Source organism: Theropithecus gelada, chromosome 18 (assembly GCF_003255815.1).
Source record: "Theropithecus gelada isolate Dixy chromosome 18, Tgel_1.0, whole genome shotgun sequence".
Classification (NCBI taxonomy): domain Eukaryota; kingdom Metazoa; phylum Chordata; class Mammalia; order Primates; family Cercopithecidae; genus Theropithecus; species Theropithecus gelada.
Window position 1 is genome coordinate 22,000,020 of NC_037686.1, and position 72,089 is coordinate 22,072,108.

The following is a 72,089-nucleotide window of genomic DNA, read 5'->3' on the forward strand; positions in this document are numbered from 1 at the left end:
CTATAAAGTAATCTCTCATTACACAGACCATATATTTGAAGATATTTCAATGGATTGAATTCTGACTTCCAGTAGAGTATTTTTTCTTTCAGATGAAATAGAACAACAATATCAAAAATAAGTAAAAAAAAAAAAAAAAAAAACTTCAGAAAACTTAAAAGGAGGAAAGACATAGGTAATTGGGATAGCTGATTTCAAACATTTTTAAAACATTTACATGAACGAAAAGGAATTTGTTCTCTCTTTCATCAAATTCTGGCATTAAGATAAGTAGACTTCATGAGATGTCATGTTTTTTGTGCAAGCAAGGTTTATCTAGAGTTTTGGACAATACAGGACTGAGGGAATATAAGCAGATGCTTATGCCCCAAAGGAAAGTTGAGCCTTCATCTCTGTAGTTACATTTGATGTACATATTGGAATGCTGTACTTTTCATCTCAAAAAATTCTAAGCTAAATAAGATAATTTGATCATCAGAAAGAAATAATTCCTTAGGACAGGCTGTTTTCTTAAAATCTGAGAATTCTAGTTTCAGAAATTGACATACGAGTACAAATAACTTGTGAGGGGTGACATCTGTGAAAGGTAAAGGGAGGAAGCATGATTTGGTAGGGGGAACTATTGGACGTCATGATTTTAATTTGACAGTTGCTATCCACCAATAAGAAGATCCAGAGCAAATGATTAAGTCCCTGCACAATTGACTCAGTTTTTAACTGGGAGCTATTTTAAGTACAATGTGCCCATAGCAACATCATCTTACACAGCTATTGTTCTTACTTAGCTGGGGCTACGCTGACCTTGGCTTGAAAGCTGAAGCAAGCCCCAAAGGAACTAGCAGTTGGAAGCCATAAACTAATTATATTTTTCAGAGGTGGGTTGGATTTATTTTCTTGAATAGAGACCCTAGAGCTTATATCTGTGCCTGCCAACTACTGACACCTCACATTCATATCTCCTGTATGATTTATTAGTTAATTCTGTTGGTTCTACCTTCAGACTCTCTGTCTCACCATATCAGGGGAACCCACCCCTAATATTTCAACGTAAATTCTTTCTATTTTCCGTAAGTGTCAGCCTGTCTGAGAAATGAAGAGAAAGAGTACAAAGAGAGGAATTTTACAGCTGAGTAACTGGGGGTGATATCACATATCGGTAGGACCATGATACCCACCTGAGCCGCAAAACCAGCAGATTTGTATTAAGGATTTCAAAAGTGGAGGGGGTGTAAGAACAGGGAGTAGGTCACAAAGATCACATGCTTCATAGGGCAAAAAGGAGAACAAAGATCACATGCTTCTGAGGAAACAGGACAAGGGCAAAACAGAATTCCTGATAAGGGTCTATGTTCAGCTGTGCATATATTGTCTTGACAAACATCTTAAACAACAGAAAACAGGGTTCAAGAGCAGAGAACCAGTCTGACCTCAAATTTACCAGGGCTGGGTTTTTTTCCCCACCCTAATAAGCCTGAGGGTACTGCAGGAGACCAGGGCGTATTTCAGTCCTTACCTCAACCTCATACATTTATTCTTTACACATATATCAAATCACTGTTTTGTTCTCAAATTTTCTGTCCTTATCCCCAAGTCATCTCCTATCCTTCATATCTTTTAACTCTCTGGTGGATTACCATCTTACTGTTAAGTTTAAACAAACCCTACATTACCTAGTCCTCTCATTATTATTATTTTACTTTTGTCCTGAGTGGTGACCTTCCCTTTTTCTGTTCCAAGGTTATTATTACCTAAATATGACCTTCCGGCCTTAGGGCCTTGAATGTGCTATTCTCTCTTCCCTTCAGATATATACAGGTCTTTGATAAAGTGCCACCTTTTCAGAAAGCCTTTCTTTCATTATTTAAAAATGTAACCCAAAACAAAATTCCGCATTGGAACAAAGCACTACCCTTTCTCTCTTCCTGCTTTATTTTTCTTTATGTAATTTATCAACAATTGTTAATTACTATCTCCAGAGCCTAGACATCCCTTGGCATTTGGTAGGTTTTCAAATTAATACTTGTCGAATAAACAAACCATCAAAAATTATCAAATTTGTATTTTCAGTATCTGCTGGTAATGAGAACTGAGTTTTTACATGTTATTCTGTATGGAACAATGTGTAATATGGATACGTATTATACTAATATGGATATTATTGAAAGATTAGGTCAAACAGATAGAAAAATAGCCAGGAGATTATTGGTAACAAAACCAGTATAAAGTGATTGATAACATAAGAAATATTATTCAAAGTAACATTTATATTAAGTGCTTACATTGTGGCAGGCATATGACAATTACTTCATTTCTTTAATTCAGACTATGTCCTTAAATGGGCATTAGTATCATGTAGCTTATTAAAGGAAATAGATTTAGAAAAGTCAAGTATGTAATCAAGTTTTTGTTCACATGGAGAAGCAGGGATTGTCATTCTCAAGCCTTTATTATTTCCACTACATTATAGGAATTAAGGATAAAAATATTTTATAGGAATTATGCAATGATTTAATAAATTTAACCAAAAATTATTAATTTCTCAGTCTCATGGATGTCCCACAGCTTGATATAATATTTATTCCAGCCTTGTATTAAAGGATGTTGTTGACCAGAAGTCTTATCAATTAGATAACCTGTCAATTAACACATATTTTGTATGACATATGGATTATATACTATATTCTAAAGTAAATGTTATTAAGAAAATTATAACAAAAGAGAAAATATATTTAGTATTCACTAAGTGGAAGTGGATTATCATGTCTCCATCCTTGTCATCTTCCCATTGAGTAGGCTGAGGGGAAAGAGGAGGAGCAGGGGTTGGACTTGTCTCAGGGGCATCATATGCTGAAGAAGTAGGAGATGTCAAAGGGAAGGTAGGAGGGACACAGTCAGTGTAATTAATGAAAATACATTGCAATTTCTGTCTTTTTTTTTTTTTTTGGTTTGCTTTTCTATTTCTCTAAAAATGTTTTTATATGATGGCCATCTTTCTTCCACTGTTTGCTTTAGGTTCAGTGCCCATATCATAGAAGGACTCATGTCATAAAAGAAGTCAAATGCAATCTTGAATGATTGGAACCCTTTTGCCAGATTACTGAATGTCAATTTCTTTTCCGGCCCTGCTGCTTCTACCTCTTCTTCCTCATTATCTGGCACTGGATTGGAAATGCCCATTTCCCTCAAGTCGCCTTCTGTTATTCTTCTAGTGTGCTGCCTACTAGCTCTTAGATTTCTCCAAGGTCCATATATTGAAACCCTTCACCATCCCCACACCACCTTTTGTGGGTTTTTTGTTTGTTTGTTTGTTTGTTTTGTCATATCGATGATCTCTTTTATGATTTCCTTAATTAGCTCTGTCATAAATCCTGTGAAGTCATGCACAACATCTGGACACAGTTTTTCCAGCAGGAATTTATTGTCTCAGGCCTAACGGCTTTTACGGTTTTTTGTATGACAATACTGGCATCTTCAATAATGTAATCCTTCCAGAATCTCATAACATTCTATCAGAGTTCTCTTTCACAGCACTGATAATCCTTTCCATAAAGTACGATGTGTAATGAGACTTAAAGGTCCTTATTACCACCTGATTTCAAGGCTGAAATATATATATATATTGGTGTGGGGCAAGTTGACCACTTTGACATCTTCAATATTGAGTTCACAGGGTTCTGTGTGCCCAGGGGCATTGTTCAATATCAAAAGCACTTTAAAATGCAGATCCTTAGTGGCAAGGTATTTTCTGAATTCGAGGACAAAGCAATGGAACCAATCCAGAAAAAAAGGGCTCTTGTCCAGGGCTTCTTTATGTGAAACCAAAAGACTGACAGCTGGTTATCTTTTCCCTTCAAGGCTCAGGGGTTAGCAGCTTTATAGATAAGATCTGTGCTGATGGTAAATTCAACTGCATTTGCACAAACTATCCCTTCCTCTGTTAAACTGTGATACTCCATCTGTTTCTTACTAATAAATACCCTTTGTGGTGTTTTTGTTTGTTTGTTTTTTGTTTGTTTTTGTTTTTGTTTTTTTCAGGATAGGGCATTTTTGTCTGCAATTCAAAACCTCTTCAGGCGGATATCCTTTCTCCTCAATGATTTTCTTAATGGCATCTGGGAACTCTTTTACTCCCTCTTGGTTCTCCTGCTAACCTTGACATTTTTAAAGCCAAACCTCTTTCCAAAATTATCAAACCAGCCTTTGCTGGTATTGAATTCTCCAGCTTTAGATCTTTCACCTTCCTTTTGCTTTTTTATATAATGCATTTCTTTTTCTTGAATCATATTAGAGTTTGTAGGTATGCCTTACATATAGCAATAGTATACCCACATAAATATTGCATATTCAATATAAGACAAACAAGTGTTTCACAAAAAGTGCAGGTTTTGTGCCTGCTGGTGTAGCAGCAGCAAGCCTTCACAAATTTCCTCTTCTTTGTTTTACAAAAGTGTATCTGCTGGATTCATGTATTTTAAAATGATGGGGAACTGCCGTGGCAGACCTCAATCCATGGTACATGTCAAGCATTTCAACTTTTTCCTGCAACGTCATGATTTTGTTTCTTGAGGGCACTTCCAGGCAACACTAGGGGTACTTCATATGAGTCCCCTGGCATTATTCAAGGTTTGTGGTATTGGACAAAGCATGATAAAAATATGCAAAAACTATAAGAGTTCACTTTTTACTGTAATATGCAATTCATTGGAGAGATGAGCGGCTCTTGCAGAGATGATCAACATCACAGGGACTTTTAAGTGTATATTCACACTTGAAGTAATTGCAATAGCAACAGGCGCTGGCTACAAAATTATTACAGTGGTATGTTATATACTACAATTAATTATATGCAGTTATAATTAATACTGCATCTTAACATTTGTTTACATTTTTTTCTACTGTGAATGACACCATGTATGGTTTGTGTGTGTATGCATTCATTTTGATATATTCTAACTTCTTATAATAGAGTTGTGCATATTTTATGTTAACAAACGATAAACCATTATCTACTTATATTTTATGCATTCATAATATATATTTTTTATATTTCTATGCCATGTGATTAATTTGCAAGTTTTTTCAAATTGTTGCAAATCTCAATAGAATTTTCCAATATATTTATTTTAAAAGTCTGCATACAAGTAGAACCCACACAGTTTGAACCCATGTTGTTCAAAACTCAACTGTGTAAACAATTAATATAAACTAAGTGGCAGGTATTAAAAATAAAATTTTAGAACCAATGGGTAAAAATACCATGAGTGTATTAGTCTATTTTCATGTTGCCGATAAAGACATACCTGGAACTGGGAAGAAAAGAGGTTTTATTGGACTTACAGTTCCACATGTCTAGGGAAGCCTCTGAATCATGGTGGGAGGCAAAAGGCACTTCTTACATGGCAGTGGCAAAAGAAAAATGAGGAAGATGCAAAAGTGGAATCCCCTGATAAAACCATCACATCTCGAGAGTTATTTACTGCCATGAGAACCGTATGGAGAAAACCAGCCCCGTGATTCAAATTCTCTCCCACTGGGTCCCTCCCACAACACTTTGGAATTATGGGAGTAAAATTCAAGATGAGATTTGGGTGGGGACACAGAGCCAAACCATATCAATGAGGATTTTTTCTAATTTAGAGATTAACACATGTACACACAAACATAACAACAGCAACATCTCTAAAGAATGTGGTGTTTTAACCAGAGTCTCCATGGAGAAAATGAACAAGAATTTAAGAATATTCAGCCCCAAAAGAATAGTATGCATGGAAGGCCAGAGTCAAGAAAGAATGAGGCATAGCTGAGTGGATGTATTTATGCTGAGCTTATTTTTCTAAGGTAAGTGGATCTTATCCTGAGAGTAATTGGAAGCCATTTAAGTATTTCAAGCAGGGGACTGAAGTGATCAGGATTGTAGTATCAGGAAATTCCTTTTTTGGTTATGTTGGAGGCCAAATTGACAAGGAGCATCTGCTGATATGTAGTCCCCCATGCCTTGATAGTTGACTGAAACTATTCTCACTAACGTTAGCAATCACCGGCTTGTTGCTAAATATAGTTTATATTTCTCGTCTGTTATTTTCCTTGACTTTCTACTATCATTACATATATATATATGTATATGTATGCACGTGTGTATATATAGGTATATATATGTGTGTGTATGTGTATATATAGTGATGGAAACTATCAATGACTTTATATTGACCCAGATCTGGATTATGTCATTTTGTCCTATTATTCTTAGCTAAACCAATCAGTTCAAGAGTCAACCCCTGGCCATGGAAATTTATATCACATTCTCGATAGACACGTACAAAGGAGGGATAAAAAGGTAAAAGAGTTTGGTGTACTGACAGAAGAGTGGCTGCCATTTGGGCCATAGCTCCTCATAAAGTGAAGAAGTATTTACAAGAGTTAAGTTGAAAATTATTGAATGGTAAATGTTGCTCTACGTGGCCATGTTTACATTCAACAAAGTGAGGCTAATAATGTTATCAAGTATGTATGTTTCAATCTTTTTTTGAAAGCAAAGTTATTTAACTAAATTTCTGAAATTATTAATTAACCTGTGCTTTAACTTTGTCATTCCAATTGTTTTCAGGCCTCATGGGCTAAATTCAGTCAACATACCTGTTTTTGTTAGGTTGACAGAATTCTCTAAAAAAAGTGTTCCAAGATATTTAGTTCCAATGCCTCCTACCAAACTATTGCTTCAAATAGCCTCTTTATCTATAAATGAAAACTGCCTAATCCTTAGTGGCATTTGAGTTTAAAGCTCAAATGAAAACAAACATATATGTAAAACATGAAGTATAAAAACTAAATATCAACCTACAGTGTTTTCATTCTTTAAATACCATTATTCATATAGCTCATAATCTTGTGAGATATATTTTCAGGCAAACATAAAGTATTGCTTTAAGCAAAACATTTTTTTAAGATTTGCAGGTTTTTGTGTTTAAACAAAGCAGTTTCTTAAATTATTAAGAAATAATACAAATGCAACTCTTTCTTAGGCATATGTAACCAATCCCTAAGGCCTGCTCTTAAGAATTTTGAGGTCTTCCAATGACATGGAAGTGAGAAATCTAAATATCATAACTACTTAGTGCAAGTATGCCCTTGTGTTATATATTTGTCTTCTCCACCCACTCCAAACTTCACACCTCATTTCACACTACCCTATATACTTGAAATAGCATACTGATTAATGTTCACTCTTTTCCCTCTTTCTGAAATAATTTTTTCTTTTTCTCTGCACTCCTTCCCAAGCCCATCTGTTTAGTGGCAAACCCACCTGCTTCAACTGCTCCTTTGTCTTTCCCCCCCGCCCTTAGCAGTTTCTATAACTGCTGATAAAGACTTTCTCCTTTGGAATTGTGAACTCATTTGGGTGAGAATTCTAAGGGGCTTGACCTGTTTTCCTTTCTACCCATTTCCATATGAAAGCCGGACACTCATAAATAATGCTTGGGGTAATAATATATCTTGGAATATTAAAAGATTTATCTTCTCAAACCAGTAGAGATGCATAGAAATCTGAATGTACACTTTTGATTTACAGCTTAGGTGGAAAATATATAAAGATTTAGCACTAGATATATAATAAAAAAGATTTTACACAGCTTACCTAAAAAATAAGAGTAACATTTGTGTTTTCCTCTAAAGACAACTAGAAAAGAATTTCAGAGAATAATTTTTAAAATTCAATATTTACAATGTATACTGTCGACATATATATTCTGTTATGGATACAGATGGATTGATTTACAATATTTCCATTTTATGTTTGTTTGCAAATAATTTTTCTGTTAAAACTATAAAAATCGATCATCACTTAGAATACTGTCACTTTTTCTCCCCATAATTTATAAAAATTTTAATATAGCAACTCTTCCTTCCTGAACACATACACACATACCTTTTACTGAATATCAAAAAAGGTATTATTTTTAAAATAATAAAATCACCAGGGCCATTTATCATTGATACATATCACTCCAAAAGACTGATGTTTCTTAATGAGAACAATGCAGTTGATGATAGGGTAGCAATTTCTTCAAAAGTGGTTACTATACTTTCCAGTAGTTTTGTGTTTATAATATAGTACAAGTCTTATGTATATCCTAAAATTTCTATATCACAACCATCTGGAATAGGATATTTTGTTTTATAGGATCCATATAATTCTATTCTCATGATGTACAAATATAAAACATTTATTAAATTAGAGTACAAATAATATATAGATAACTTTATTTTTTCCATAGGGGGCCTACAAAAAGGAGGCTTCTTTGATAAATTTGTTTTATGTGGATATTACTTTTTCCCTTTTCTGTGCTCAAGTAGATGTTTGTGCTTCTATGATAACTCTTATCATCTTATTTCTTGTATTCAGATTATTTGTGCATTTATCTGCCCTTTAAAGTGTATTTTTAAAAACGAGAGGTAGAGGATTTTTTTTCACTTTCTCATAGGCTATAGCACCTACCAGACCATTTTTGTACATTGATACATATTTATTTAAGTAAATGCTTAAGAAATATATTAAATTTCAGTTTTATATAAACCTACCATATAGATTTTAAAATTCAATTTTATTGTGTTTTATGCTAAAGCTTTGTTGTATAGCAACCTAGTAGTGCAATACATTATTTAGATGTAAAATTGATGTAATTACTATGGAAAAATATTAATATCTATGGTAAACATAATTAATATATTAAAATGTGTAACATTTATATGTAAATATATATATATAATTTTTTTGAATTTTTCAGTAAGCTACTCAACTCAGCTATTTCAGCATTTTTCTATTAAAACAATCATTTCATATTTCAAAGGCCAAAACAGCCATTTAGATAGACATGTATTTAACTTACATCAAAATTCTGAAGCTCTCCTGATAAGAAGTAAATCACAAAATGGAAGAAAACTACACTCACACTCATTTTCCTTAGCCCATAACATAAGAGTTCAAAAGGAAAGAAGCACTTTTCATCAAGAATGGACTGTCAAATGCACCGGAGGTTGCTGTAGACTGTGCCAGGAAATTTGTAGAAGCAAGTACACAGAGCCTCACAACAATTAGTGGTTAATTCAGATGTGACCTAGATCAGCAGTGACTAAATGCCGTTAACATTACATCAGCAAAGCAAAGTGCAAAGATAGCCATCCTCCATTTTTCTGTGGAGAATGATTTCTGCTTAAAGAATATGATGTATAAAAGTCCTCATCATAGTAGTTGCTGCTTCAGAAGTAGGTGAAAGAACACTTGCTTATTTTTTACTGCAAAGAGTGCTGTGACAATTGTGAGGTCATCAGTTCAAAGGATAGCCTGAGATCAGTTTCCAGTCAAGAAAACAAGACAAAGAAGCAAACTACAAAATGTGTATAATATGAGTATGTGTATGTATACATATTATTATATATAATCTATGTATATTATATTTTTCTCAATTATTGAAGCTGAAAAAATTGATCAACTTACATTTCATAATCTGTTGGCTATCACAAACTCAAAATAATACTTATGAGATTAGAAGTAATCCTTCAAATTTATGGTCAACATATTAGTGACAACATTTGAAATTTTCATTTTTGTACCTTGAAAATGGTCACACATATGCAATTTCATATGGATCATCATAGATGTATATAACTTCACAGAATTTCAGCTGCAGTCATTCATGCAATGTGAAGGAAAAAACTCATTAACTATATACAAAAATGTTATTCACAGCATTGACCACATATAAATACACAAATGGAATATTTGTTAGATATCATCAATGAAGTAAGTTGGTTATATTTTAAAGTTGCATAAAATAATCATTAGATTTATCAGTAAAAATATGGTTGCTACTCATCAAATTAGGCACTGTTAGTCTAGTTTAATGAGGAGATTTTTAGAAAGATATTCTCGTTTATCACTAAAATATGAAAATCGACATCATTTAATAACTCACAGGGGTTAGGTTGTATGCCAATATTTCAGAACCTGACCTCAAATGTCAATTAATTTTCAACATCAGTGTAACCTTCCATGTGGAACTTTCCACTACTGCACCATTACTCAGAACTTTGTGATTTTTACTTTATTCTTCATTCTTTAAGTGATTATCAGTTTATAACGTTTTATTACTATTAAAATTAAAACAGAAATTGATGAAAAAATAAAAAGTAGTTGACTAAGGAGTCTTGTAGCATGTAGGCATGTTATTCAGTAATAACTAGTGAGTGCCTAACATGTGACTAGGCTCTGTGAGATGCTGAGGATAGAAAACAAAGTGTCTGCTCACTGGGTCAAATATAGTTAAACAAGAGCTAAAATTTTTTTACTTCATTTAAATTTTCTATTTTTAATTTTTGTGGGAACATAGGTATATATGTTTATTTGTGTACGTGAATGCAATGAGCAATAATCACATCATGAAAAATTGGGCCTCCATCTCCTCAATCATTTATTACATTTATTAAAATATCACTAGTGCCAGTATTAAGGAGGGAAATTTAAATTCCACATGAAACCAAATAAAAATAAAAAATATCTTTTACCTGTAGACAATTCCCTTAAATGAATTAATTCACAAATGGAAATCTGGATAAACCTTCATAAGACACCATTGTTATGGTTTAAATTATGACATTTTGATATGACCAAGTACGATATCTGAGGGAAAAAAAACAAGTTGTAAAACTAGTTTATAAACTTTCATTTTCAAGTTAATATTTTCAGTGGTATATTAAATCTACCACATGAGTAGATATGTGTCTTGAATGTTTAGATGTTTCTGCCATTAAGTGTATCCTCAGACTAGAAAATGAATGGATCAAAGGTACTCACGTTACCTCTACATACAGACTCAGGAGTTACTCTCTAAGTTATAAGTTATTAAATAGTTTCATGTGACAAGCAGTCCACAGCATAACTGTGAAATCTGAAAAATCCCTTGAGAAGTTCACATTTAAATTTCTTGTTTTTACCAGAGCTGAAAGCAAACTATGTTCAGTAGAAAAATATTACCATTTATGTTTAAGGAAGGGATACGGTGGGCCGCTACATTGCAGAAATTCTATGCCAATTAAGTATTTGGTAAATTAAGCAAATAAGGATGTGAAAAATTAGTTTCACTTTGAAATTCATATGCATAGATTTATATGATACTAAAGATGGTAAAATTTGAAAATGGATGGGAAATTTTCCAATCATTGTCAGCAGTTTTGATCAGGAGAGAGGAAGTCTCAGTATGTGTTTATGTACATTATCATCCAAAACATTGTCTTCATCATCATCTTCATCATCATCCCCATACTCATTTTCATCATCACCGAAGCTAGTTGCCAAGTATTATTTTAATAATCACATGTATGCTAACTCAGATTTTCCAAATAATAAATTAGATTTTTATGGAAGAGGAAATCACTGTATGGAGATATTTCAAATGAATTGCCCAAGGTCACATAGGTGGGAAATGGCAGTTGGGATTTTAGCCTGTGCTGTCTGGTTTTATAGTTCTTCCCTTACATTGTTTAAAAAAAAAAAAATTGTATTATTACTTTAAAGTGTTGGAATAACAAATTTTCTAGGGTTCTTATACATGAGAAGGTTTTAAAAAGAGACTCAGAAGACCAATTTTTCTTATAGTTGGATGGCCTTTTGCAGACACTATTTTAGAAGCAATGGTTCAGAGACAAAGGTGCTCCTAAGCATGGAGACACAATTAATGGGTTTTGACTGACTGACTGACCAACGGAGGTAGTAACACATCAGTGAAAGTAAACTGTTAGGCCGGGCGCGGTGGCTCAAGCCTGTAATCCCAGCACTTTGGGAGGCCGAGACGGGCGGATCACGAGGTCAGGAGATCGAGACCATCCTGGCTAACCCGGTGAAACCCCGTCTCTACTAAAAAATACAAAACACTAGCCGGGCGAGGTGGCGGGCGCCTGTAGTCCCAGTTACTTGGGAGGCTGAGGCAGGAGAATGGCGTGAACCCGGGAGGCGGAGCTTGCAGTGAACTGAGATCTGGCCACTACACTCCAGCCCGGGCAACAGAGCGAGACTCCGTCTCAAAAAAAAAAAAAAAAAAAAAAAAAAAAAAAAAAAAAAAAAAAAAAAAGAAAGTAAACTGTTGTAACTGTTAACACTATTTGTTTACAGTGAACCATTCCCCTGATATTTATGCTTTATATGGTACCTTTATGCATTAACTTTAGGTTTAGTTATGTGGCTTTCTTTAGACAATTTAACAATCGTAAGCATTACACGAATAGAAATCTGATAAACACTTGCAAACTGGGCTTGTTCTCTTGCATTACAGTCTCCATTTAAGGAACCCAAGCTATCTATATACAGAAAACACAGGTAGAGATTGCAGTGCTGTACCCTCCCAGATATTTATAACAAGGCTCCAATCGTGTGCGTGGAAGTCTGTTTAGATTTTGTTTTAGTCCAGCTCAGCATTTGAGTGACCCAAATCACCCAAATCACCTCCCCATGGAGCAAAATTGTTCAGCTGAGTCCAGCCAACTCACCTAATTATTAGAAGTAATAAACTATTGCTATCACAAATCCTTACTTATTGGTATGGTTGTTACACAGCTACAGGCAATTAAAACACAGGGCATCTTGTTGACCAACTTTGCCAGGACTCTCCTTTTGGTGAAGAAAAATAATTTATAGGAACATACTGAAATCTCATCTGACACTGTGATTATTTTATACATATATTGAGTAGGCACTAGGACACAATATACCATCAAGGACCTTTGTAATTCTAAGCTATTTTGGTGGCAAATACGCCATATATTAAATTTTTCACTGAAATTTGATGCTACATTCTAGAAAACCATGATTTCTTTCGAATATCTTCCATGGATATATATACATATGCATATGTATGTTGTATGTAACCTTATATACATATATGTATATATGCAAATATACATGAAAGATATACATGAATTTTTTTGAGAAAAATAAAGGTTTTCTTGACTGAATGACCCAGTAGATATTTAAAGGAGAAAAAAATCACTAGGTTACCAAGATTACAGTGATTCTATTCATGGATAAAACAATAACTTTCCCCATGAGATTATCATACTTTCAGATGTCAGTGTTGCAGAGTCAGGGATAAAGTTGTTTACATTAGAGAGTTAGCCATTTACAGGAAAGGGTTCAAGGTCTGTCGATTTGGAATACTAATGCTAGGTAGAATCTTCTTCCTCATTTTTACCATACTACCTTCTTTCCTGTATAAACTATATCTTTGTGTATTTTTAAAACACTGCCATTAATAAAAAATAGCAATAATGTCATCAAATAATAATAGAATATAAATAGAATAATTTATTATAACTGATTTTTTCATTTTAACAGAAGTTACTAGTATTTTGGAAGTTTTTACTATTCACACATGCCACCTGTGCATTTATAAAAATAATAGTATGTGGAGACACTAGCATCTTTTTATTAATCTTATTTTAATGTTTCTAATTTTTTCAGAATCAACTTTTGCTATCTTAGTCATCTTGTTTTCATCAGAAAAAAAAAATGTCTCTTTTATGACTCTATGAATAGTCATTACAATTTTGGCTATTTAGATGATCAATGAGATGAAAATTTTATTCAATTTTAAAATATATAATAGTCCATTTCATTAAATTTCCACAGATTATTTATATAATCAATTATTACTGAATATAAAATTTGAAATAAATCCATTTCTATTCACAAAATTTAAGGACACAGATAGAAAGGAATACAGTTGGAGAGATTTTGTTTAATTCCAACCAAAGATTTTGAGAACTATATAAATATTTCCTAATTCTAACCAAAATCCATATATGCAATAAACAGTATAGGATATCTTTAAAACATGTTTACAAAAAATTATTGTATTTTTCTGCCTTTTAAAAATTGAACTCTTTAAAAATCACATCATATATTAAAAAAAGCTATGCAAACTTTTTTCATCAAATTCATTTTGTAAAATAAATATTCATTAATTTATTGATTTTTTTGATAGAGCATTTATTATTATTATTATACTTTAACTTCTAGGGCACATGTGCACAACGTGCAGGTTTGTTACATAGGTATACATGTGCCATGTTGGTCTGCTGCACCCATCAACTCTTCATTTACATTAGGTATTTCTCCTAATGCTGTCCTTCCCCCAGTCCACCACCCCCCGACAGGCCCTGGTGTGTGATATTCCCCATCCTGTGTCCATATGTTCTCATTGTTCAACTACCACCTATGAGTGAGAACATGTGGTGTTTGGTCTTCTATCCTTGTGATAGTTTGCTTAGAATGATGGTTTCCAGTTTTATCCATGTCCCTGCAAAGGACATGAACTCATCCTTTTTTGTGGCTGCAAAGTTTTCCATGGTGTCTATGTGCCACATTTTCTTTAATCCAGTCTATCATTGATGGACATTTGGGTTGGTTCCAAGTCTTTGCTATTGTGAATAGTGCCACAATAAATATACGTGTGTATGTGTCTTTATAGTAGCATGATTTATAATCCTTTGGATATATACCCAGTAATGTGATGCCTGGGTCATATGGTACTTCTAGTTCTAGATCCTTGGGGAATTGTCAGACTGTCTTCCACAATGGTTGAACTAATTTACACTCCCACCAACAGTGTAAAAGCATTTCTATTTCTCCACATCCTCTCCAGCATCTGTTGTTTCCTGACTTTTTAATGATTGCCATTCTAAGTGGTGTGAGATGATATCTCATTGTGGTTTTGATTTGCGTTTCTGTGATGACCAGTGATGATGAGCATTTTTTCATATGTCTGCTGGCTGCATAAATGTCTTCTTTTGAGAAGTGTCTGTTCATATCCTTTGCCCACTTTTTGATGGGATTGTTTGATTTTTTCTTGTAAATTTGTTTAAGTTCTTTGTAGATTCTGGATATTAGCCCTTTGTCAGATGTGTAGATTGCAAAAATTTTCTCCCATTCTGTAGGTTGCCTGTTCACTCTGATAATACTTTCTTTTGCTGCAAAGAACCTCTTTAGTTTAATTAAATCCCATTTGACTATTTTGGCTTTTGTTGTCATTGCTTTTGGTGTTTTAGTCATGAAGACTTCGCCCATGCCTATGTCCTGAATTGTATTGCCTAGGTTTTCTTCTAGGGTTTTTATGGTGTTTGGTCTTACATTTAAGTTGTTAATCCATCTTGAGTTAATTTTTGTATAGGGTGTAAGAAAAGGATCCAGTTTCAGCTTTCTACATATGGCTAGCCAGTTTTCCCAGCACCATTTATTATGATTGATTTATTGTGATTTATTATGATGATGATGATTTTATTTTTATGTTTAATATTTAATGATTTAATATTTTAATGTTTTTATATTTTGTTTTATGCTTTATTTTGTTTTATGATTTATGATTTTAATGTTTTTCTGATATATTAAGAACATGTAAGATATCCAGCAAAGTTATAGATACATTACATACCTTCATAAACACTATGTCATTCTCTCATTTCCTACTGCCATGAGACATACAATTATATAGAATTGGCAAATACTTGTTGAAAGTATTATTGTAGCTCTTCTATTCTCAATGGAGATGAACAATAGGGAAAAGTAAATAAAATTATTGTATTTTGGAATTAGTTTAATAATATGGGGTAAGATTGATAATAATAGGCAATAATCTATTGTAAATTATTTTTAAAGTTTGGACTTTGGGGTAAACACACATATGTTTCCTTGTATTTTTACTCACGCATTTATTCATTCAGCAGCTACTCTGTGCAAGCCCTCTGGAAGAACTTGTTGGAAATAGCTATGATTCCTGCTATCAAGAGCCATGCAGCAATAAAGGGCAAGAAAAACAGGGACACAAACGTGTTTACAGGACAAGGTCCATGAAACATACATGAATGAAGTGATACATAATCGCTTTGCTTGCTTAGAGTCCAAAATGCTTTCCTGAAGGGAAATTCTCTGCTAGATTTGTGGGTAATATAGTAAAGAACTAAGGGCAGAGCAAAACAACTTTCTGACAAATTTTTGTCAGAAAATTGTGATGTTTTTCAAAATATTGTTATGGATATATAAAGTGTTGATGATAGCAGGCAGGGAAGGAGTAATTTCCCTTTATTGTTCAGCAAATGGTTGCCCCTCATAGAGAACGAATAATAAGTGATTCTAGTGTCTGAAGAAACAGACGTTGTCATGGGGATAGACATAGCTTCTCAACAGTAGTTCATTTCTAGTACCGGAATTATAGTGAATTGAGAGTCTAATTCGAGTCTTGGGGCATCTTCTCTTTTCCCTCTGTATTAATTCTTCCAGATGAATTGTTTTTATTTTGGCCATCGGGGATGATTGTATCACTAGCATGCCTCACCGAAAGCAACTTGGAAAATTTGTACATGAAACATTTTTAGCTCCTTAGTTTTAATAGAAGTGGTACATAATATATTCAATATTCACTTAATGACAACAAAGTATTAATAGAGAGAATATAGAACATTCACATTTTGATGGAGAAAATTAAAAATATTATATCTTGGAGGAACATGTTTCAGAAAGATTTTTTTCTTTTAGAACAGTGTTAATGCATACAAACTACAATTAAAGTAACTTTCATTGATCAATGTTGCATAAAGTAAACAATAAGACTTCTTCATGGTATTTAAGGTTGTCTTTTTGAACTCTCACATTATGTTCTACACATAATGTGGTCTCATGTGGAGTGATCTGACATCAGAAAGCCCCAGTCTCTAGTAGGTGAACATTTTCCTCACTTTCATGCCTAAGAAAAAATGAGCTCATGTTGGGTTTTCAGAGACAAAAAAAAAAAAAGAAAAAAGGCAATGCGTTTTTCACTCAGTTTGTTCTAATTCCAAGAGACTAAAAGCTTAGTTTTGAAGAACTAGATATCAATTCTGCTAACACTCTAGGGTCCAACTTCCCAATCCTGAATGTAATGTTAACATCACTGAATTTGTTTATTTAGTTTTTATTGCACATTTGTGTTTTATGATTGAAGTCCTTTGAAACAACAATTTTAGCAATATAACTTAATTATTTAAACCTTAAAACATCCATATTCTTGTTATGATCATTCCAAACTCATATAAATTAAGTCATGTAATGATTTAATATGAAACTTCCCATGCACTTAAACAAATTGTTCTTGTGTTAAATTGATAGGGAAAAATGAAAATGTCATAGCTGATAAGATATTGATGTAACTATACTACATTCTGAGTGTCCTCATTCTCTCTCCATCTCTTGCTCTCTCATATGCGCTCTCTCTCACACACTATTTGTTTAAAACAGAAAACTGATTACTTCTGTTCCATATTCGCTCATGTAGTAACTCAGTAAAGCTGTGAATGTCAGTCTATCAGCTTAATTGGAGAAGATGAGAGATAAGAATATATGAAGTCACCTGTGGAGTTTGCTAAACTATGGAATTCCTTTTTCAAAGGTTCTAATGAAACTGAGCACCAACTCTGATGTAAATCGTGTGTGCACTGCCATTTATGACTTTTAAGCTATAAAAACAGTGGACACTTTATTTATACTTCAATGAAAGGAAAATCTGAAAAAATTATTCCTTGCTGTGGCCTAAATCATTAAGTTAAAACACAGAAAAATAGAGGAACAAGACATGCAGTTTTAGCACCTTATGACATATATAAGACACGTAGGATAACTAATAGGCAATCAATTAGCCTAGATAAAATTATCAAAATCAAACCAGGCATAAATTTCTTCCAAGTTTAGATTGCATTAGGAAAATACATGGAAAGATTTTTAAAACTGTCATTAAGGCATTCACATTCTTAATCCTTAAATTTGAAAATCCTTTCTAATCTCAATTAAAATGTGTATGTTCATGAAAGTTATTATTTGTTCCAATGTTAACATGGTACATATAGTTGTTAAAGACATTCTTTTTTTTTTTTTTGAGATGGAGTCTCACTTTGTCGCCCAGGCTGGAGTGCAGTGGCACCATCTCGGCTCACTGCAAGCTCCGCCTCCCGGGTTCCCGCCATTCTCCTGCCTCAGCCTGCGAGTAGCTGGGACTACAGCCGTGCACCACCACGCCCGGCTAATTTTTTGTATTTTTAGTAGAGACGGGGTTTCACCGTGTAGCCAGGATGGTCTCGATCTCCCGACCTCGTGATCCGCCCGCCTCGGCCTCCCAAAGTGCTGGGATTACAGGCGTGAGCCACCGTTAATATATGTGTCTATTGATCTTTTCTTACGTTTCAATATTCTTTCATTATAATCAGGAGTAGTTGCCATTTATTGAGCATAAGCTATATGATACATTCTTCTCATATCCTGTCTCAGTTAATTTACACAAAACTCGAGATATTACTTTGTCAATTTTCAGTGAGGCTCAGTAACATTCTGAAGCCACATTCCTGGAAGGTATCAGAACAGAACATAATCCCACGATGTTTCTCGCTCGCTCGTTCTTTTTTTTTTTTTTTTTTTTTTTTTTTTTTTCCGCAACATTACTTTCCTATCTACTTACCGGAAATCATTCTGCTGTCTCCATTGATATCAGTTTTGGCAATTAATTTTTTAAATGATAAGACAATGTTTACAACAATGAGATGAGTGCCCATTTCTGTATAAAGTGGCAAGAGAAATACATGTCTTTGAGACAGAAATATTTTTGTCGGCTTCCTTTGTTGTATTTGGCATTGGGGAAATATTAGAAGTAAGTGTCCATTTTCTTTTGGCAAGTCTTGTCACTGTCATTCACATGGTACTGCCTCGAGGAAGTAGTTAATTTCTCATCATAGTCTAATATGTCAGTAATATATTAATAAACTTTATACTTTGTACATAGTTTTAAAATGTTCATAAATATATGAAAATATTTAATGAGTATGCTGCTCTTCATTTAGAGGTTTTAACTTTATAGGAAGATACAAGTAATCCAGAAATAGCCTATTATCTAGTGAGTAGACAAAGGAGTACCTGGAGAATGAGAGAATTTTAGAGTAGGAGAAATTAAATGGTATAGTGTTGTCCAAAACATATTTAATATGGGTAATTTGAACATTTATGGTAAGCCAGGCATCATCATGTAACTTCTTATGTGGAAAGTGTGTGAGGATGAATGGTATGGTGCACGTATGCTGTCTTATAGTCTAAAGAAAGAAGAAATGTCTTCACTAAGAAAGGTACTACAAATGTATTTAGAATCATTTATTAGGAATGAGTGAGGTAGGATAGTAAAAAGAAAATTAACAAGTTTAAAACACAGACTTAAGCTAATTTTATAAAAAAAAAATGGTGAATGACCTTCAAAGAAGATAATTAAGGTGTAACTCTTTTAGGTATACAATGTGTTAGCAATATGTTTTCAAGAGGCATTTTGCCTTCTAGAATAGTCATGCAAAGTTTTTCCACCACTTGTGTATATTAGCTATATTAGTTCACCTTCTTTTATCTCATTATGCCGTATCCAAGATTGAAAGAGAAAATACAGTTTAGAGGTGTCCATGCCGAAGCAGAAGTTATATCCCAAGCTTTTACAAACCTGTCTACACTAATGTATATTTACGATCCAAATGGCTTATTTGCATGTTTGTAATTTGTTTTTCTTTTTTCCTGTTAAATGGAATTGACCAGAAATTAGCTTTTGACTTTAACGTGAACACAATTAGAATAATGTATACATGTAATCAATTTTGAAATAATCCATTGTCTGGAAATAGATTTAGTAATAACATACCTATTTTTAAAAATGGCAACATTTATCCATAATTCAACACTAAGATTCCACAGAGGAACTTATATACCAATAGATTATAAAAGATCACTCAAATTGATAATACATTAAAAGTAACAATTTATGAGGCATTATAAATCTTATTTAAATATGATATTTGGCCATTCAAACTTTTTCATATAGTAAAATATGATACTAATGACAGTTTTAATAGTATTTTATTATCTAATATCTTAAAACACAAGGGCTAAAAAGTCTATATTTTGGAAAACAATTTTGAATGCTTAATGTTTTAATTTAAGTGGCTTTCTGATATTATTTTATTATGAAGTGAAACAAAATAAAACAAAAAAATAACACACTAATGCCAGTCCAATTGCTAGGCAAAATATATATGACAAATTCCTGGGACTTCATTATACTCTCTGTTAAGTTCTTGTAAGGCTGTCAGATGGTATTTTCTTATTACCGTCTTTTTACCTATCCGCCTCTATTAGACCTGGGCTCTTTAGGTAGGTCACATCTTCACTGATTTTAAGTTTTTGACAATATGCTTACTTGAAAACGTAAAATCAATGGAGTTAAAAATGAGTCTAAAGTGGTTCCGAAGGCTGTATCATTATGAAGTCCAAGAGAAAGACTTTTCAAATCTTTCTAAGAAAGCCATTTTAGAATTTAATAAATTTTATTGCTTAAATTTTAAAATATAGTCTTCCAAATACATATTTCATTAAAAACCAGTGACTAGGCCGGGCGCGGTGGCTCAAGCCTGTAATCCCAGCACTTTGGGAGGCCGAGACGGGCGGATCACGAGGTCAGGAGATCGAGACCATCCTGGCTAACACGGTGAAACCCCGTCTCTACTAAAAAATACAAAAAACTAGCCGGGCGCGGTGGCGGGCGCCTGTAGTCCCAGCTACTCAGGAGGCTGAGGCAGGAGAATGGCCTGAACCCGGGAGGCGGAGCTTGCAGTGAGCTGAGATCCGGCCACTGCACTCCAGCCTGGGCGGCAGAGCGAATCTCCGTCTCAAAAAAAAAAAAAAAAAAACAACAAAAAAAAACAACCAGTGACTATCCTTTCAATGTGTCAATATTTCTATTAGGGAAGGGAGGTGTTTACCTACATTTTTATTTTTCAAAGTATGTTCCACTTTGGATACTCTAACGTTGTATGCCTTACCTGATCTAGAATTTGTGGAATCTGGGATTGATTTCTTTCTTTAAAGTGCTGAGATTACAACCCATACTATAAAATGAGGCCAAAAGACAAAGTGCTTGTCATGTCTGTGTTAATAGGAAAAAAAAAAAAAAAAAAAGGAATATAAGTGAGTGACTTTCTAATTTGTCTTCTTTCATTAAAAAAAAAAAAAATACAAATTCTAACATTTGTAAATGTATTATTTCTTACATTTTTCTTAAATGGTGGTAGAAGTGGTTTACTACCTTGAAAAAAAAAAAAACTAAAATGACAAATGTTAAATTTCTATAAAATCATTATATGGATATTTGTGACTTTATGTTGTTTACTTTCCCTTTGTAAATCTTACAGTACATTTGATATTGGAGCAATGAAAGGTTAAGTCTTAAATGCTCAAACACATATTCCAAAAAGTAAGAAGAGAAATAGTATTTCTGTCAATCACAACATTAAAAATGAATGTATATTAGTGAACTCTGGTAAATGCAAAAATAGCAGCTGGAAATTATCCACTTTTCTTGTATCTAGTTATTAAACCCAATTGCACAGTATAATCATCCTACAAGCTTACAAAAATACTGCTTCTTTGATACCATCACAAAACTATTAAAATATCTAGGGTTGAAGCTTGGAGGATAGTCATGTTTTAAAGCTACCCGTGTAATGCTAATGTGTGCTATTTGCCAAAAAAAAAAAAAAAAAATTGAGGTGAAGATGAATGGGTGGTGCATTTTTTCACCGTAGGGGGTACATTCTGGAAATAGAATGTATAGTGGCATAGAATACAATAGAATGTACATTATAGAATACAATAGATTTGTATTATATACTATATATAATATATATACAATATATACTATATATACACAATATATACAATAGAATTGCATTATAGAATACAATAGAATGTATAGGTGGCATTATACATTCTGGAAATAGAATACAGAATACCATTTTTCCCTTGGCTCCAGCAGGGGCTCTATTTTGAAAATGGAGTCAATATGTCATGTCACAGTTTTTACCATATATATAAAATTTGTATTAAACTATTATAAATAATCAAATTATTAACTTTGTAAAGTGTCCAGAATAAGAAATACACATGTATCTTAAAGAAAACTAGGTTTCCCTAAAAAGACTCAAGAAATAAAAAATAAAACTTTTTATTAACATTTTACTGATATGTATAAAAGATATCTGTGACAGAATTTATATAGCAACCCATTTCCTCACTTATAAATTGCTCTAATAGACATCATTACATTGCAATTGCAACTTTCCAGCTCACATGTTGCATAGATTCCTTTCTGGAAAAAATATTAGTCAGGCAGACAAGTTTAATTTTTTTTATAACAAAATGATCCTAGTTTCACTGGAATATCTGTTTACAAGTTAATTTTCAATTAATTAAAAGTCAAAAGAGAATTGGATTATTTCCCATTAATTGTAAAACCATGTTATTTATTTAAACTTTACTGAAAAAATGTCCAATATTTTTCAAACAATTCTGTAGAATTGGGCAAATAACTATCACTGAGTTTTATGGTTCGTATTTTATAAATTACATATGTGTTTATTTGTGAATAGCATATTAGGATGCTGTGGATTCACCAGGTTTTCATTTGAATTCATTTAGAATCTTCTTTGATAAGCTGTCCATTTTTTTTTCAATTATGTCTTAAATAGACAACCCTATGGTTTAAGGTTTCCTTTTGACATTTAAATGAACTGATGTATTAATTTAGACATTTGACCTGTCTAAAGTTCTTTGCATAATAACACCTATAATTTAATCAATAAAAATAAATTATTAGAATTGAGGCAGGACCTTAAACATTTTCATAATTTGACAAATGAACTGCAGAGGTGAATAATAATGCCTTTGTCTCTATCCTTATCAGCTTAATTGTAGCTCAAACCCTGTGTCTTTTTCTAACTCAGAAATGTATAGAATCTTTCCAAAGGTGGAATTAGAAGGTGCACAATTCAAACACGTTGTATTTATTAGTATTTATTATGTATCTACAGAAGACTAAATGGTAACTTTCCAAGAAAATATGATGAAAACTTTTTGTGTAAGTATCAATTGTAGGATCATTTGGAGATAGATAGATAGATAGATAGATAGATAGATAGATAGATAGATAGATACACACAGATATATGCTTTTAATAATTATTTGTAATATAATTGAATTTTAAAATGTCTTTAAGCAATACTATGCCTTTAATAAATATATTATGATTTAGTTCAAATGAAGAACTAAAAATAAATCATTTTTATTTGTGTAAAGGTAACCAGGCTAATATGTTTCTCAGCATGTCAATGTCCAAGTACAGCTATTAGATGGCATCCAGAAATAAATACTTGCATCTATAAGTATAAAGGTGACAGGTGTGTTGAATTGGTGGCTCGGATAGTATGAGTGACCTTGTTATAAGATAAAAAATGTTCTAAAGTAGTCTACAACTCTGAATCCCTCATCCAAGGAATTTTAAATGCAAGTATGAGTAACTCGTATTCATAGTTTGTGTTCATGCATATGTATTTTTATTCTTTTTCTTTTTTCTTTTTTTTTGAGGTAGAGTCTTGCTCTGTCTCCTAGACTGAAGTGAAGTGATGAGATCTTGGCTCACTGCAACCTCTGCCTCACGGGTTCAAGCAATTCTCCTGACTCAGCCTCCCAAGTAGCTGGGACTGCAGGAGTGTGCCACCACACCCGGCTAATTTTTATATTTTTAGTAGAGCCGGGGTTTCACCATATTGGCCAGGCTGGTCTTGAACTCCAGACCTTGTGATCCACCTGCCTCGGCCTCCCAAAGTGTTGGGATTACAGGCATGAGCCACCATTCCTGGCGATATTTTCGTTCTTACCAGTATAATGGAAATACTGCACAAAACTTGACTCCAGTCTTTTCATTTTGTCTTTTGATAATGCACACAGACTACCAATGTTCTCTACCTTAGGTTTACTAATGAATATAGAAGGACTAAAGGAAAAAAGAAATGGACTGGCTTCTTTCCCTTTCTTTCTATGTCATTTTCAGCATAAGATGTTCTGTTACTGAAACACCAGGGTTTCAGGCTAAGTCCAAAAAAGCCAGTGACTGAGATGATGAGCATTATCAAGGAAGAAGACTTTAATCGGATGCTGCAGCTGAGGAGATGGGAGCTCAGTCTCAAATCCATCTCCCTGACCAACTAAAACAGGGGTTTATATAATAGGGAAGAAATGAAACAATGTATAAGTAAATGGGAATCATGATGAATGATGTGTCCAGCAGCTCTTTGTCTGGGTATCATGACCTGGTGAGATTCAGTTCTTTCATATTTTGTGGGGAGGCCTAAAGGCTGTTTCCTGAGGAAGGAACTCAGATGAAACATACAAGTTCTAAGCTTTCATACCAGAGGGGTGTGTTTCTATGTTTACACAAAAAAACTGTCTATGGGACTATTGAATTGGTTTTAGTTGGATTATACAGGAAAGTAACCTGAGTAAGGAAAGGTATGATTGAATCACTTGATCATTTGCGTTTCTTCGAATGCCGTTGCTTTCTGTTTGTATTCAAAGCTAGTTGTGCTTTTAATATGAAATACTGCCTGCTAGGTGTGTTGGGAGAGTTAGTGCCTCTACTTATTTAGTTGAAGGAATCCACATTTATCTGTACTCACTTTGAGCCTTGTTGAACTCCCATAAATCATAAGTCCATTGGAATTCTGTGTTCCTAAGCATGACAAATGCTATATGTAAGTTGGTGACAAGAAACAACCAGAGGATATACATGCAGTATATACACATATTACACATTATATAACATACACACATATGCCATTATATGCATATATTACATAGTATGGTACATAATATATATACCATATGTCAGACTTCACATTAAAAAATAACTTCAAAGAGACAATTAGCAAGGATATTAAGACAGTGACATCATTACATTAAATAAAACACAGGGTTCTTTTGAGCACCAGACCCTGAGCACTGAATATATCACATGCTGTAAGACTGGACCTGGTTCCAGATGATAAGATTACTATAGAAAGGTCCAGTTGTAGATAAAACAAAGCAATGGTGTACAAGTCAAAGAAAACATTTCATTTAGAGAGTACAGAAGGATGGTTTTCCAAGAATAAAATTTCCAAAAGACCTAATTATTGTATTTAGGAGTGACAGGAGAGTTGGGAAAAAAAAAGTAGACATAAGTTTGTAAGAAGCAAATGCAAAAAATAAAGGGTCTTAATATTTGATAATTAACAAATGATGAGAGGATACAAGAAGCCAGTCTAGTATTTCAAAATGAAAACCAGATACCAAGTTCATGAACACTCACCGAGCAATGCAGCTTTGTAAGGGAAGTGTCTGGGAAGGCAGACATTGAGTGGAGTCTTTACAGTCTGGGGAGATGCTTCATTTGTGTGGAATTCTACAGTAGAGGATTCTGAACTCCTATTTCAGCATTCTGATCATTATGTGACTCTTATTTGAGACATTACAAAGAAGATAACTAGATCTAGACTTGGTAGAGTCCGCAGCAGAGGTCAATTCAAGTCTCATGAGGAAGTTCTTAAAAGAATACTTCAAAGATTAGCTTGTCTCAGGAAATATCCAGGATCACCAACTTTCTCTAAATGATGGTGTAATAGACACTTGGCGTTTTACCCTTTGAAAGCATTTTATCTACTTTGTAAGGCTTTGAAAAAGCTGAAAATGACTAAACTTTGTTCAACATTAAAGAACAATTCTGACAGTCTTAGTATGAGAAAGAATGTTAGCATTTTCTAAGTTATCAGCGATATCCACAACATATTAGGTAAAAAGAAAGAAAATAAGAATATTAGAATCTCCATGATTTCTCTGAATAAACAAGTATCAACTTGCATTCTTGTACATTTAGAAAACCATCAACTATCTGTAAAGTTTATAGAGAGAGCTACAATTTTATTCACTGCTACGATACTATTGGGATAATTTTTATTTTATTTTATTTTATTTTTATTTATTTATTTATTTATTTTTTTTGAGACGGAGTCTTGCTCTGTCACCCAGGCTGGAGTGCAGTGGCCGGATCTCAGCTCACTGCAAGCTCCTCCTCTCGGGTTCACGCCATTCTCCTGCCTCAGCCTCCCGAGTAGCTGGGACTACAGGCACCCGCCACTTCGCCCGGCTAGTTTTTTGTATTTTTTAGTAGAGACGGGGTTTCACCGTGTTAGCCAGGATGGTCTCGATCTCCTGACCTCGTGATCCGCCCGTCTCGGCCTCCCAAAGTGCTGGGATTACAGGCTTGAGCCACCGCGCCCGGCCAAGTTTGCTTGGTTTAACATTTTCTACCACTAGTTAAAAAGTTCTCAGTTCTCCCAGGTATTTGACAAAGTACAGTTCAAAGGAAAATTCCAAATTGTTTATATTTCCTCTTCTCTTCAATCTAAAAATAAACCTAGTGTGCGCCTCCTATAGAAAGGGATAATACCTGTTTGGTTAATATATCATTTGGTTGTTTTGAATATAGTGAGTACCTATATATTTATTCAGTACAGATTTATAATTTCTTAACCATAGTGTTGAAATAGGAAAGGTTCCCTTGTCTTCCTCGCAGGGCATGTGTCACAGGAAGTGACGCGCTTCTTCAGTGCAGCAGGCTGTGGGGCTCCAACCGCACAACAGTGTCTAGGGGTGAATGTTTAGAGCTCCTCAAGTCCCAGTGGGCACGTGCTACACGGTGCACTTTTAGTTTTGCTATCTACAGGCTCGTGTTAACCAGCTCAATTAGACCCTCTACCTTGTCGCAAGGACAGAGGGCTTTCTGTATCCCGGGTTCTTGCTTGGTGCACTGGAAGAATCCCATAACGCCTGGGCTTGGAGAATGAGTGCAAGGTTTCATTGAGTGGAAGTCGCTCTCAGCAGATGGCGGAGCCAGAAAGGAGATGGTTTCCCCCTGGAGTCGGGCCGCTTCGCAGCCGGGCTCTCCTCTGACTGCCCTGGCCAAACTCCACATTCTGCCGGTGAGTGGCTTGCGGGCATGCCAGTGCCTGTCGGTGAGTTCCTATAGACGTCCAGCAGCCTGTGTGTTCCTCCACTGATGTGCTTCTCTCTATGTGAAGCTGCCTCTGTGTGTTTTGTTTGTTTGTTTGTTTGAGACGGAGTCTGGCTCAGCTGCCCAGGCTGGAGTGCAGTGGGGTGATCTTGGCTCAGTGCAACCACCATCTCCTGGGTTCAAGGGATTCTCCCGTCTCAGCCTCCCTAGTAGCTGGGATTACAGGCATGTACCACCACACCCAACTAATTTTTGTATTTTAGTAGAGATGGGGTTTCACCATGTTGGCCAGGCTGGTCTCGAAGTCCTGACCTCAGATGATCCATCCACTTAGTCCTCCCAAAGTGCTAGTATTACAGATGTCAGCCACCCCACCCGGCTTGCCTCTATGTCTTCTTTAGCGGATCAGTTCCTCTTGACGTCCAGCCACAGTGACATCTGCCTACTAGGGTCTCTGGGGGTTTTACAGGCACAGGATGGGGCATGGCAGGCGAGGGTGGTCTTGGGAAATGCAACATTTGGGCACGAAGACAGGAGCACCTGTCGTCACCTAGGTTCCTAGGAACAAGCCCTGCGGTGGAGCCCTAGCCAGGGACCACCCCTCCTCTATCCAGCACTTCTCCCCTGCTCTGTATCATTTAAAGGGACCCTGACCTTCCCCTCCCAGCAATTCCCTTCCATATCGATGTCATAGTTAAAGCAAATTGTATTTGTTCTTTAGGCATTTTCATATAATTTTTTATAATTTGTGTTCAGTATTATTTTAAGAAAAAAACTTGCTTCTATTTGATTAGTGTATTTTGTTTTGTTTGACGTTAAAAAAGTTATGCATTATAGAAGAGAAGCCATTGGAAAACTAGATACGTGAGAATGTGTAGAGCTCTAAATACATTGTTAAAAACATAGAATATACAGCTTTTAGAGAAAAAGCAATGTGTGACTGTTAAAAGAAATAACAGGGAAATAATGGGATAAATACAAATATATAAATATAAACATACATATGAATCAACTGTGTCACTTCTATCAAATAAGTTCTATATATGTTTAAGACAAACTAAATAGAAAAATACACAAGAAAGGGAGAAGAATAAAATGGAAAATAACTAAAAAATAAGAATTAAAATTAAAAATATGACACAACGTAAAGGCGGAAATGTAAAAAGGGAATTGTAGAAGTGAATCAGAAGTAAAAGATCAGGGACATATGTTGCAAACCTTTGAAATGCTAGCAAATAATTTAGTAAAATATGAGGAAGCTATTATATATGCATTTTATCAGTTCCAAAAGGAAAACAAGAAAAATATACCAGGAAGAAGAAGTACTTACCTAACAGTATGTGGTAGAAAGTGGGGCTAAGAAAAATAATAAGTACACTAAAAACAGAAGGAGATCACCAACTGACCTCAATTTTGTAGGCATGAACACCTAGTTTTGAAGATAGTGTGAAATACTACTACTACTTCTACTACCATTAGCAGCTATATTAGTTAGAATGCTGTAAGAAAGACAATATTTATTTAAATTTAATATAAGCAATAAACCTTTTGTTTTTTCTTCTCCACAGGAGTTTAAGAGGGTTTAATGAGTCTGGTTCCACGGTTCAGTGAAGTTGTCCAGGACCCAGGCACTTTCCAGGTGTAGGCTCTGCCACAGTGTTCCTCCAATGATGGTAAGAGGACTCCAGGCCATCAAGTTCTCAGACAGCCATGCCCAAAGGCAGGAAAATATGATAAATATTTTGTTTATGATATTCTTCCTCTTTCTGTTAGGAATAGCAATAGTTCTTAAAACTCCAAGCAGCATTTCTTTATATTCCAAAGGCCAAACTAGTTCATATTCACAACCCTAAGTGAATCTAGGGCAAAAATGGGATGAAACTCCACAAGCAGCCATAACCAATTCTGATTCATCCCCTTGAGGTTTTATTAGTAAGGGGGGTAGGTAGAGTGAAGTGGAAATGACTTTGTGTTCCAGTAGTAAATACTGATGGAGATTTTTTCATTTATCAGGTACACTATACACATTTAAGTTTCTTCCAAACTTGGTATGTAGTTTACGCAGTTATTATCCCTATTTCACATGTGAACAACAAAAAAAAAAGGCTGCAAGATCAAGTAACTTACTTAAGAAAACAGCAAAATGATGCTGGCTATGTATAAAATTTTCTTTATATCTCTAGTTTACAATTAGAATACAAAACATATGAAGCATAAAAGTATGTATCATAATGAAATATGAATATTTTGCATAAAGCATTATTATATCATGAATTAAGCATTTAAACACTATTAGAAATATATACCCTTATAAATTATGACATAAGAAAAGTTTAACTCATTTTATAGATATCTGCTAGCACTAGTATTCCCTCAAGGGATTCATTGTCTATGGGAAATTGGATATTAAGATGTAAGTGTCATTTGTGTGTATATGTGTGCTTACATATTGATTTTAAAGATAGAGAAAAATATTCTTGCTAGAATAAGGAAAAAATGAAAAATTCTAATGTTTATATTTAAAAATTTAAAAGTGTATGTATTAAGAGTTGACACAGACATCAAAGAGAGGTAATAGGTTTAAAGTTCACCCTTGGGATAAATAAAAGATAAACTTTCATATTGGGACAGAGAATGCAAAGAAGTAATTAAGAATTTATTTTTGGTTACCTCTATTCCACTAAGGTATAAACTCTGCTGACCTAAAGGCCTGTAATCACAACCTTGTTCTGTAGGGAATGTAACAGGAAAAGGCATATAATATGTTTATTTCCTCCTAATTAATCCAAACTAGCCAATAATAACTCAAGGTAAATATAGAGTTTTCCTATGCATTTCAAAGCAGAAGTATTCATTTCTCAAAAGCAAAGGTTCTTTCTCACATATTTTTACCTAGGTATTCCAGATGAAGGAGGGCCTTATTGGTAAGTCTCATTTCCCAAGCAATCAAGACGTCTGGAATCCAGGATACCAGAAGAGATAACAGTTTTGCAAAAAAGGAAAGGTCCTCATCAATGAAGATCCAAAGAAAGAAGGCCCGTGTGTGGGATGTAGATGTTTTAAGTAGGTAGGTGTTATAAAAAAGAGCTAGGATGGCCTTCGTGTGTTGATCTCAAAGTTGTTTACTTCTTCACAGCAAGCTCAGACCTGTTAGCTCAAAAGCCTGCTCATGCCAAACTCAGATTTTTATACATCCAATTGTTTTAGCATTGCTAAAATGAGCATATTTTTAGCTATCTAGAGCCTGCCTGCTTTGCATAACCCACAGATTTGTGCCCAATATCTGCTAACAATAGATAATGTAAAACCCAGGGTTATAAAGATACAAGCTACTGCATCACATTGGAGCTCTCTCACCCAAAGACTTCCCATCATGTTGCTAAAAAGCATTATGTAGACACATAACCTTCCTCTCCAATCCCCTTCTCCTCCAGGACTCCCTCTGTGCCCCTTCCATTCTGGATGGCGGCCCCCATGTTGCCATAGTATCTAGAGTTTCATGCTCTGAGGGACTCTCCTCACATGCAAGCTTTTCAAACAGTCCCCCAAATCAAGCTTGTGTGATCTACTGCAACTTCTTGTTTACATCTTTCTTTCTCACTCATCTCCCAAATCCCTTGAAGTCCCAACAGTAGGACAACAACTGAATATGTGTTCTGGCTATACTTGTCTCTGCTGTTTTACAAAGCTAATATACTTGCAGAAAGAAGTAAAAAATCTTAAGAAGAGTCAGAAAAGATTTAGAATAACTTGACTGTGGAGAACGTGATAGGGGCCTAATTATATGTGTTTTCAGGCTGATCAAGTGAAAATGAAAACGATGAATTTATTGTAGTTCACTCCACATCATTTTTGTTTATTTCTGATTTTTTAATTGCATTGTTCAGCATTCGTGTGGCAAATAAAAGATGGAAGTTTAGGTTGATACAATGTTTGACATTTTTATAAATGGTGAAATGAATAGCAGAAGGAGTCAAGAGGTTAAAAGTGTAGGTACAACTCTATAATGTGGGTCTATATCTCAGCTATAGAAAAGTAAATGATGGTAAAAAATAGATTGTGATAAATTTTAAAAATATATTAGAGCAGCTCTGTCCAACAGAACTTTCTGTAAAGATGGGAATGTTCTATAATATTGGTGTTTAATATAATGTTTACTAGCTGCTTGTGACTACTGAACACTTGAAATGTGGCTAGAGTGTCTGAAAAACAAAATCTAATTGTATTTTTATTTTTAAATTTTATTTATTATTTGTTCTTTAGTGATGAGTTCTCACTGTGCTGCCCAGGTTGGTCTCAATCTCTTGGTCTTGGGCTCAAGCAATCCTCCTGCTCTGTCTCATGAGTAGGTGGGACTACAGGTGCACACCATCATGCTCAGCTAATTGTATTTAATTTTAATTACTTATAATTAAAGTTTAAATAGCATCATGCAGGTAGTGGCTACAACATACAACAGCACAGTTCTAGAGATTGGATAAATCAATACACCTAGCACTTGTGGACAGATTTGAGTTTAATGTTTTAAAAGGCTGAGCTCATTTATAGTATGTTAATATAGGAAATATAAAGATCATTTGACAAAGCTGAATTGATTTTTCTTAAATTGTTTTAATAGGCTTATGAGGATGTACTATAATAAAAGCCTACTTACGCTCAGACCTGGAGGGATTAGGCAAGGTTTTCGCAGCGACAGGCCTATTTGAGCTGTGTTTTCTCCTCTGCTTTGGAAGGCAGTAAGTCAATTCTAATATAGGTGTTGATCTGTTGACAAGCAATGAGTTACCATTTAACATGGAAATTTGTTTATATTTGTAGGATACAGTAAACTATGAGGAAACAGTAAGTCGTGCCAGAAATTTATCCTCGTGTTTGATGAAAAATCAAGCAAACAAACAAACTCTGAAGGAAATGAGAGGAAAGGAAGAAGCGAGGAATAAACCAAGAGAAAATTGAGGCATATGTTCTTAATAGAAGATGTGATGTGATATGGTTTGGTTCTGTGTCCTCCCCCAAATGTCATTTTGAATTGTAATCCCCATGATCCCCACTTGTCAAGGGAGGGAGCTGGTGGGAGGTGATTGGATCATGGGGGCAGTTTCATGAGACAGTGAGTTCTCACGAGATCTGATGGTTTTATAAGCATCTGGCATTTCCCTTGCGTCTCTCACCTGCCCCCATTTAAGACGCGCCTTTGTTTCTCCTTTGCCTTCTGTTCTGACTGTAAGTTTCCTAAAGCCTCCCAACTATTCATAACTGTGAGTCAATTAAACCTCCTTCCTTTATAAAGTACCCCGTATTGGGTATTTCTTTACTGCGGTGTGTAAAGGGACTAATACACTGTGCAATTCCATATCTTATTTATTGTCTTTTATAAACTCGATTTTTTCCCAAGTGATTTCTGGTTTGTAACCTTGGGTTTTTCAAGCTGATAGTTCCAATTTCTTTTAAAAGATCCAGTTTGTTGATCTGTTATCCATTTGGTCTAAAAATTATTATATTAAACTCCACCTTAATTGGCTCCTTCAAACTGTTTTAGAGGCTACATTCACTATGAAAAGAAGAACGACAAAATATGGCAACCAGATTCTCAATGAATATTTGATGAGTTTTGATGTATGAAGATTTTGATAGTCTGCAGTGTGTGTATTTATTGTACTAAAATGAAATCTGGAAAACTCTCTGATTTACAAATTCCAAAGTTGCCTTTCTTCCTACAATCTCACCTAGACTTACATGCTTATAATATAAGCCCATTTTCTTTTGTGCATTTTAATGCAGAGGGTAAGAGATGATCACATGCAATCACCTTATGCTTTGCTTTCTTTTCTATATAGTACAGAGAAAATGCAATTTTTAAATTCCCATGTTATCTCTATAGTGTCTTTTAAAAAGTGGTTATCTTTGAAAGCAGCAAGATAATTTTTTGTTTCAACATATGGTACTTAGTTGTTTCTCAGCTGAGGAGGAAGAAAAAAAGTATTTTATTCAGGCAAATCATTTATATGACTTGCAAATTATCTAAAGTTGCTGACTACTGACATTATAGTTTTCTAAACTATGCCACCCTATTTGGAAGTTTTGATTTTCTATTATGCCTGGACTTTTAATTGTTTTTATTTAGTCAATTTATCAGAATAGCATTTAGGTAGTGTTGATATTTTCATCCTTGTAAAGGAAAAATTTTACAACAGGCAGCCCATTTCAGTGGCACTAACAAAATATGTACCTGTATTTCTATTTATATGTATAAGTATTTTAATGTATCCAAGGTCAGCAAGAATTTTTATATGAAATTAAAGAGGTTATGTGCTCTGTTTATTTCCTAATGATTTCAGCATATCATGGACGCATTCTCACTTACCGGTATTATTGTCCAAGAATCACAGACAGGATCCTATAAATGCACGAGGGTTCTTTAGTTGTAACTAATTCACATTCTCATGCATAGAAGAATATTTGGTTTAGTTCGGCATACTAATTATAACATTTCCGTAGGGTAGAAAAATAGAGCAGAGTCAAAACTACTTGTAAGTAGAACACTTTAAACAAAGATATAAATATCACCTACTTAAGCACCTTATTATGCCCTAAATTAGACTGGAGATGAGACATCCAAGGTATTAATACTCTAACCTTTTTTCCTAAGGTGTAAAAGGGAAGCTAGTGTCATAGCCAGAACCAGTACTAATATCTTGGATGCCTGATCACCAGCCAATTGTAATTTCTGTGCATATGTGTTTACATCATTGAATGAGGACATTCTATTTGTAGTTAAGCCTTTGTCTTACTGCTTTTTTTCAAATAAAAAAAATACAATAGGTTACATAGTATATTAATAAGCATTCAGGAAAGAATGCATCAACTAATTTTAAAAAATGAGGGTCAACATCAATTGTTTATATTCCTTTAAAATTAAAGCAAAAAAAGCACAGAAGCAGAGAGAAAATTAAGGTTAAAATAAATATTCATGGGGGAAACTTCCAAACCCCAGAAAGGGGGTACTTCATACCAATGTCCCTAACCCACTCATGCCTCCTCTTTGATATCTGATAATCCTTAAGAATAATGTTTAAAAATGCAACATCTGGACTCAATTTTGCCTGGGTTCAAATTGCAGCTCTGCCATTTAGTATCTGTATAAACTGAACCGAAATTACTTGTGCCTCAGTTTATTTTATGTTAAATGGGTGAGACATTATATAAGGACAGCTCCCTGAAAATACAATTAATGATTGTAATTGCCGTTGTTATTATTTGTTTTTACTTTGATTTTGACTTCTCTGATATAGTGGCATCTTTAAGCATAGATGAATATTTCCTGGTCAAAACAACTCAGCCAGGTCCCCTGAACATCAGCAACTTACTGAGGGCACAGAGAGTTTCCTCCTAATGATTTCACTAGTTTCATAAAATACTTTTATAAATTCTACTTTATAATAAAAAAATCAAAGACAGATAGTTATTAAAAGACAATTACTCTAAATACACGTATTAAAATATAAAGTCATATATTGTCCACTGATATGATTCTTTTTTTTTTAAGTGCCACCGGGAAGCCAGTTGTCAGAACTATAGAAAAAATATTTTATGTTTCTTTATGCTTACGGCTTTCTGAGCATCCTTAAGCATAGAGAAAATAAAATATTTTTATAATACCACAACTGGATTTAACCTTTAAAAATAAGGCAACAGAAAAGATGAATTGAATTAGTGGACAATATATGACCAGAACAGATACTTGGACTTCCTGAGATGTGCTGGCTTGGAAAATAATTTGTCAGTCAACTAGAACTGATTCATTCTGAAGTCTATGGACGTTTGGACTTGGTTTGAAAAGAAGTACAGGCAGCAATTTTTAAATTGCTTGAAATAAAGTTGTTGAAAAACCTGAAACGTATCCCGAAAATGTGGTTCACTAAACAATAAAAAGCAATTATTGAACAGTTAGTTCTTTAGAGAATAAATTTTATGAAAAAAATCTGATCTGAAATATTAATATAATTATTTTCCACAGAGAGTATGACTGAAAGCTAAAATAATTGCTTTTTTCATGAATTTGCACATTATAATACATATGATAAAACTACAGCTTATAAATGAGTAAGCACTAAAAACATATAAAACAAAAACAGAAACAAAACTGCATTTAAGCCAATTGGAACAGAGCTTCCTAAGATAAATTTACAGAAATAGCAGTAGGCTACAACATTCTTATTTAGAGATGGAGAGATTAAAATTTCATACATTTATTATTACAGGAATTATATTTCTGTTCATTATTTGGCTTTTGCAAACAAATAAATTATACTTGTGTTTGTTTAATGAAGTTTATTCAAAAAATAACTTCTATAGAGATTCATAAATGATATTCATAAGTGGAATTCATGAGAGCACCATTAAATATCCTGCAATTGGAGTGCAGGATATTTTTATTCTCAAAATAATTCTGGCATATTCCTTTTGTAGTATTCAATTTCTCTATGATAATGTACAAAAAGACTTATGTAAAGTGGAAATTTAAGAGAGACTTAACTAATAGCTTGGGGGAAGTCCGTTTATTTTAGTACTTTTGTCTGTAAAACTGAAATGGGCAAAAAAAAAGAGGAAACATTAAATTTCATTATTAAAAAGTAAAACTTTCTCTACAGCACTGCTGTTTATTAATGCTTTGTCTAGTACAACTGTAGGGAAAAATATAAATGGTTCCTTTTTCATTTAAGTTTCACCTTTATATCTTGTTGCTAAATGTGTAAGCATTTTGAGTCTCTGAAACAAATAGCAGCAATCTACATATTTGCTTTAATGGCATTAATAGTTAATGAAGACTTCTGTACATGCAACCGTTAAAATCATATTCTTAGTTTTCTCTATTACTGGCCTCAAAAAGGGCTTAAATGTTCTCAGGGAAATAAAAAAGTTCTAGTGTTAAGATAATAGTTATTTGTCCAGGTGAATTATTATTGACATTCAGGCAATTTTATCATAGAGTGGTTTCTGACTTGAACTTCAATAGAATTATTATTACCTTTCCTCTTATGTGCACATTACTAATTCTATTAACTATAAGAGAAAAGAAATGCTTCACTTCAATACTTGGAGACTTAATCCTTGCATTTGATTGAACTCTCCACGTGGAAAAAGTGAACCTGAGCGTGCAACTTAAGTTTTGTGCAGTTCGAGTAAATGAAAAAGCCCTAGGCCTGACACTAATCTTTTGAATTTATAGATTTCTTATTTGACAGCACAAACTGCTTGGCTTACTTTGCTGTAGTTTTAAAATGAGCTACTACCTAAATTCTAGCAGGAGAGTCTGACCCATGAGAGTATTTCACTGCTGAAACAAGCAATTGCTTAAATCTAAATTTTGTATTAAAATTAAAATTAATAAAAATAAATTATTTGGTCACTACTTATATTATGCCCTCATGGTTCTCCTTATTTCTATCATAACACTTTCAATAATTTCTTCAGTGTTTATGTCTTTGAGGAATGGATAAAACCTGATTTATTTGTAATTCTTCAGACCTTGGATAGTGCTTGCTCATAGAAATAGTAATTTATTTGTTGAATCAATGATTGCAATTATGTGCTTAGGTACCTGGGGCAATTGATAATAAAAGAACAGGCAGCATGACCAGAGGTGGCTATTTTTCAAACATTTATGTGATTATATATCTTAATACTTTTATTATACTTTTTTTTCTATTAGTTCAATGGAGCCACAGAAATGATCTAATATTTCCACCAGGTCACATTATAAATTTAATAACAGATTTAGGCATATGTGTATGGAATAATATTCTAGATTTCAAACCAAGAAACATCTAAAAACACAAATATTTCCAGCTTTCATATTCAAAGGGCAATATAGTGAATGTACTCATAATGTAGCATGTTAAGTTTGGCCAGACTCATACCTTTGCTTAAGTTGGTGTTCATAGGTTCACTACAAAACTAGAAACCAAGTAATACAAACATTATACTACATAAGAACTACATAGATCCTCGAATTCTTCTTTTTTCCACAAAGTGAAAAAGCAGGACAGATCAAAAGAGCCAAGACTCTGAGGTTTAAACCGTTATGCCAGAAGAAAACATATTAGCAATTAGCCCATGAGGAAAACATATCAGCAATCAGGGCATGAAGAAAACATGTCAGCAACCTGGGGTCTTTCTAATGCTAAAGTTACTTGCAGACTTTTATTTTTGATTTCTTACTATATGAACAGTCCTGAAAATGGCTTATTCATGGCCTTAAATCAACTGGATAATCCTTGAGACATCTACCTCTTGAACTGAAGTATACCAACTGCTTGTCCCTTTCTTTTTGTTCTGTGCTGTGCGTGTATGTGCTACAACTGTAGAGTAAGGGTGAGTTTTCCCTGGAAAATTGATTTTTCATTTAATTTCCTTTCATGGCAAGATTAGATTGCAAGGCTCAGCGGCCCTTTATGATTTCTTTTACTTTTTTTTTTTTTTTTTTTTTTTTTGAGACGGAGTCTCGCTCTGTCGCCCAGGCTGGAGTGCTGTGGCCGGATCTCAGCTCACTGCAAGCTCCGCCTCCCAGGTTCCCGCCATTCTCCTGCCTCAGCCTCCCGAGTAGCTGGGACTACAGGCGCCTGCCACCTCGCCCGGCTAGTTTTTTGTATTTTTAGTAGAGACGGGGTTTCACCGTGTTAGCCAGGGTGGTCTCGATCTCCTGACCTCGTGATCCGCCCATCTCGGCCTCCCAAAGTGCTGGGATTACAGGCTTGAGCCACCGCGCCTGGCCGATTTCTTTTACTTTTAAGAAATTCACTTGAGTGCTACTTTATCATTAGATGAGATATAATCCTTGATGAAAAATTTTGAATTGTTCTTCACACCTGTTTTCTTGAGAAAATAGTAATTTTTTTCTTGAGAAAATAGTAATTTTTTGAGGCAGAGAAGCAGTTAAGAGATATAATTTTGACTTTTTCCAGCTTCAATTCAAATCAAGTAAAAATTTGCATACTCATATTTATACATAAAGCAAAAGACACAGAAATATATTATCTTAATATAAATAAAATTAAGGCTTGCTTTAAGCAACTTGGATTGCCTGTAGATTACCTATATTTTCTACCTTTTTAAAACATCTCTCTTCACCTGCATGACCTCCCCTACTGAAGAATACAAGTGAGTTATATTATCATTTGGGGTCACCCTTCTTTAATCAAACTACACTGGACTCACTCTTATTCCTACTGTTATGATCTCTGATTTCACATGGCCCAAGGCCATGTGTTACTGAGTACACATTTCTCTAATTCCCTTATAGCCAGTTTCTCACACACACACACACACACACACACATAACCCAGAAACAAAACAAAAACAAAAACCTTCTGATATTGTGTTTTATCCTTTTTTAGCCAGGGCTACTGGCTGTCCCTCTAATAAGGAAGACAAAAAGGAAGGCCTTTTAAGAAAGAGGGTTATGGGTTATTTGCTTGCTAGATTAATAGTAATGGTGAAGTAACTTAACAGGCATGCTCAGTAAGTATTTATAGATAGGAAACTACGTATCAGGAAGACTCTAATTAGAGATATAGATTTGCAAGCCATTTACATTGAGATTGAAGCCATGGTTATTCTCAACAAACAGCATCTTGTAATTGCTATAGCCTAATGTATACATATCCAATCCTGAGGAAGGATGGATTCTATTAAGTTGGAAAAATGGTACATGAAAATGCAATCAGAGAACAAAAGACAGATATATTAAATCAATTTCAAGCATATGAAGTCTGAAATAAAATAATTTTAAGTATGTATTTGTGTTATACTTGTAAAAATCTAGAGTTGGTTTAAATGACGTAATTATTTGTTCCCCCAATACTACATTAAAATTAATGGTGAATTGGAAATAAGTTTGAATTTATACATGAAACAATAAATATATTTTCTTCTGCTCCTAATTTTGCCACACAAAACACATATTTTTACTTTGTTCATTCACATAGCAACTTGATAATTACCTAATATACATTTTTTAGCAAATTACAGTCATCCCTCAGTATCCCCTGGGGATTGCTTCCAGGACCTCCAGCTATCAAAATTTGCAGATATTCAAGTTCCTGACATGAATGATGTAGTGTTTGTGTGTAACTTATGCACATCCTCCAATATATACTAATCATCCCTAGATTACTTATAATACCACACACAATGTAAATGCTATGTAAATATTTGTTATGTCGTGTTGTTTAGGACATAGTGACAAGAAAATCTATACATATTCTGTACAGATGCAGTATACTTAAATATTGTTGGTCTGTGGTTGATTGAATCTATGGATGTGGAACCCATGAATAATTAGGGCAATATTTACATATCTTGGCTTATTTTCTCATCTGTAGAAAGTAAAAATGTTCATATACCAATTGTGGTGATTGCGTGACATGCCGTGTGATAGCAGATAGCAACCATTATATCACCTGCCAAATACTAATTTATTCATTTCCTTTATTTAATTTTGGTATAATTTATATTCATTGTTTAAATAACTTATTGTTTTCTATCGTTGAGCCAAATATGTTACTCCGTGTTTTTCCACCTTCTATTTGTTCGTCAACCAAATATAAAATTTTCAGGTGGTGCTGAGTGCCCACAGCCATTGCCAGAAGCATAGAGGCAATTGATTTGATAGTTGTTGTTTTTGGATCACTGTGAGTCTGGCACTTCTAAGGATCTTCTGCAGCCAACTCAGCTTGGCTCATGGGGCAATATCAACTCCCAGGCCAATATGAGAGACCTGCTGAGTAAAATAAATTACTTGAAGTGGTACAAAAGCAAGATTTTATTTTATTCTTATTTTTCAGTCCCCAAATGTGTTGATCTTCTTCCACCAAAAACATCCTCTATCAAGAGACCACAGGTGGCAGAAGGATCTTTAAAGGATCCAGTGAGAGAATAAACAACCACCTATTTATTAATATTAGAATGTAATATCATTCTAATATTGAATGTAATATCAAATAAAGATAATATCAAATAAATATCAAATATCACATAAAAAATATTTTTTAGGATTAAACAATGACATCATATTTTAAGCTTAATGATATCTGCTCTAATTTAATTCACGTTCCATCTCTATCAGTCTAGGTAGAAATATTCATAAGCTCCCTGAGATTTTTTCCTAAAGTTAACTTCAATAATATGTTTTAGAATGATAAATATTTAAGAAATTACTTCTCCTTATTACTAGTTGGAGTATCACCATTGCTTTTGATAAAAATTATTATTTTTTTATTCTGAAAATGAGTGAAGAATATGTATTTGAAGCTGTGTTTCTTTAAAAGTTTGCTAGGTTTTAACATGCTTGTTGGTTCCTGTTCTGATATGTTAGTGGAATTAGAAAAGTCAAAGTTTCTGAAAGGGCCAAAAATCCTCTCTTTCATTGTTAAGGGTATTACGGTTTACTGAATACTATGCAGAGTTACCTCTTTTCCTAAAAGATTGAGTTATTTCAAAACACTTAATTGTGTGCAACTTAATTCCTGAGACAGATTTATGTTTAGAGCACAGGCTCATTCAAATACTGTTGAGCAAATTAATATATTATTTTTAATTTAAACAAGATTTTTTGTTAAATTATATCAATTTTGCTAATTGAAAAATTTTGCCAGTTTTTTACAGTGAGCAAATGATTATAACAATTGCCTATGTAACTGCTATTAGAGTAAAAAAGATCAACATTTAGAAGCAGAAATTCTCCTCCACAATAGTTCTGTGTCTTTGTAAGAGCCAGCTGTCCTCAACCACAATTGTTTTCATCTGTGTAGTTGCAATGATGCTACGTCCTCTATCACTCATCAAGATTATTATGGTTATAATCCTTGATGGGATTTTGAGCTCTTGGATTGAATGTTAACACAAAGATAATGTAGTTCTGTTTCAAAACTATTGTAAAACCCCCTTTATACTTCTTTAGCAGTTCATTTTATAGCACTATTTATTTTTATATATTTGTTAATTTATTTACCTCTTACTCCTTGTTACCAACCTCTTTGGGAACCGCTCCAGACATTTATATACAACTCTTAAATGCTTTGATAAAGATATAGACATAATGCTAATCTAAAATACATGAAAAAGTTAGACTCTTCTATATGGGAAAAAGATTATCTCAGAACAGTTCTTAATATTGCCATCTTTATATTTTAATATCATAATATCATAACCAAAAAACCTCATACCTTTTAACAGCATGGTGTTAAGGTTTGTATCCTTTTGCTCTTCTGGTATAGTGATAGTTGTACATTTACATTAGTTATGGGGACAACACTAAAATGTTTTTTTTTTAATTGGGCTTATGATTGTACAATTTTGGAAAGGCATTTTTTTTTTTTATGAGAAGGTTTACACATTACATCATATACTCTTGGAGTAGAATTATAAGTATCAGTGAAAGTCATTGTAGTGATGACCAGCTTGGGAAATTACAAATAGGCACAATTGCAAGAATAGCCTATGTGCTATGTAATGGTTCGAGTTGATAGATTGTGATGTCATTTCATTAATTGGAACTTGGAGAGGTTCACTTCTGGTAGGAATAAAACAAGTTCAAACTTAAATATATGGAGGATGAAGGATATTTATGACATCAGAAAGGTGGTGTCAATCAGACTGAAAAGTGCTGGGAGTGTGGAGTTCATAGTTGTGGCCTGAACATTAGTATCATCTGCAATTGAGGGAGAGGGAGGGGCACTTGAATCTAGATTTGTGGATTATGTCTCTCCGAAAAAGGGTAGCAAGCAGAACAGAAAAAGACTGAGATCAAACTTTTAGAAATCTCTAACACATAGAAGACAGACATGAGAGTGTCAGCTAAGGTGACAGAAAGTAATAACAAGAGGTTAAGCAAAAATCAAGAGTGTATTCTGTTACAGTAGTTTTTAAAAAATGATTCAGGAAGGAGAGTGATCAACAAAGAGAAACACATTTTAGACATTAAATACAAGTGGATAAATGTCTTGTTACAAATGCAAACAAACATATGCATTCAATTGAGAATGTAGGATAATCCCTGTGTTCATGGCAGGTGTGCTAGGTGATTGGGATTTGAAAGCTATATTTTAAATGTGTGAGTAGGGGGCGCCTCTAGAATGGATGAGTAGGGAGCTTGTAAATACTATCTCCAAAAAGTAATAACAGACAAAATTGTCAAAAACAATTACATTAGCATTGTGGACATTGACAAAAGACATACAAAAACTGAGAAATGTTTACTCAAGATGAAGTGCTGAACAGTGGGAGTCTGTAGTGTTTTAGCTGGTGTGGTAACCATCTTTCCCACTGTATCTTCAGTGCATGGAGAAAGTGCAGACCACAAGAACTTGCATCCTTATTGACAAAAAGACCTGATTTGATTTGATATGAGACCATGGAAAAGTCCACACAAGGAAAGACAGTTGAAACCATAAGGAAACAATTCCAGAAGAATAGTAAACATTCTGAGAGGGCCAACATCACATTTAGAGTTTGCCATGATAGTTTGGGGCACAGACCATCAGAACAGTCAAAAAGTTAACAGGAAGTTCTGGGTAACCAGACTGGTATAAAGAGCCCTGATAAGATTTTATATAACCCTGGTAGTATAGAATTCTGTGTACCTGTGCAAGGTTCTTTGCACAATCAGGAAATAAAAACAGAGACAGCTTTATTCATCTATTTGTATGTGGATATAACTGTGAGGCCATAAGCATACAGAAATGAAAGACTGGGGAAGAATTGCAAAAACACTGAAATTTTAATGTATTCTTAATTCATGTACAAATCTATCAGCAAATGGTAAAAGACTACTTGCACAATAATTTTAAGTATAACCACTCACCAATCATTGGCTGATGACTAAGCTATGCTGATTTAAAGGAACTCCTAGGAAGGCAGCATGGAAATTGTCTTAAATAAAATAAGCCGGTCATAGAAAGACAATACTCCATGTTTTCACTCACAGGTGGAAGCGTGAAATGTTTATCTTACTGACGTGGAAAATACGAAAGTGGTTACTAGAGACTGGGAGGTACAGAGGGAGGGGAAATATGGAAAGGTCAGTTAATGAATGAAAAATTGCAGCTAGATAGGAATAATAAGTTCTAGTGTTCTATAGCACTGTAGGGTAACCATAGTTAACTAATTTACTGTATATTTTCAAATAGCTAGAAGATAGATTTTTGATTGATCTCAGTACAAGAAAATGATCAATGCTTGAGGTGATGGATATAGCAATTACCCTGATTTTATCAGTATACATTGTATACATGTCTTGAAATATCACCTTGTATCCCTTAAATATGTACAATTACTATGTGCCAATTATAAAAATATAATAATTAAAATTTTGAAACTGAGCAGAGACTTCAGTGGCAATTCATTTGGGACAGACTTACTCTATTGAATTAGTTGAAACAAACAAATAAAACAAAATCAGCACTGATTAGAATCTAGGGTTGCAACAATATTTTAGCTAAAATATGCAATTTTGAACAAAATATAATGAGATACACAAGAAACAGAAAACTAACTTATGCACGCAGGGAACAAAACTAACAAGAAATGGTCTTGAAGTGTCACTGATGAAGGATTTAGCAGATAAAAATTTCAAACATGCTGCGATAAATATGGTTAGAGAACTAAAGGAGACTGTGTGCAAAGAATGAAGGTATCAATGGGAAATAAGAACCTATCAAATGCAGAACAACAATTAGTACAAATTATAAAGAACAGCCAACCAAACTCTTGGAGTTAAAAAGCTAAATAATTGAAATAAAAATTCACTAGAGATTAACAGCAAATGTGGCATGCCAAAAATAATCAGTGAATGTGAAGATAAAGTAAAATAGATAATCCAGGCTGAGAAACAGAAAAGTATAAAGAAATATAAACAGAGCCTTAGAAGCCTGTAATACACCATCAAGTTTACCAACACATGTACAGTGGGAGTCCTGGAAAATGAATAGAAAGAGAAACGGTTGAAAAAACATTTGAAGTGATGGCCAAACACTTCCTATATTTGATGAAAAAGTTGATCCACAAATTCAAGAACTAAACAGATTCTAAGTATTACACTGTTTATTTCCCATAGAAAGCCATTCCACTCTCACGCAGTTGCAGAAATTGGCTAAGATGTCTAGTAAGCAAAATTAAGACTAAAAAATATCAATGAATGATTTTTTGGGAGACGTTAATCCAGTGTAATGTCCTCTACAAAAAGCACTCACTAATCCTGTCATCTCCTCTAGTTAAGTAGTCTATTATTGGTTTTTCTTATAGGACCTTCTGTTGTCAGCGTATTACTTACCTTTGGAATATAAAACAACTGTAACTAGCTGTTAGAGCCCAATAGAATAGACACTGGTAATACTAAAGCAAATTTTGGAGTCCAGAAACCTTTATGGCCTGGGTTGCCTCAACTCAAATGAGAAAATGAATTTTACCTAGAAATTAGTTAGCTGACACTCCCCAGCACCCAATATGGTTAGGTGAGTTGTAAGAATTCTAGAGTACAGATGCTTAGAATATTGTCAGCTTACAAGTTCATGATTTGCCATTCACTAGTATCCAGGTTTTTACATGAAGCCACAGGGCTCTAAAAGTGAGCACTCTGGTGAAAAAGGCAGGAAGTTCATGCATTTTAATGACTTGGATTCATAAGTCACAGAGTGTCACTTCTAATTTACTCTATTGGTTGAAGCAGTCACAAGTCCACCCAGATTCAAGGGGAAGGGACACAGACCCTACCACTCAATGAGAACAATGTCAAAAAATTACAATCCATGTTTTAAAACCACCATAGCCTGCCTTCTGACTTCAATGTATTTACTTTTCTCACATATATAAAATACAAATTTCCGCTTTCAACACCCAACACCCATTTTAAGTTGCTTTTAATTACAGAATCAGGCGTAAAGCCCAAGTTTTCATCATCTAAATTAGATTCAGCTGCAGATGAGGTTTCTTGAGTTTGGTTGCTGAAGTTTGATTTCTCTTAACCTGAAAAACTGTAAATTAAACAAATACACCGCACTTTGGGAGGCCAAGGTGGGTGGATTGCTTGAGGTCAGGAGTTCGAGACCAGCCTGGACAACATGGTGAAACCCAGTCTCTACTAAAAATACAGCAATTAGCTGGGCATTTTGCTATTTTAATGTGTTCCTAATTCACGTACAAATTTATCAGCAAATGGTAAAAGATTATTTGCACAATAATGTTAAATATTTTTTAATTTTGCTGGGTGAGTGCCTGTAATCCCAGCTACTCCAGAGGCTGAGGCAGGAGAATTGCTTGAACCTGGGAGCCAGAGGTTGCAGTGAGCCAAGACTGCACCATTGCACTCCAGCCTGAGTGGCAAAGCGAACTCCATCTCAAAAAAAAAAAAAAAAAAATAAAATAAATAAATAAATAAATAAATAAATAAATAAATAAATAAATTGAATAAGCCATATCTCTCTTCTATTCTCCCAACAAACAATGGTGGAATTGACATACTATAAGCTCAATAGACAAGCTATCCACAAAGGTAGGATGTGGGAGATGCAGCAGTCACTGGTCCATAGCAATTTTGAAGCCAGTCAGGCACAAACAACAGTTTTTTGCTTAGGCTTAGTACATTTCCATGAGATTGCATTTTCAATGTGTCATTATTCAGGGAGAGACGAAAGACTGACAAAAACTGTAGACTCAAACTAGATATCCCTTTGTTTAATAAAACAACTTAGTTGATATTTGAATACTCAAAATTACATATGAAGCTAACTAGGTTCATGTAATATGAGATAACAAAATGCAATGATTTTAAACAAGATGTAAATGTATTTCTCTCTCATATAATAGTCTGAGAAATAGGGCAGAACTTTGATAGTGGCTTGAGAAACTGAGAAACCAGCTCAAATCAGTTTCTTTAGCTGACATCCTTAGCGTTGCATGCCCCAAGATGGATCAAAAATACTTACGAAAACATAGAAAACACAAAATTCACATATATAGTAAGCAGTAACCTTTTGTCAGATTCATGGAATATATAAAATGAATTTTTTTCCAAATAATATTTAATTTTATAGATAAGTAGTTAACCTATTCAATTAAATATAAATAGTATTAATTTGCAATCAGAATATATTTCTTCCTAAATGTACACCTACACACCTGCAAGTACAAAATATAAATTCATTCAAATTTACATCTATTATATGTGGACTAGGAAACTACAGGGATTTGATGTTTTTAATTAAAAATACTAATTAAAAATATTATGGATGTTTTACTTCCCTGTCTTTACAAGTCCCTTAGGTAAACATGGATGCTGATTTTAAGATATATATATATATATACTTTTGCTTAATTAATGCTTCAGCAGTGATATAACTAATTAGAAAAAAATATTTTATAGATGCAACTTCAATTGAGTTATACATTTTTTCTTCCTTAGATAGATTCCTAGGATGCTCTGGTGATGAATTACTGGAAGCAAAGCCTCATTCCTGGTTGCAGATTTCTTTTACTCTATTGCTTTCATGCCCTCTTTGTTTGGTCACTGCCACTTTTAGACTTGATTTCTAAATTAAATCACTACATTACTGAATTAAATAGTGTTGAAAATTCATGTCCACCTGGAATCCATGAATGTAACCTTATTTGTAAATAGGATTTTTGCAGATGAAATTAGTTAAGATGAGATCATGCTTAATTGGGATGGGCCTTAAATCCAGTAAGTGACATCCTCATCGGAAGAGGACAGAAGCCACAGACACACACACACACACACAGGGAAGAAGGCCATGCGAAGACAGGGACAAAAACTGGAGAGTTATAGCTATAGGCCAAGGCCAGGATTGTTTAGAGACACCAACAGCTACAAAAAGGGAAGAAATAATTCCTCTTTTAAGACTTCAGAAAGTATATGGATCTACCAATACTTTGATATAAAACTTTCAGACTCCAAAATGGTGAGAAAATAATACATTTCTGGGTTTTTTGTTTGTTTGTTTTGTTTGAGATGGTGTCTCGCTCTGTTGCCCAGGCTGGAGTGCAGTGGTGCAATCTCGGCTCACTGCAAGCTCCGCCTCCCGGGTTCACTCCATTCTCCTGCCTCAGCCTCCCCAGCAGCCGGGACTACAGGTGCCCGCCACCACAACCGACTAATTTTTGTAGTTTTAGTAGAGACGGGGTTTCATCATGTTAGCCAGGATGGTCTCAATCTCCTGACGTTTGATCCGCCCGCCTCGGCCTCCCAAAGTGCTGGGATTACAGGTAAGAACCACTGCGCCCAGCCATTTCTGTTGTTTTAAGGCCTACAGTTCGTGGCAATTTGTTATGGCAGCCCTGGGAAACTAATATTTTTACCTTCCAGAGAAAGAAACACATTGTATTAAAATAACTTGAAATAGGTAACAATATATGAGTATACAGATTTTTATATTATTCTCATAATGCCTAAGAAATAAAAGACTTTGAAATAGCACAAAGAGTGATAAAAAAGATTAATGTGATTTCTGACAAAAAGATAATATTTAGGAAAGTGTTTTGTTATAAACTGCTTTGTAAATGTTATTTGTACACTGGTTTATGCATTTTAGCTGCTACCTCCATATGCAATATAAATTAGAATCATTTCCTTTTTCCCACCCACATCCTAAAACTGATCATTAGCACAGATATAAATTATTCCATGCTCTTTACACAATTCATCTCAATGAAGGATAAAACCTAAAATTTCAAACTCATAAATCAAAGACAATGCAGGAAACATGCCACTGACTAAATATTTGATAGTTCAATATAATTTTCTCTTATCTAGATTTTTCCTGGGAATGTAGAATTAACTGTTAAGTTAAATAAATCCCAATTAATTTTGAATGCATATAATGTAAATAATTACAATCACAATTTGAATGCCAATGTTCTGTTGCAGAAAATTTATCTTTGCTTTTATTTAGTTACTAGAAAAAATACTGGAGTCCAAATAGTGTCTCCTACATGCTGTGAAACAAAATAAAAGCCTGAGAATTATTAAAATAATACTGTAAATCATAACAAATTTGAAATAATAAATATTTATTGAATTTGATTTAGTGTATGTAGCATCCCAGAATATGTAGTGAAAAAAGAACACCTATTTGAGTCTTCATTTTCAGCAAAATGAAAATAATAGCTTTCTGATGAGACTGAGATATAATTAAATGACACCAAAAGGGTGTCTGTGATTTGTTCAAACATATATTACCTTGCTTTCATCCAATCTACTAATTATTTCAGGGGCTAAACTTTTACAGCCTATGTTTCTCAGACTTTCATGACCCGTGGCCTCCAGCATGGGCAGTGGCAGTCCTCGTGGAAAATTGGAAGTTGAGAGTAAAATATAAGCCGAGATATTTCTTTTTTTTTTTTTTTCATCTCTGCTTCATCATTATTAGAAGTGAATCTCCTCTCTGTTTCTAATTCTCACTACTAGGTAGCACTAGGTTCTATAGATCCTGATCAAAGAAATAACATTTAGGAAAGTGTCACTATGGTTATAAATTGCCATCCAAAGCATTAGTGATACAACATAAGGATTTTAGCTTTTAATTTCATCAACAATGTAAGTTGGAAATATTTTCCTCCCTCCTGAACGCACATTCTAAAACCAATTATTACTAATGTCGTATGTTTCCAGGCCATTTATTATCCTAATCACCCTCTCCTTATCTGTTAATGCTGTTTTTAGATTTAAATAATCATTATCAGAATTAAATTCAGTACTGCAGCATTAGTGTCAATACTTCCGCATCTCAACTAATTCCCAATATGATAAGTAGAAATAAAGTCATTAGCATTTAAACCATTTTTCTACCTTCCTGCTCCATGACTCCATCTGATTTGTTTCCACTTCCTGTTTCCATGTTTTGCTGTTCTTTCTCTTATTCTTCCATTTTTATTCCTTGCCTATAAACAAGAACTGTTGCCATCTGTACTGCCAACTTAACAGGGTTTCTGTGAAGGCAAAATAAGCATCTGCATCTTATAGTGTTTTGTAAGCTGTAAAGAATTATTCACATATTAGTGTATTATTTTGCACCAGCTCTTCTTTTTCTTTTCCTCATAGCACTGATTTTTGCCAAGCTTCATAATTCATGCTTCTTATTTCATCTTACAAAATGTCTTACAGAACATATTAGTTTTATTTGGATGGATCATGAATCTCTAATTCTGACACAGTTTGCTACTGTCTGCTCACAATTTTGACTTAAACTTTCTACCTACCATCGCTGCATTCTCATCAGGTCTAAAAATCAAACTCACAACTCTTACTCAAAAATTGAATTATTGGGTTCTATTGACTGTCTTTATGTTCTCTATCAATACATTTTTTAATCCCAAAGTCTAAAATATTGATATCACTTTTTACTCTCTATGTATTATACCCTTTATTCTTACTTCCTAACATCCAGACTGTTGATTCTTCTTTAATAATATGTCTTTTGCTTCCTTCTGCTATATTTAGAGTTTTGCTTCCTTGTAATTTATTTTTCCCTTTAACATTTATTTTAAGTTTTTGAATTTATATTAATCAGGATCAGTATGGAAGTCACAGTTGGTATTAGTTCTAAGTAAACTTTTAAAATGAGATAATAGAAGAGCTAAAAGAACAAATAGAAAATGTGACACAATCCAGGAATTAGCAGCAGCAGAAAGCTGCCATCATCCTGTGGTCTGGAGAAAAAAGGGGAGCAGGGTCCAGAATGGTTGTGTTAATATTGTAACAAAAATTATTGAATTAAATTTTAGGCACTGCACTAAAATAAGATACTAAAAATTAACAAGACGGCTACACTGATAGTAAAAAGCCCGGAAAGTATCAAATGAGTAATCACTGAGAGAACTATAATCATTTTTCCTAAATAATAGGTGAGTTGGTGGCAACAGGGAAGACATATTAATAGCAATAGTTATCTCCAAATACTGAAAGAATGAACAGAAATATATATTGTGCTTTTCATTATACCTAAGACAGCTTAGAAACTTGGGACACTGACTTTGTTCAATATGCGGCATGATTTTTCTAGTAATTAAGGCTGCTGAAAAAATACACTTTGCTTGAAAATAATGAGTTTGCTATCACAAATAAGACATTAGAATATCCATCCAAAGTTTGACTTTGAAGGTAAAGAAAAATTTGCATTTTGAAGGAGGATAAACATTATAACTTCCTAGTTTCTTGCCAGTTTAAGGTTTTACATTAGTTTGGAGAAGAATAGCAAATTAGTTTAATAATGAATGGTTAAGGTTTTCACATACTGCAGAAAATTAAAAATTAAGATGATCCAGTTTATGTGACAAATGAAAGTTTCACCAGTGACTTTCATGCATGCATTCATTTGTGCATTTATATGTACAAAACAAAGTTGTCAAATAGGGCCACTGCTGTGAATCACTAAAGTAAGGAGAAAAATAAATCAGTGTAGTGAAGAACCATCAGTGTTAAAAGAATTTTTGTAGGTTACAGAAGTAGCCAGTTACGCTTGCATGCTGTGGAGACACAGTATTGCATTAAAGAGAGAAACAAAGATTTTATTTAAAAATAGGATAATTAGATAATAGAAATGATGGAAACATGAATGTAGATAGAGACTTAGTCATGCCAGCCAAGAGAGCCTAGGGGAAAGGGATGTGACTCCGGCAGCAAGATTTGAGTCTCGTGGCCCTTGAAATTTCCCACCTTAAACTAGGCAAATCAGATGACACTTTCCTGCCCCATTGACATAAAAATATCCCACTACCATCTGGCTTCACTTCAGAGTGTTCTGCGGCTTTTCAACTTTATTCCACATCTTGTTGTGGCCTCCATTAATCGTCAGGAATAGAGCCGATCTTCCACAGTGAGGATCTTAGTGGAAGAAGCAGGTTAGGGAGGAACAACATCTAGACAAATGAAGAAAAGATAAAGTATGGATATATACACTGACATGTTAGAAAGAGGAGGGAAAATGAACTTTAGTCTTCAATGAACAGAGTTTGTTTTCTGTTTCTGAGTATTGCAAAAGTAGATATGATTTTGGTTTTGAAGAGACCAGGGCTTCTGGAAATAAGCATAACGATACACTCTATATAGTTGTGTAAAGATTGCTGAGCATCACACAGGAAATTATTGAAGACAGAAATCATAACATGTAATAGGTGAAAGTTGCATGACTTACCATTTTCCCCTATTAAAATCTTACATGTTTGTGTAAGAGAGAAAAAATACAAATAAAAGTAACTGGTATGTTTAAAGCAATCAAATTTTTTATCAGTAAGAAAACTATTTCTTTAGATTGTATTTTAGGAAATAGTTGGGCAGAAGAGAGTTTAAGAGGTGTGGATGTGAAAGTAATGGAGTAGGAAAGAGACACAATATAGAGATGGACTAAGAATTTTTTTAACTGCACAATTCATGTTAAATGTCAGTTATAAGATATAGAGTCATATAAACACATTCAAAAATCTATTTAAATCAAACAAAGCATAAAACCTTAATCTAAGGTAAATATGAAAATATACTGGGAACTCCATGCCTGCATACCCCTTCAATTCCGTGAGTTTATTATAATTAAATTGAAAAATAAACTTATAGATCGCTTTATATAAGCATTGGGGCTGAAAGAGAAAATGTAAAAAGGTTAATAAGGAAGAGTTTTTGGATATTCCTATCAACTCCAACAAACATGATTTTGATAACTTACTTTGTTCGTATTTTATAAGCCTCAGGTACATTTCAAATAGATATAGGTGTGCTCATCAGACTTGTTTATATTAATTAAATATTCTTTCTAAAAGTATATGTCCCAGTGGTATATTCTGATGCCCTTTATGTATGCTCTGAAAAAAAAAAGACTATAAAAAATAAAAATCTTAATATTTGCTAGATTTAAATTGGTTGGATTTGGAATTTAAAATATTTTATACCGTCTGTATTTTCCAAGTTATTCATTGCACATATATGCTCTTAAAATTGATATTTTAATGTGTAAATATATGTAACATATGTATATAATGTGGTCTCTCTATACATATATCTGTGAGTGTATGTATATATGTAAAAATGAATGTGAATGATGGAAGAAATTTTAAAGTGTAGACTGCTTCAGTAAGACATGCAAAAAATGGTAAGCGTTCCCATGGTTTTAATGTGCCATAATGTAACCCTAATCTGGATGAGATGTGAAGTGCAGTCAAAACCAGGCTAATGTACAGAATAATGTGAAGTGATCTGGCCACAATTTAAATAAGTATGGGGAAGGTGGGTAGAGTAAGATGGCCGAATCGAAGCCACCACTGATCATCTACCCCACAGGAACACCAACCTGAACAATTATCGACACAAAAAAGCATCTTCGTAAGAATAAAAAATCAGGTGAATGATCACAGTACCTGGTTTTAGCTTCATATCACTGAACGTGGCACTGAAGAGGGTAGTATAGACAGCCTTGAATTGCCAATGCCAACCCTCCCCCATATGCCAGCAGCAGCTGCGTGGCACCGAGAATCTGCGTGCTTAGGGGAAGGAGAGCATAGTGACTGTGGGACTTTGCATTGGAATTTAGTGCTGCCCTGACACAGTGGAAAACCCTGCAGAACTCAGCTGATGCCTGTGGAGGGAACATTTAGACCAGCCCTAGCCAGAGGGGAGTCATCCATCCCAGTGATTGGAACCTAAGTTCTGATAAGCTTTGCCACTTGGGGCTAAAGTGTTCTGGGGTTCTAAATAAACTTGAAAGACAGTCTAGGCCAAAAGGACTAGACTGTGCAGTTCCTGCACAAGCACTAATGCTGTGCTGGGCTCAGAGCCACTGGACTTGGGGAGCATGCAACCTAGTGACATAACAGCTGAAGCAGCCAGTGGAGTGCTTGTGCCACCCTTCCCTCAAATCTAGGCAGTGCAGCTTGCAGCTCCAAAAAAGACCCCTTCCTTCCACTTGAGGAAAGAAGAGGAAAAAGCAAACAGGACTTTGTCTTGCAACTTGGATACTAGATCAGCCACAGTAGGATAGGCCAGTCTAGACTCATTATCAATCTCAATCATAATAAAGCACAGTGATTAGAAGTAGAATTCAAGGTAGATTTTAAAAAATGGATGTGAATCAGGTTTAGCTACTGTAAATACAATTTGTTTTTTTTTTTCCTTACACTTGAGTTTGTCTTCAAAAATGAGACAACTTTAAAACTTTTGGAAACTGATACTTATTTTATATTTACCCGGAATAACTGATCTCTATAGTTACAGTAACAAGCACAATTGAATTAGAAGATGTGGCAATGTATGTTTTATATTTAAGTGATATTCGTTTACACTTGAAAATGTGTGATTCTTATGATTATCTAGAATGACGTCATGCACCAAAAGTAAGAAGATAAATGATTTTAACCAACAATTATTATTTACTTGATGGAATGATTGCGGAAAGTGTAGACTAGATAGAGGAAAGCCCTGTTTGAAATTCATTTTTAAAATAGTGTAATTAAAGTAACTTCTATTTAGAACACAAAGGAAAATTTCAAAGATCCAAAAATGTCCTGTTGAAATGTATCTTGAAAATTTCAGACAATCTGTTAGGAAACAATATGGTTGCCTGCATGAAGAAATATGTTCATGCCAAATCAGCTAGTAGGCAGATCATTAACAAACAGTATAAACAGAGAAGGAAAAGATGGATCCCCTAAAGAGATAAAGTATTTATGTATCTTGGCTCAGAAACTCACTTGTGTTCAGCCTAACAGGTAGTCCCATACAAAGACACCATCTGCTAAGTGAAGTAAAACAAATTTGGAGTTTCAACTAATATATAGCACAACAATTCAAATTTATGTAAATTTATAATCTTCTCTTACAAACTTTAAAGAGAGAAAATGTATTTTCATTAGGTCAATTAGTTATGACAAATGCAGACTTGTTCAGACTTAATAGGCTGTTATCACTTGTTAGAACATGTGTGTGTGTAAGGGAGGTCATTGAATGAGATTAACTAAATAGTCCCTCCTTTCCAGCTAATCTGCCAAGTCCAGTTAGAGGACAATGTAAAGAGCTACGTTAATCATATCCTCAGTTCATGACATGATATCATCATACGCACTGACTTTGACCCTCCCTTGACTATTAATTTGGTTTTATTCCAATATAACTCTCCTATTTATCTCCCATCTTACTGACCACTAGGCACATAGACTGCATTTGTTCACAGAAAATGACTTTTGTGATATTGTCAAAACGCAATAATGGTAATCTTCCATATATTTCAGTGTTTCTTTTTATTTCACACAGACGTGTGTTTTTAAAGTTTAATCTACATAGCTAATGTTTTGTCTCAGGAATTCTTTTTAGTGTGGTTGTATACTCTGATGTCCATACACTACATTTTGCCTGGTGTCATTCCCAATGATGGATACCCTACCCAGATTCCTACCACACTCTAAATCCCCATCACAAACATCAGTGCAGGAAACACCCTTTTGCATATCCCCTTAACAGATCTACGTGAGAAAAAACAAAACAAACATATACTCTATATGTTGTGTTATATGTGTTATATATTATATATGTAGAAAGCATAAAATGTTCTCTCTTTCTCTCTCTCTGTCTACGAATTCACTCTTTTTCTTATTACTACCAAATATGAGATCCGTTTTATATGCCAGATAACCTTGTGGGTTTTTACTCTTTAGTAAAACACCTATTTACCAAATATTAAATTGATTTCAGCATATTTTGGAAATGCAAACCTTTAATAATAATTTTAAGGAAAGGTTGAAAATAACAGCAGATTTCAAAGAGATCATCATTATTCAAAACAAAAATAACGTATTGCCTAATAGTGAAGAGTGACTCTGCCCAAGTTTGGATACCTACTCTGTGAGGATAGTGCCAGTGGGTGGCATCATTTTACTGCTTACACCATAGAGTACTTGGGAGATTAATAAAATAATACACAGAAGAGACAATAAGCAAAGTCTAGCCATATAAGCACTCAATATTCCATTAATATGTTTAGATTTCTCTAATTTTGCATAGGCAATTTTGCTTCCCATACAATATTATTGAATACATTCAATATTAATGAAAGGACATAAATTGCATTCAAATAAGCTTCAAATAGTCACATCATTCTCCTTTCCACATTTTGCTGTACATATATTCTGCTCTTTTTTTTTTTTTATTTCAGTTGAACGAAGCTCACATCAGGACATGAATGGAGAAGCCAAAAACGTGTTCACTCAGCATCCTCCCTACATTCGTGAGATGTTCTGATTAGATGCTTTAAAAGGTTACCAAGAAAACAGATGCTGTCTTACAAGTTAACTAAATAATGTACTTCAGAAAGGCAAGCCACTCACCATCCATTTATAAATTCAGGTATCTCATTCCCCTCACCACCTCTGCTTCTTTTGTCTTTAGTCATTTTTTTTTCATCCATAAGCAAAATCTTAGTCACAAATGTTAATATCACTCATTTCTAATTAGATTAAATTTGCCACCTCTAACTATGAATTTTGTGCAAATATCTCACATCTTATATTGCCCATAAATAAAATATGTTCAGGAAAAAATGATACAGAATTATGAGCACTCTTCCAAAACCTGTCTATGTAATTTTATGAGCAGCTTATTAAATTCTATAAAAATGTGTATTTTTAATATGGATTAAGGCTTTGTTCTCAACATTACTAGGAAAAAAAAGAATTCACAAAACTTCACCAAAGAAACATATTTTAAGGCCAACAGCTTAAATGGAAGTGAAATATAATCTGCTCTCTCAATAACAAGGATTTTATGTTAGGATTTTTGTTTTACTAAAAAGACAAGTTGTTAAACATTTAACATAGTTGCTTCTGACATGTTAAGTCTTATCATAAAAATAGAATTAATTCATTCCTCAAAAATGGGAAGGAAATTAGAAAAAGCATTTATGTAATTATATAAATAAAGGTATTATGACTGGACAAAAACTATGATTTAATTGAATGACTGTACAAAATACCTTGCTGGATTTCAGTATCTGATCAATTTGACACTGGTTTAAAAAAGTTGAATAACATTGTTTAAAAACATGTTTCTGCAATTTATATTGCATTTAAGTTCTGGATATCAAGGAATATTTTGAGATTGTGTGTTTGTTTCTCACTATTTTTATTCTTATTTATTTGTTGCTCCTTTATAACTATCATCTTCTTCTATTAGCCACAGTTAACCATTCCCTATTAATTATTTGCATATTCTGCCTTTGTTCATATAGATTTAGTGTCATGTAGATATCTAAGCATATGGGCTTATGCATATATGGAGAGTGAAATAAGTATAATTCAGCAAGATAAAACATTTGAATTAGGTGATAATGAAATAAATGAAAAAAGTAAGAGTGAGTTTACTAGGAAAAACAATCTATTCAAGGTAGGATAATATAAAATTGTGGATAAGAGCACAAATTTAAACTAAAACAGATTTCAATTCCTTTTTGCAAACTTACCTGACTTTGGAAAGATTGCTTTAACTCTCTAAGGTTCAATATTCTCAAATATAAATTGGTATATTGGTACTTGCTTAATGGAGATTGTATAAAAATCAAATTATAAAATGCCCCAAAGCATGTAAACCTGTTCATGAAGTATAATAAACACTAACTGTGATCATGATGATAATGTCTTATACTCTTCATAAAGGGTTTGGCTTTAAATTTTATTGTGGCAATCACTTAAAAATAGTTACATTTTTTTTTTCACTAAATTAAATGCAAACATAGCTATGGTGAAACACAAATCTGTTAAATAAAACAAGATTCTCTAATACCTCCTCACAAATAAAAACAGTGACAAGTTTTAGAGGATTTATTATCACATAATCTCATGCTACATGTTGATGGCTGAAAGACAACTTGCAATTTTTTAAGAGGATGGGAGTAGGTTTGGAGCAAATAATTGAAAGACTAAAGTATCTTAAAAATATTCCAATTTAACAGATTGAATAAATCCAGAGAGTCATCATAGCATATGTGAAAGAATGGGTAGCCTGCTTTTTGCCTGTATTAGTGATACTAGGTAAATAACAAGTGATGATATTTTGGAGATTATAATATTCCAATAATAAATGAAACTATGAGATGATGACTTATAATTCCTAGGCATTTGCTTTAAGTGTTAATCAAAAAGAAGGTAAGCCTAATACTTTCCTAATATTTACACAAATACCAGTTTGTATAAAATAAAAAATAAGCTACAAGACCTACATATCCCCACCTCCCTCCCTCCTGTCACTAAATTCTTATTAACCAACCGTCTTCTTTTCCATTCTTCTCCTTGCACTTTATTTTCCTTTTTGTGGAGAGAAAAATGAAACAGAAACAAAAATTGTCTAATTAGATGCTCACAGAGGAGTGGAATGTACTCAGAGGTACAAATAAAACCCGTTAGACTTCCTACCCTTGTAAGCTCTGTGAACCACCAAAATCCACTGAAAGAAAGGATAATGGGATTTGACCTAATCTGTTCTTCCAAGGTGCTTTGTGGTTGCTCTGAAATAGCACAAGTGTTTCACAGGTACCTGATGTCAAATTGAAGCCATTTTCAGTGCCAAAGAAAATATCTTAGTGGCATCTGGAGAAATATTAAACCATTTAGGCTGTCCTAGGGAAGAGTAAGGAAATCAGCATTCCGGAATTCCATTGAGGGTTATGAATTATTTTATAAGAATTTGGAGTAGTAATAGCAAATGTTCATGGTTTACACTGAATTTTTTAGGAAGACTATGGAAAGTTTGGAAACCTTTGATTCCTGTCAAGAGCAGGAATGAAATTCAAAAGACAAAAATGCAAAAAAAAAAAAAAAATGTAAAGGCTAGACAGAGATTAGACATTATTGAAAGCATGGATTCTGGAGCTCTTCTTCCTGGGTTTGAGTCATGATATACCCATTCATCAGCTGTGAGACCCCAATTATCTAAGCTCTATTTCCCCTGATCTTCTTATCTGTAAAATGAAACTTATATCATAATTTATGTAAAACACATATAATAATACTTAACATACATAAATTTCATGTGCTTGTTTGTTAACTGAATGTATGCTGGGTACTGTGGTATGTATTTTTATGTATTATCTTGTTTGATTATTCTAAAATCCTTGCTTAGATAGCTATTTTTTTTCAAAATGGAAACACTTCTACTTTTGAGACATTAAGAATATTGCCTAAACTCCCAGTAAACTGAGATTTGAACTCAGACTATGTTGAGTCTGTGTCCAGTGCATTTACTGTTGTTGTTAAATCTGAAAAAGATATTTCATGGAGTCTGATTTTATATTTATTTTGTACTTTATAAAGAACAACCATCTTTTCTCCAACAATACACAGACACAGGCTGCTGAACTTGATAGCCAAGATACTCCCAAATAAGTGGGGCTTGGGCGGGGAGGAAACAGTGAGGCAGACAGTCAATTCACTTGTGCATAAAGAAGTAAATGTTATGGCTGTTTTATTCTTGCAGGCATATCAGATCTCTTGGCTAATACCTGCCTCATGTGGTTGTAACATTACAAACATATCTTAGTTACAAGTTCTGGCCTATAATGATGACTTTGTCAGCATTTCTCACAAAGACATTTAGTAACGCTTATATTAAAATCACATCGGCGACGATTTCATGATGGCTTTTCTAACACTTAAAATGCTAGGAGTTCATACATTTAAAAGGAATTTCCAAAAAAAATCACCAAGAGCAGAACATCAGAGAAATAATTGTCTTTCGCTGCCTCAGGCATGCTCTCACCAATCCAATTTTAACGTAGAAACAAAACACAGAGCACAGGGATAATAACAGCTATGTTTTAGAAGATAAAGCAGAAACGATAGAGGATTTGAGGAAAGTACTATAGGTTGAGTATTTTTAGCTGGTCCCAAGGGGTGGGGCATGAACAGAAAAAAAAAAATACAAGATTAATATAAGCAAACATCCTCTCAATAATTGGAAGCCCAGCACCAGAATAAACTGTGTAACAATAAAAAGCATGATAAGTAAATAAAATGAGTGGCTGCCTAGATGGCGATATAAAAGAAACATCACTATGCACGTGGAATAACTTGTATATAAGGAAACTCTGATAACAAATGAATTCCCAGGATGCGGAAGCTAGAAGAAGTGTTCGTCTGAATTCAGCCTAAGCCTAATCTCCTACTTTGATTTAAGATGTGATGAACAGAACACTTTTGAAATGTATCCCTGCTATAGGTAGATGTTTACGTTTTTCTTTCTTTTGAAGGGAGAGAATAGAGCATAGGATCTGGCAGTCAGTTGTAGTGATAATAATCTTATATATAGATAACAAGCTCACCACGTTTTTTGTATGTAGTCTGATCTGAGCCTTTTCCCTAAGCAAGGGCTCTCCTCAAAGCAATGTGTAAAGCATCAATTTCTTATATTTATTTATTTATTTATTTATTTATTTATTTATTGAGACAGAGTCTCATTCTGTTGCCCAGGCTGGAGTGCAGTGGCGCCATCTCGGCGCACTGCAACTTCTGCCTCCTGGGTTTAAGTGACTGATGCCTCAGCCTCCCAAGTAGCTGGGATTACAGGCGTCTGCCACCATGCTTAGCTAATATTTGTATTTTTAGTAGAGATGGAGTTTCACCATATTGGCCAAGCTGGTCTTGAACTCCTGACCTCAAGTGATCCACCTGCCTCGGCCTCCCAAAGTGCTGGGATTACAGGCATGAGCCACTGTGCCGGGCTAACACATCAATTTCTAAGCTTGTCTGCTAAAATGACTCCCGTGAGCTGCACTGATACTGGAGCTTCTTATTCTTGGTCACTGCCACTGCTGGATAAATATGGTTGATGAACCTGGAGGGTGGGAGAAAGACATAGACATTCCCTCCCAGAACTAAACGACAGGATCCAGCACTCTGAACAGATTTTTTAAAACTGTAGGACAGTACTTAACGTATTTCTCTATTTTCCCATTTGTAGTGACAAATTACAATCCAAAGATAACAAAATAGTTGTTTTGGAATTCTATTGAACCATACATTGAATGCTAGGGAACTGTACCTGTAGTAAACAATATTAAAGTGTCTATTAATAATGAGTATTAATATAATAACTTTTACCTGTGAAATGCTTTTGAACTATTTATTTGTTGTCATATCAGTTAATGTTCTCCCCATAGTTCCCTTTATCCCTTTATAGATAACTTGATGTATTCTATTTAAAGAAGTTCATAAAGAGGTGTCAGCTTTATTCAGTATGATTCCTTTTTTTTTTTTTTTGAGACGAGTTTCGCCCAGGCCGGAGTACAGTGGTACAATGTCAGCTCACTGCAACCTCCGCCTCACAGGTTCAAGCAGTTCTCCTGCCTCAGTCTCCCGAGTAGCTGGGATTACAGGCATGTACCACCACACCTGACTAATTTTTGTCTTTTTGTGGAGTAGGAGTTTCACCATGTTGCCCAGGCTGGTCTTGAATTCCTGACCTCAAGTGTTCCACCAGCCTCAACCTCCCAAAGTGCTGGGATTACAGGCATGAGCCACTGTGCCTGGCCTTAGATTCTCTTTTGAATATTTTCTATTTATAAAATGATTAACTGGAAGTATATTTGTGTACTTGCTTTTACTTAAGTGACAGGTATTTGCTCTCTGAAGCTGCAAACCAATGTATAATATACTAGAAAGCAAATTAAGACTAAAACATCTATCTGTGCAAAACTGAATATTTAGAGACATATTTTATCTAACAGATGATTTCATTCTATGTAAAAACCAAAATGCTTAATATCTGCCAAAAGATGTCTAAATATGATAGAGTTGTAGATTTCACACAGATAACATACTATCTGCCAGCCTGGGTCAGAGCTGTATTTGCAGTGAATGGCACCCCACCATCTTCATTACCAAGATGTATGGGGAATTTTTTCTGTGCTTTATTTTGGAAGAGAGGAAACGGGAAGGTTGGTGAATAGGTGACTGGCCCAGAAACAAAGCGTGTGAGTTTTAAAAATACGTTTTCTTCTTCACATGGGCTTGAACGCCTTACAAGAACAAAGATCCGAAGCTAAAAGAGTCATTTATTTTTACAAGATATGGGTGATTCTGGGAAGATGTATTGGTCAAGAGAGACTGAAAGAGGCCGTAAATCCAAGGAGAGCAGGTTTTGAGTCGGATGAGAAAGAATGTTGCAGAGTTGCTGAGAAGGCACACGTCTGCCAATCTGTATGTGGAACAAAAATATTCTGGTACCCGAAATACAGAACACTTATGTATTGAATTCTAGAAATCTCAGTGCCTTAACGTCCAAAAGAGAATAATGATAATAGAAACACTCAGTTTACAGTGTTGCCCTAAACATTAAACTGGAACATTCTAGGTAAAATGCTTAGAAGATTATCTGCTCCATTGTATGCACTGAGTAAATTTCAAGTATTATTTTTTAATATTATTATTTTTTGTTAATGTTAAATTTGTGAAAATGCTCACACTTTACCAAAAGTATTTGCAGAATCCCCTAAAATATAAAGATGTTGATTTTAAAAAATAACAAAATTCCTGTGACTGTGTGGGCTATAGTAATTTAATGATGAAAATTTAGAATAATGGATAGAGAAGAGATTGTTATGTATTTGCTTACTGTCTAATCAGTGCATGTGAAGATTCTTGTAGTGTCGAGAAAAATATCTCTTCTCGTTCTTTATTTTTAAATATGTTGCGACTAGCTAATTTCACTTGTCTCAGGTGGAGGAAAAGGTGGCAACACTGCTATTACAACTACATGGGTTTTAAAAAATGTGTTTATATGACAACAATATAGATCTGGCCTCCACAGTTTGCTAGTGCTATTTATTTATTTAATTCACATTACATTATTATTCATAATGCTGCATCATTCAATAAATTACACACAGATCCTGGATTCCAGTGAATCTCTCAAAGGTCATTAATGTGTTTCATTGATAATAAGCACAAATGCAAGTCTCATCTAGAAATTGAAATATCATTTATAAATAATTACTTGGTTTTTGGTTATATTGCACTATTTTGATTAGGGTCATCATTGTTTAGAAGTCAGAGTCTCTTCCATTTCCAACTTCTTACCACCTCTGTTCAGGTTCCCTCAGTAACCCATTGAATTTTTTTTCTCTTTCTTATGAATTCCAATAACATTCTTATACCACATTTCCAGTATCTTGTAAATACTTTCTTGAATATAGTACTTTATCAAGATAGTTTCCCTCAGGAATTTTAAGTTTTAGCATGTATTCTATATCTTATATATTTTCCCCCAACGTATTTTCTTACATGCATTAGGATGTTATTCAGTAAATGATCACTGAATTATAAGACATAGTTTATTTTACCCCACTGTTAAGCAAGGTTAAACAACAATCAGATTATGGCATTTCTTGTTTTATTCATGTATATTCACTAACTGCTGAGATAGCCCATTGTCATATTTAACCTGTGTCTGACAAAGACCTATTATACATAGAGCAGCATATGCCTCAGTACTTTTTCCTGGGACCTTCAATATGTCTGCTATTTGCTCTGAGCAATTTCACTATTAAAACTTTATCCATTTAGGGCAGCCTCCGTGACTCACGTCTGTAATCTCAGCATCTTAGGAGGCCGAGGCTGGCAGATGACTTGAGCTCAGGAGTTCCAGACCAGCCTGGCCAACATGGTGAAACCCTATCTGTACTAAAGATACAAAAAAAAAAAAAAAAAAGAAAGAAAGAAACAGCCAAATGTGGTTGCTCGTGCCTGTAATCCCAGCTACTTGGGAGGCTGAGGCAGGAAAATTGCTTGAACCTGGAAGGCAGAGGTTGCAGTGAGCCAAGATCAAACAACTGGACTCCAGCCTGTGTAAAATAAATAAAATAAATAAATAAATAAATAAATAAGAAATGTATCCATTTAGATTAAGATGTTAATCCATGTTAAATTATAATTAATTTTATTTTGAACTCATGTTACCTCTTCAGACATTGCTAGTAATAAATCTGAGATAACTTATGATAGCAAAATTTGATACAGACAAGTAAGAAAGTAAGATGAAAATATTAGGGAACTAGGGTCCAGAGGAAAAGAGAAACATTTTGTATAATGTGCATACTGAGGTGCTAGAGCTAAACTTTGGCCTCACTTTTAAAGATTATTATTTCGATCTACTATTTAGAGAGTTTTATGTCTTCCCTACACCACTCATAATCTTCAATCCTAATTATTTTATAAATCTGAATAGTAAAAGCAAATTAATAAAGAAGCTTGAAAATTTTCTTTGTAAAACCCCCAAGATTTAAGAATTTTTTAAATGTTAAATAAAAGAGAAAGAATTCACACATCTTAAATAATGTAAACCGTAAATACATTGTTGAGATAAGTGGCAAATCACTTCTCTTTTAACATAAGCTGTATTCTCTTTACTCATAAATCAAACTGTTTGCCATATCTAATAATGTGCTGATTGAGCTTCTAGATCACTCAGGACAGTTGACTATTTCTCTGTGTTATAGAAATCTAAATAACATTAGAATCCTCAAAAACATAACCAGATTATTATACACATACATATATAATTACATATATACATAATATGCACACAAGGATAAATCTATCTACTCTTTTTAATGAAAATATCCTATGAAGATCCAGCACGTTTCCCAATAACTCTGTGACATGTTCACCATTATTCATGTAGATCTTTCTCCACTCAATTTTTGCAAGAATAAAGGAAAGATACCTATACCCCAAGGGTTAAAACTATTATGAAACATAGAGAAAGCAAATTAGTGCATGTCAGGGGCAGGGAGTAAGGGAAATGGGGAGTGATTGCTTAATAGATTTGGGGTTTCATTTTGGGATGATGAAAATAATATTTTGGATATAGTTAAAGGTAATGGTTACAACATATTGTGAATGTATCCACTTTAAAATGGTTAATTTTGTGGTATATGAATTTTACCTCAATAAATTGTTTTAAAGTTGTTTTATGGAAATCCAAAACTTTCACACTTTCTAACAAAAGTTAATGATTCACAGATGTATGGCTCTGAGGGAGACCACTACAAAAGTAATATTTCAATATCTTTTTGTCCAAATCTGGTCCTAATTATATATTTTCTTTTCTAGTTACTCAATCACCAACCCACTCCTCTGTCATAATCTTCCTCTTCTTTTTGTTCTCTCTCCATGTTATGTTAGTCATAACGTCCTACCATTTCTAATTCTCTTCTTATCTATCTCAGGGAACATAATTTTTACTTTCCTTGTCTCAGATTTTCCAGTTCAGAAATAAGTATCTCACCTTTGACCTTTTTCTTTCTGTGGTACACAGAATAATGGCCATCAAGGATATCCATATCTTAACTTAATATCCAGAACCTGTGAAATTGTTGCTTTCTATGGCAATGGAACTGCGAAGACATAATTAAATCAGTAATCCTAAGAGGAGGAGATTACTTTGCACTAGCTAAGTGGACCCAATCTAACTCAGTCCTTAAAATCCTCTACTCTTTCCCAACTGTTGTAAGAGAGGACAATGTTACTATAAAAGCATGACTTGAAAGATGCAGCATTAATGGCTTTGAAGGTGGAGGAAGGTGTCAGGAAGCCAAGAATGAAGACTATTTCTCAAGTTGGAAAAGGGAAGGAAACAGATTATCCCATAGGCCTTAGAGAAAACTATTCAACCCTGCTGACAACTTGATTTTAGCTTGGTGAGACCTGTGACAAAGTTCTAATCTAGTGAACTATGAAACAGCAGTTTTGTGGGTTTTTTTTTTTTTTTTTTTTTTTTTTTTTTGATGGAGTCTCACTCTGTCACCCAGACTGGAGTGCAGTGGCCCAATTTTGGTTCACTGCAAGTTCCATCTCCCGGGTTCAAATATTTCTCCTGCCTCAGCCTCCCAAGTAGCTGGGTCTACAGGTGCGTGCCACCACGCCTGGCCAATTTTTTGTGTTTTCAGTAGAGATGGGGTTTCACCATGTTAGCCAGGATGGTCTCGATCTCCTGACCTCGTGATCCGCCTGCCTCGGCCTCCCAAAGTGCTAGGATTACAGGCGTGAGCCATCGAGCCCAGCCGTGGTTTTAAGCTACTGAATTGCTGGTGATTTATTATGGCTTCAATAGGAAACTAATACGTTTTACTTTACCCCCACATCATGTAATTTGTGGTAACTTTTTTCTTATCTTTGAAATCGATCTACTTTTCCCCACTTACACTTTTACTTCCTCATTATGATTCATTACATTTTTGGATGATAGCAATAAATTCATAAATACTTCCTTTTTATTTTGAAGTGACTTCACTCAATTCATTTTCCGCACTGCAGTCAGCATTGTCATACTAAGAGACAAATCTGACAATAGTTACTATCAAATCCTTTCAATCATTCCTATTACCTTCAGCATAAAGTCCAACCTCCTCATGTTTCACCAGGGCCTTCATAATCTATTTCCTGATTTCTCTCCATTTATCCTCTAGTGATTTATGACATAGATAGACATGAAGTTCCTGGAGAAGACAATATTTTCTTTTGCGTTTGGATATATAGGAATTTTCCCTCGTTTATATGTCACCTCTCCCTAGTTACTATGTACTTATTGTTTATCCATCAACATAAATATCACTTTTTTGGAAGTATTTCCTGAATCCAAAATTTAGGTTTCTTATCAATATTATGTTCTTACTTCCATAGACTCTTTGATAATCTCAATCATTGTATTAATCAGTCTAATAAAATATTTTGGTTTAGTTTTGACATGTAAGTAATGTACATTTTCTTCCTCGTTATATTAGTTATTAACTATTCAAAATAATATATGTCAATAAATAAATATAACTTTATCTTTTGCAGTATGTATGTGTAAGTACGTCTATATCAGTGTTTTAATGATTACTTAATATAATATCTACCTTTTGTAACTTTAACTTGATAGTTGCTTGTTATAGTATTGGTTTAATCAAAATTATAACCCTATAGTAAAAGCAATGCTTACTAAAGGTTGTAAAGAGTCTTCTTAAAGAGTACTTCCAGTATAAGTTGAAGGAATTCATTTATGGCTACCCATTGCATCCAAAATAATGCACTAATTGGCTCCTATATAAATTGTAGGCATACTGCCTAGGAGGAATTAACCAGCTTTTAAAAGTTTGATTTGCAAATTCAAACTTGTTAAATGACACAAAATGTCTCAGCATGTATACAGTAAAGCAATTATCACTGACATTAATTATTACATTCTAAATTGCCCTTTTAATCATATCTTAAAAGAGGAAATTATGATTACTTTTTGCTCTCTATCATTTATCTCTTCTTACTCTATTTGAAGAAGCACTGTCTAGGTCCAAAAGAATAGTTGTATAAAGCCATAAATAAATATTTTAGTTAATAATACCTTTAAAGTTCTCAAAAAAAAGCCATATAATATTTAAATGTGAGTCATGCTAGCCACTTCTTGGTACTGGTGCTAGTTAATTACTTAATCAATTCAAATGCCATTATATATTATCTTAACATGAAAAAGTTTAAAATATTTTATTTTAAATATAAGTTGGAAATTCTTTGTATAATTATTTAACATGGAAAATATGTAAAAATGCAAGCAGAATTTTGTTGCTGAAAAAGGCCCTTTAGGTATTCAGTGATGTACTATATAGTATAATATTCAAATTCAGCAGGCTACAGGTCCAAATAACTTGGTTCTAATTCTAATTTAAATTATTCATGGACTAATTATTTGCTTTTGGGTACATTTTGGGGTATAGTTTATTAATCCATAAAAATAGGTTAATATTAAGTTGGTGAAAACATAATTGTGGTTTTCATAATACTGAAATTTGCCATTTGATATTGAAATACATTCTTAAATAAATGTGGTTATATTATACATTATTTTAATGTACATTTTTTGCTTTATTTTTTTTGCTAATGACTTATTACTTGCTGTTTATTTTATATTTATTTTAGATTATGAAAATGATATTAGACAGAAAGTAAATTTGGGTGATTTTCCTATTCAAGTTCAAAATAGGTCATAAAGCAGTGGAGACAACTCATAAGATCAACAACACATTTGGCCCAGGAACTGCTAACAAACATACAGTGCAGTGGTCATTAAAGAAGTTTTCAAAGGAGACAGGAGACTTGAAGATGAGGAGCATGGTGGCTGGCCATTAAAAGTTGACAACAACCAAATGAGAGCAATCATCGAAGCTGATCCTCTTACAACTACATTCTGAAGAACTCAACATCGACCATTCTATGATCGTTTGGCATTTGAAGCAAATAGGAAAGGTGAAAAAGCTCTATAAGTGGGTGCCTCATGAGCTGAGTGAAAATTAAAAGGAAAAAAACACACAAAACAAAAAAAATCCGTCATTTTAAAGCATTGTCTTCTCTTATTCTACACAACAACAACAAACCATTTCTCGATTGGACTGTGATGGGTATCAAGAAGTGGATTTTATACAACAACTGGTGATTATCAGCTCAGTGACTGAGAAGAAGCTTCAAAGCACTTCCCAAAGCCAAACTTGCACCAAAAACAATAGTGGTTACTGTTTGGTGGTCTGCTGCTGGTCTGCTCCACTATACAACTTTTTGAATCCCGGCAAAACCATTACATCTGAGAAGTATGCTCAGCAAATCAATGAGATGCACCGAAAACTGCAATGCCTGCAGCTGGCATTAGTCAACGGAAAGAGCCCAATTCTTCTCCGCTACAATGCCTGACCGCACGTTGCAAAACTGAGGCTTAAAAGTTAAACAAATTGGGCTATGAAGTTTTACCTCATCCGCCATATTCACCTGATCTCTTACCAACTGACTACCACTTCTTCAAGGATCTTGACAACTTTTTGCAGGGAAAACACGTCCACAACCAGCAGGATGCAGAAAATGCTTTCCAAGAGTTCATCAAATCCTGAAGCACAAAATTTTACACTACGGGAATAAACAAACTTATTTCTCATTGGCAAAAATGTGTTGATTGTAATGGTTCCTATTTTGAATAATAAATATGTGTTTGAGCCTAGGTATAATGATTTAAAATTCACGGTCCAAATTCGCAATTACTTTTGCAACCTAATATTTATTCTTCCTCCTTATGTCATAGAATTGAGAGTAAATCAAACATGATAGAATATTATAAAAACTTAAAATCATAATAATTTAACATTATTACTAAAATGAAAAATATTTAGCTACGTCCAGGGTGAACACTTATTATACTAAATGGGTAATATAAATAATTTTAGAATTAACAATTTACCATTTTTTAAATGTTCTCTGACAGTCACTAAATTAAAACATTTTATCTCCCATTGAAGCTATTCTACATGGTAAATTCATTATGTTGTTATGAATTGTTGCTAACTTCTATTAAAATAACACTTCAAAGTACTAAAATCATAAAACTAGATTGTTCGTATTGAGTGTTGGATGGTGCTGAGGATACAAAATATGTTTGATGCTGTTGTCCATGTAATTTGCATTAAATAAAGAGCAATAACTTGCATCAAAGACAAATAAAGACAAGGATCTTGCTCTAAAAGAGATTCTAATAAGGGCAAAGTCAGATCTTTAATTCCAAATATCTTATTAGTTATAAATCTTGTATTTGTTATTTTATAAGGCTTGTCATGACATATAAAATACTAAATAGTGCAACTGAATATTCCATGTATGCAGTGGATATCACATAATTTCATATATACCACAATTCATTAATTAAACTTAATTATTAAAGATCAGAGAAATTAATCAGCTTGCATCCATAGCTATGACATTAAAAATTTCAAGTTTATGGAATAGTATTTAAATTGAGAGGTGACAAAATCTCTAATACCGTTGAAAAATATAGAACAGAGCTGTGTTCTAATAAGAAAAGCCCATTTGCTTAAGGAACAAAGGATGTGTGTTTGAACCCTGTTTCCCAAATATTTAATTGTATGACTTCTGGTAATTGATGGAATTTCTCTGAGTCTTAGGTTTCTGTGAAATAAAAATTTTAGGTCTACTCCACTGAGGTACAAAGCTTAACTAAAACCAATAACTTAATATATCAACTATGTAGAAGTCTGTATGTATGGTACTTAATGATAGAAAACTGTAATAATAAAGGAAAAACATTTATTGAAACTAATGGGAGATTAAAAATTACACATAAATACACGATTTACAATGAGGAAAAGTGCAGATACCTACCCTGCGAAGTTTTAAAATAAAATAAAATACAGGTAGCCTTTTAAAATAATATATAACATATCAAGGATAAGAAAAAATTAGAGGATATTGTATTAAGGCAAAACAGTAGTTAAAGGAATTAATGGAGCAAGTCACACAAATATTTCTATCCCTTTTAGGCACACAGAGCAGACAATTCAAGATCACAAAGTGGGTTCATATGTAACCTATTCAAGAAATAGCATGAAAGCAAGTATGTTTGTTTAGAGAGGAAGAGACTTGCAAGATATAAAATCAGAGTTAGCCTGTGGCCAGATCAAGTAAGATTTTCAAGGTCCTTGTAAGGATTTGGGCTTTTATTCAAAAGAGATGGGTTGCTTTTGGGAAATCTGAATAGAGCAAAGACATAATCTTTCTAAAATATCTCTTTTTCTGAGTGAAAACAGTCATTCAGAGTCTATTACAATAAATCAGTTGCTGAAGGTCGAAGTGGGGTAAGAAGTCAGGAGGCTATTGCAAAAGCGGCAAGAGATGATGAGATTTTTGATCAAAGAAGTAACAAATTAAATTATAAGTTATGGTCAGATTTCAAAAAAATTCTGAATTTAGAACTAGTAGAATTTGCTTGTAGACATAAAATAGACTGTACAAAATACTCAAAAATTACTCCAAATCTTTTCTATTTTATTTTATTTTTTTCGCTTGCATAGCTGGCAGAAGGAAGTGGCATTTGCCAATATGAAGATGATTATAGGAGCAATGCATTTAGGATATGAGGAATCTGAAGCTAAGTTGGGATGTTTACTACTAAACAGCTCCAGTGAAGGTATCACATAGGCCATTTGGCATACATGCCTTGCATTCCGAAAATTTGCATGCATGCCTGGAGATTTAAATTTGAGTTAGTTAGCATACAGATAATATCTAAAGTGCTGAGTCACTTGGAATCGATTATTGATTGTAAAGAGCAGAGGTTCCAAGATTCCTAAAAACTTCAGAGACCGAAGACACAGAGAAAAGGGAACCACTAATAGAAATTAAGGAAGGTGTTGTGGTGAGGTAGAATGTAACTGAAGAAAGTAGTGTCCTCGAAGTCACCTTCTGCCACTACAGAAATAACAATAACAACTACGCATAAAATATTAATGCAATAGTGACATAAAATTAATCTACAAGACATGATGAGGTTTTTTCATCAAAGAACAGAACTGTTTGAATCCATTCTGCTAAAATATTTGTAAACATAAAACCTTATTTAGATCTATTATATTGTTCATGATTATTTGGATTAGAAGTTACAGAAATTGAACTGTAACTCACTTAGAAAAACAGCAAATTCAAAAAGAAAAATAGATTGAATAATCAAAATATAAAGTAAGAAAAGAATATTTTTATACCTTAAAACCAACACACACAAAACGAAACCACCCTAGAGCCAGGGGCTTGAATGCCATTTGACCTCCCTTTCAGTTTTCCAATGATATTTTCCCCTGCTTGTATGTTTTATTTTCTCTCACTGCAAGCTTATTTCTCATGGGAAGACACTTGACTTCTCATAGATCTCAAGCCTCTTATAGATATTATTATATCCAATAACATCTGCTACCAGAAAGCCTGAATATTTTGAAAACTCCCGGGGAAAATCTCTGTATGGGTTAAGCTCTCTCCTGAACTAATCAGCCTTGGGTAGAGAGATGGATTCATATGAATAATAGGAGTTTTCAATGAAAATAAAAGCATGAGGAAGGGAAAATACAAGTTTCAAAAAGAAAAGGAAAGACTCTATGATTATTGTTAAGGAAAGGAACAGAATAAAGAGAAAAATAAGCTCTGTTAAACCTCGAGGCCTCATACATGTGCACGCATCATGATCAAACATTTTTTTCAGAAATTGATCTGATTGAGTTTTGCTAAGTGTCAAAGGGTCAAAAATATTAATGATGAAGTTGGTGTAAATTATAATTGCACTACATAAAATTAGGATTAAATTGAATCTAAACTTCTTGGAATTATAATTAATTTTTAAAATTTCAGCACAATTTTAATTCAAACAACCAAAGAAACTAATACTACTTGCACTATTATTGGAAACAGTCTTTTGAGGATCCCTGTAAAGATCTATGAGGTACATACAATTCTTCAGCAAAATCTAAGTTCTCAAGAAAAGATCTATGAGGTACATACAATTCGTCAAAACTCAAGTTCTAAAGAATTCAAGAGAGGGGATCATCTTTGGAGTAATAAAATTTTGACTAGATTTTTATTAAGGTAAATTTATATCAAGCTGGCTTTAAGTTTTAGAGTCAAGTTCTATTACAATGCTATGCATAGTTCCTCCGAACACACATATGATGTATATTTAATTTCAGAACAAATTATCTCACATAATACTCATTATGTAATGAAGTACAAATCTGATTGTAGCTAAAAAATGTATCCATAACTCATGAATTATGATAATGAAAATAATTAAAATTCTATACTCCTTAGCTTTTATAAAATATTCATGTTAATAATCAAAACGATAATAGCACATTTATTCTCTAGAACAATCTCTTCATGATGCTTCTGCATCTTTTGATTGCTTTTTTGCCTTTCAACCTTATTTCAGATTGTAGAGAAAAAAATAAATATATTATTTTCCATTTATTTAATGGATCTTAATTCTGTTTTACCAGTTCCCTGTGGAGCTTAATTTTATGTTATAACAACTCAACCTCACATAAGCACAACATTAGGTATTTAAAATCTTACGTACAATGACCTCACATCATCTTTCAAGAGCTGGTAAACTCATATACTTAAATATTGTGTATATTTTGTCCACCTACTTTTGTGTATCCCAAAATATTCTTAATTTAAAAAAAATAAGTTCAAAGCTTTTTTTTTTTTTTTTTTCTTTTTGAAGGC